Source organism: Ictidomys tridecemlineatus, unplaced genomic scaffold (genome assembly GCF_052094955.1).
Source record: "Ictidomys tridecemlineatus isolate mIctTri1 unplaced genomic scaffold, mIctTri1.hap1 Scaffold_38, whole genome shotgun sequence".
NCBI lineage: Eukaryota > Metazoa > Chordata > Mammalia > Rodentia > Sciuridae > Ictidomys > Ictidomys tridecemlineatus.
This window is the reverse complement of record NW_027522508.1, coordinates 379,095-440,042: the sequence shown is the minus strand read 5'-3', so window position 1 is coordinate 440,042 and position 60,948 is coordinate 379,095. Positions and strand designations below refer to the sequence as shown.

Below are 60,948 nucleotides of genomic sequence, written 5' to 3'. Positions count from 1 at the left end.
AAGTCATGCAACCTTAAAATGTGGCATCCAGAAATGAAGCCACCGGAGTGGGGTGATAATGACATGATTCCTTAGGGTAAGGCTTTTTAAAAAGAGTGTCATCCACAATTGGAGAAAGTAACAGGACTGGATTGAGCAGGGAAGGAAAGCCCAGTCCAAGCAGTAGTCCTTTAGAAGGGAGCAGGAGAAGCTTCTCCTCTTCTGTCTGCACTTTTGGGGCAGGTAGGTACCTGGTGTCTCAACACGTTGACAAAAGGGTTTTGCTCTGGGAGGAGCTGGGAGGCCTGACTTTCTCCTTTTTCCTAGTCTCTGCCTATAATCCCCTTTTGCTAGTTCCCTGGCTTCCTCCAGGGCCTTCTAAATCGCTGGTCCTCTCCCAGTTCTGGGGACAGGTGAGCCTCTTTCCTTCTGGAGTCCTTTCATTTGGACTCTTCTGCTGGGCTCTCCTTGCGCTGTCCCCCGCTGGGCTCCGCAGTTGGTTCTTTCCGCTCCCTGCCCGCCCCTCTGCATCCTCTGTCCTCTCACTGCTGTCGGCCCAGGGGCTTCCTCTGATGACGCGTTTTACTTGCGTTGGGCGGAAAGCGCCTGCGGTGGAGGAAGGCAAAGTTCACTCCCAGTACCCGCCCCCTGCGCTGGGTCCTACCGAAGTAGGAAACGGTGAAAGAGGGTCCTGTGCTGTTCTGCATGGAAGCGTTGCTTCCGCTCAGCTGTCCCTACACCATGGACTCAGTACCTGCCACTGTGCCTTCTGTCACTGCTTTCCCGGGGGACCCGGAGCTCCTGGGACCCCTGTCGGTGCTCTACGCAGCCCTCATTGCCAAGCTACTGGAGGTGACGGTCCCATTCCCAGGGAGGGACCCCAGCTCTGGCAGGCGGGTGGCTGAGTTCTGGTGGAGTGGGTGCACTGACTGTAGTGGCGACGGAGAAATGGAGTGTGTCGGGCCCAAGGCAGGCAGGACTTGAGTGTATTGTTAAGCGAGGCCGGTGAGAGTGTACTTGAGCTTTCCCCACTTGCACTTTTTTTTTTTTTTTTGACGGAATAGAGGTGACAACCTCATGGTATGTTCCGAAATGCAGCCAACAATCCAAACAGCTAAGGTTACTACAGGTGTTTTCCCTACGGAGACTGCTGGGGAATTGGGCCCAAATGACAGTTATCTCCTATTACCTGTAGAGGGCGGTGAAAACAGGGAAGAGTAGGCAGGTGTTTACTGCACTGCCTTTGAGCAACCATTTAAAATTAGGCTTTGAATTTTATAGAAGGATGTTAAATTCAGAGAAGTTTAAGCCAGTTTTCAAGAGTTGTCTGAAATTACATGTCACTTATCTGTTTATATAAGAGTGGAATGGAAGTAAGATTTAAAATCTTATATCATCATTGTTTTTATTTGTTGCCATAAAATTAATTAGTTCTTTCATATATTTAAGTTTTTGTCTTAAATGAATTTTTTAAATTATAAAAACCAGGTTATCTAAGAGAAAAGAATGATCCAGAGGGATTCTAGCCAGGTGTTAGACAATGTGATGATATAGGGCCTGTTACAAACTGGAAATGTATGCTCAATTTAAAGTATTTAGATTCGGGCTGGGGTTGTGGTTCAGTGGTAGAGCGCTTGCCTAGCATACATGAGGCACTGGGTTGGATCCTCTGCACCATATAAAAACAAAACAATGTGTCCACCCTAAAACTAAAGATACATAAATAAATATTTTTTAAAAAAGTATTTAGATTCATTATACTTGAAAACACTGCAAGCCAACAAAAAATGTGAGACTGCCAGTATCCTCTCTCTTGAAGAAGCTATTGGAAAATATTGAGGAGGTTGATTTCTGATGAGGAGGTTGGTTTAGAATTGCCATGATTCTTTGTGACTGTTTTGTTATAAATTTAAGGTTTCCCATTTCTTCTAATTTGTCTGTTTCAGCTGTTTACTACATTGCCTGATGATACTCAACCTGGGCCTGATTTTTATGGACTACCATGGAAGCCTGTAGTTTTCACTGTTTTCTTTGGGATTGTATCCTTTGTCATTTTCTTTTGGAGAACTGTTCTTTTTGTGAGTAAATTAACTTACTTATACCTCAGCACATAAGCACAAGGATTATTTTATATAGTCACTGCCCCCCCCTTTTTATTTTCTTTTTCAGTTGCTAAAAGTGATTAGTGGTTTAAGTCAAACTAACCTTATAAAATAATTTAGTGTGGGTGCAGTTGGTAGAACTGGTAATTCTTACAGCCATCCTGACCAGTAGTTTCATATGTATCAGAAGTCTTAAAAGTGGGATAAAAGATGGGATAGGTTAGATAAATATCCTTTTATGTAGCATATATGTCTAGTAATCTATCTTAAAGAAATAACTATGCTTTGAAGATTTTGGTAATGTTTTTCAATGGAACAGTGTATTAGATTGAAGACTTAGCACAACATAATTCATTTAGGGGTTATTGTATGTTCAATTAATGGAATAGTAGGCAGATGTATTTATTTCAAAGCTTTGAGGTACAGAAAATGCTCACAATTAAATGTGAAGTGGGGAAAAAAAGCAGAAACTAAGATTTAAATGTTGATGAACTGTATGTTAATATAAACACATATAAACAGGGGGAAATGCTGCAAAGAAATACAGTAAAATGAGAAAAAGGAGATGAGATAATTTTTCCAGTCTTTTATATAAATTTTTCCCAGATTTTATGATTTGATCATATGTTCAGAAAATACCTTTTTATTTGGAAGTATAGATTATGTGTTGTCCAAAAATCCATTAAATGTTTTGTTCATTAAGTCTTTTTTTTTCCTGAGCAGAATTAGTCTATCTCTGTGTATATGTGTACATATATGTATAAGTGTGTGTGTGTGTGTGTGTGTGTATATATATATATATATATATATATATATATATATATATATATATATATGTGCTTATACATACTTATGTTTGTACTGTAGGTCATTCTGTTTCATAGTTATTTAACATAATTGGAAGAAAATTATTTTAGGTAAATGGACTTTGCATATGAAAAGCCTAACAGTTAAAGAGGTCAAAAGCATTGGATACAAATCTTTTCAAATCTGATTGTTCTTTTTCTGATTTCTTAATTATATCAGACATATCATTGTTAAGATAAGTTTCCTCTCCTTGTACAATTGAGTGTAAAATCTCCTAGAAAGTATTCCCTTCTTAAATAGAAGAATCGTTTGCCTGGATTCCTGTGAGGAATTTTCTAATCTCATTGAACTTTTTCTCAGCTAAAAGGAAAAAGGAAATAGAAGGATAAAGAGAAGGGAAAAACATGACAACATTTTATATTTCTCTCTCTTGTTTCTTTCATTTCAAAAACCCTGGTACCTGTTTCTCTTTTCACTAGGTTATGTGGGATCTGGTTCCTAGCTTGTTGCTCCTCAGTTTCAGCATTTGACTTTGGAACTTTAGTCCTTACCTTAGATGACTGCTTTTATGCTACTTCCCATTTTCCTCTGTTGTCATTTTGAGTAAAAGGTTAGCAAGGCTATGACATTAAAGAAATGTTCATTTCTTTCTGTGTTGGAGTTTTCTGAATGCAATTTCCTATTACGAAGATCCCATGGATGATCCATGGACACATCTGAGTATCCCATCACCATTTATAACATTTGAAAGGACAAGTAATATGCTAAGTTATAAAGAAATTTAGTGATGTTTTAAAAAAATTTCTGCTTACGTTTTATTATCAGGTAGTTTATTGCTGTCTTTTGGAAATGATTGTTTTTGTCCTTTCCAGAATATGTTAATTGTCATTTCTCTTGTTGCTTGTGCATTTTCTTCTAGCAGTCTTCCCTTTCAGAATTCTTGCTATACATTTAGTGGTTTGCAGAAATAAGATGATGTAGTCTCTTAGTTTCTAAATTCAGCCAATAGCCAAATTTAAATTGGAGTTCTAAGATGTTTTCTGGTGAGTGAAAGTGGCATATCTTAGTACAAAGATCATGCCTTTAATATTGTTTCCTCAGATTCCTTTTGAATAGTCATTGTTTCTAGACTTTATCCTGGTTATTTAGAATTGTCAAGTAAATGATTTTGAGTACACACACACACACACGCACACACACACACACACATACACACACATATTTACTGTGAAATAAGGTGCATATCTTAGTGTTTTTATGTCAGAGGCTATTTATGAAATATCACTACCAATTAAATTTAAAAGGCTTGTTAACCTTTACTTATTTTTAATCCTATAAATTATTATCCTGAACCAGAATGTTATTAAATTCTCACTTGGTTATGATTCTGATTGTTGTTTTAGGAATGCTGTTTCTATTGAGCAGATGTTTGATATCAAATTTAATCTTTTTTCTCTCTTCTAGGTAAAAGATAGAGTATATCAAGGTAAATTTTTAGGTCTCTTAAACTTGTAATAACCCTTTGTATTGGTGTTTGATGTGTGTTTTATGTATGTTAGAAGTAGATACAGTGACTTTTAATGTCTATTATCTTTTTTACCTCCTGAAAATTTTACTGTTCCTAGGTTGCTAGCATGGATAATAGAGTAGATGATGATGGTTCCAACTCTTGAGATAGGAGATAAAGAGGAGGAACAAATTGTGGATAGGGAGATGATAAGTTTTAATTTGGGGCAGATTAACTTTGAATATTGATATAATGCAGATGTATTACATTTGAAGAGTATTTCTATGCTAATGATTTAATCATGCATTAAGTAATTGAGTAGATAATTTAAAGAATGGTAATGTGAATCAGTATGTTTTCATTTCTGTTTTTCTTTGCAAAGAATTAAATGATTCCATTTTCTGAAAAGAAAGTGTTTTGAGAAGGGAGGAATATCAAGCTACAACAATTTACTGTATTTCCCATCTGTGAAATAAGCTTAAATTGAAATATCATTTTGGATGGGAGGGGTACCTGGGATTGAACTTTGGGGCACGCTACTGAGCCACATGCCCAACCTCCTATATTTAGAGACCAAGTCTCACTTAGTTGCTTAGTGTCTCGCTCTTGCTGAGGCTGGCTTTGAACTTGGGATCCTTCTAGCTCAGCCTCCTGAGCCACTGGGATTACAGGTGTGTACCATTGCGCCCAGCAAAATATCATTGTTCTTATATTTTTCTTAAATTTTAATAATTTTTATACTCTTATTGCTAATAAGCATAGATTGCTTTTTAAAAGCATAATAGCTATGCTAAGAAGTAGTTCCTCATAGTACCATATAACATGTCTTTGCTTTTAGTAGATTGAATAATTGAATTTCATTTAGTGATTGTAATAATCTTGTATATTTCCCCCTTTTAGTCAATGAACAGCAAATTTCCAAAAAGGTGAACAATTTCATAAAAGAAAATGAAGAACTAATGCAGAAATTGTCAAATTATGAACAGAAGGTATAATTATTTTTTTGTTTCTTTCTCCCTTGGTTCTAGCTTGAATCATTTCTACCTGTTTTAATTTAAAAATTGTATTTTAAAATTTTTTTCATTATTTCCTACAAATCATCCAAATTCTAAGCAGTCATGTATTAAGTACTGCTTTCTTCTGGAAAGGGTCACTTGTCTGGAAGTAACTTGTATAGTAGCACTATAATTTGTGTATCTTAATTCTGAATGCTTTATTTGCATAGGTGAAGGAATCAAAGAAACAGGTTCAAGAAACCATGAAACAAAAAATGATTCTTTCTGATGAAACAACTAAATACAAGGTAAAAATCCCTTTTTTGGGGGGAATTACATTCTAAACTCAAAAGTAAATGTAATGAGTGAGTAATCTTGACACCTATTTTTTCCAGGATAAAATGAAGCTTCTTGAAAAAGCTAATGAACTTCTGGATGAGAGAGCTAAAAGTCTTCATGTTATGTTAGAATCTGAGAAAGAACAGAAAGCTAAGAATCAGGACTTGGTAAGAGTTTTGCTGCTAAGTGTTACTGCAATTTGGCTTTTGGAATATTTTGTAAAATTGGTTAAGTTAAACTTAGTCTAGCTGTTAACTAAAGTAAGATTAGGAGCCAAGGAAGTTGAACCCACTTCTGCCCATTTTGTGGAACTTTTAAGTACTGATACAACAAATTATTTTTATGGGCCTAGGAAATATTTTTATTCTCAACCTTGGATAATTTTCATATTGCTTTGCTCTGCCCTTGGAAACATGCAGAACAACTAAAAAACTATTGTCCAGTTGAACAGTATTTCTTTACTTTTTACTTGAAAGAGTAATGAATTAATCAATTTTCTGTACTTAAAAAAAATTTATTTCATTTTCAATTCATGTTTCATTTTCAATTTCTATAAGTTTCTATAATTACATAAAAGTTGCAAAACATAGTAGAGAGTGTGTTCTAAAATATCCTACCCCCAAGTAAGCTTGATCACCTAGCTGAGGTAGTATTTATCAGATTTCTCCACTGTAAAAATTCTTTCCAATCCTTTTCATATTGTATTCTTCGGAAGTTACCATGCACAGCCCACAGTTAAAGTATGAAGAGTTACAAGCTCAGGATGCAGCTCATGGGAGAGCACTTGCCTAGCATACATGAGGCCCAGGATTCAATCCCAGGCATTGCAAACAAAGATTGCAGAGTTGTATCCACTTCCTTAAGGAGCGGGTATATTTATAAATTTTTTGGATTTCTTCTGTATGTGAGATTAGTCTATTCTTCCTTAAATTTTATCATTTTTTACTTCAGATAAGAAAATTTTAAAAATGATCTTGGGAAATTTTTTTCTCTATCACTAGAAAAAAATTACTAATTTGAACTGGTTTACTTGAAACAGTAATTAATTAGTTAATTTTCTGTGCTTTAAAACATTTTATTTACTTATTGCATTATGATTTTCTATACTTTGACCTTTTTTTTCTGGTTATCTCATAAACAGTAAGGTTGTGGATGCCATGAAATATTTATGACTTCATTTTCCCTCATCTCTTTCAGTTCTTGATTTTTTGCTTAGTCCAAAGCTGGATCCCCTGCATTTACCTGAAATGTAATGGGATGGCTTGACAAAAATTTTGTTGTGTTTATCTTTTTAGTATATATATGTGTGTGTACACACACACACACATATATATATCAGTATTTCTACTGAAATCCTAATGCATATTTTGTGTTCTGTTTTCACCTGGCAGATAATGGAAAATAAGAAAACTATAGAGAAGCTTAAAGATGTCATTTCAGTGAATACTTCTGAACTTTCAGAGGTAAAGCTGCCAACTCTTGCTAACGGATATTAATACTATATCTTAGTTTTGTTGCAGACCAAAAATTTGAGGTTTGCTAAAATGTGCAAAAAATGAGAACTGTATGATGTGTGGTTTGGGAAAGTATAACTTTGTTTTTTCTTTGGAATTAATTCAATAACTGTAGTGTTTTGCATTAGCTTTACATTGTCCTTAATGAAGCTAAGCTTCGTGAAGAGAAGGTGAAGTTGGAATGCTGTCAGCTTCAGAAAGAAAATACCATGCTTAAGAAGAAGAAAGAGCAGGTAAATAAAATTTGATGTCATACATAATGTAAACTAGAGAAGTGAATATCATTATCTTGTATCTTTTTTGGATCTGTTTCTGAGGTAAGGAATATTCATGTAGGACCTTTTCTAGATATGCAAAGTTTAAACAATGCTCCCCAAATTGAGTGCATATATATGGTCTCCATCTGTTTTGGATTTTTGGATTATTGCTTTTCTTATCAAATGTCAATCAGTTATTAACTTGCATAGCCTCAAAGAAACTTTTTAAACCAGAAAATTAAGTATTTTATGATCCTCTTTTGAGTAGTTACTGATTCACCGGCCAAGGGAAGATTACATGATAAGGAATCTAAATTTAGGAGACAGTCATATGTGCCCAGCCATTCCTGCTGGAGGTAAATTATTTGAATTGGCAGCAATTTTCTGGGGAATGCAATAAACAGGGTCAACTTCCTGATAGCTCTGATGTTCTTACTGCAGCTGTGAGAGTTGAGGCCACTCTGCCCTCTTCCTTAACCAAGGTCTCAACCTCCTCGATTGAGGGAGGCCACCGAGGAGTATGGCTCTGTATTTCTTTGTCTAAGTCTTGTAGTTCTGATGTATCCAGTGCAGAAACCCCTCCCTAACCCATAGGAATTCATGTGTTTTGACTTTTCAGTTGCAGCAGGAAGTGAAAGACTGGAGTACATCACACGCTGAGCTCAGTGAACAAATGAAATCATTTGAGAAGTCACAGAAAGATTTACAAGTAACGCTTAGTCTTAAAGATGACACTATTAATGTAAGTTTATACTCCAAATACATGTTTCATCTCATGAATTCTCCTGAAATCTTTGAATTAAAATTGAGAGTCTTCCAACCTTTTGCTTCTTTTCTAGGCTCTAACTAATTACATCACACAGTTGAATCGGTTACAATGTGAATCTGAATCTGAGGATCAAAGTCGAGATGAGTCAGATGAATTAACCAATGGAGAGTTAGCAGGTAAGATCAGTCTCAGGGAGGTTGAATCCTTTTTTGCTTTCCTGTCTTTAATTAAGTATACAGATGCCACTTTTCAGCTGGCTGAATTTCTTCTTAAGCTTCAGGGTTGTAGACACATATCACTGGATCTATAGATATGTCTGTTGCATTGTCAGAGGTGGGTTGCTGGGGTATAATGTAGCAATAGGCATGTGAAGAACACTTGACTTTTTCTATCCCATTGAAAACTAGTAAGTACACTGCAGCTACAATAGTCACATCCTATACCTCTAAGTATTGAACATTGTACAGTAAGAGAAATTTATTTCTTAACTTATGCAGATGATACTTGATTTTGATACTCATCATCTCTATGGCTCTGTGGTTTTAAGTCCACAGTCAGTCTTAAGAGTCCGGAGGTAGTTGGAACCATAAACTAAGGCTGTGAGAACAGAGGCTAGAGACTATCAGAAAGCTAGAGAGGGAGTGTAACAGTGTTTACTGATGAGGAAAATATTTCCAGATGTTTTCTCCCAACTTGGATATTGCTTACATAGCAAGTATTTCAAACCACACCTGGTAGTAGATTCAGGGAGAAAATAGAGGATTGAATCTTTCTAAACAAGACACTTACTTGCCCAGGTGAAGATAGATCTGAGAGAGAAGAAAAGCTTTTATCTTAAAAGAATAACATAGATAACATTTTAGTTGTGCAAACTAGAAATTCACCTTTTTTTTAAAAAAACAGACACAGTACTTTTATTTATTTTTATGCTGAGGATCAAACTCAGTGCCTCACACATGCTAGGTGAGCACTCTACCACTGAGCCACAACCCCAGTCTGAAATTCACCTCTTTCTTTTTTTTTTTTTAAATCTAAGCTTGCAATTCTCTTAAAAGTCATTAGTCTAATCAGTTTAATTATTTAATTGATTTTTTTTTCTTCCGGTGTTTGAACACAATCATTTTTTAGTTTGGGGAAGTTAGGAGAATATAGAGTTAAAAGTAAGGAAAGGAAAAGCTAAAAGTCTTTTGTTTTTTAGGTGATCGGAACGAGAAGATCAAAGATCAAATTAAGCAGATGATGGATGTCTCTCGGGTATAGTTCTTTGTAAGAGTCCCATAGTGCCTGTGAATTCTTCCTGTGCCTCACTTTTAAGAATACCTCTCTTTTCTGCAATTTTTAGACACAAACTACAATATCAGTAGTTGAAGAGGATCTAAAACTTTTACAACTTAAGCAAAGGGCCTTGATGTCCACAATATGTAATCTAGAAGGTGGGTTCTTCTTGAGAAGAAATTGCCATGTTGAAAAGACTTAAAATTTTATTGGAAAGATAAAGAATGGCTTCTTGCTTTCATGCTTCTTACTTTTCTTGGCACTACTCCCTCAAACAAGTTCTTAAGTCCTTGTACACATATAGAGATAAGCTGTTTTATCCTTTACAGACCAAATAAAGAAATTAGAAAGTGACTGCAATTCACTACGGTCTTCTAAAGCTGAACTGGAAGAGGAATGCAAAACTCTTAGGCAGAAAGTGGAGATTTTAAATGAACTCTACCAGCAAAATGAGATGGCACTCCAAAAGTAAGATTTTCATTGTTTGTTATTGTTATCACTGTGTGAACTAACAGATAATTTTATCTTTTCTTAAGATTATTTACAATTTTTTCTAGTTGTAATAAGTAGAGATTTGTCTTTTTTCCTTTGTGTTTTGTTTCCTATAAGTTGCATTTTTCTTTCCATCATCAGTCTTAAGAGTCCTGAGGTAGTTGGAACCATAAACTAAGGCTGTGAGGACATCGTAATCAATTGTCAAATTCATATGAAGGCAGGAAGTGGTAAACTGGTATTAACAGTCACTGATGTGGAAATACCTCTCAAAAGATCTAGGCCCTTTCTATGATCCCACTATTTATTTTAATTACCTTTCATTGTGATCAGTTATGTAATTCTAATGTTTTGAACTTTTATCTCTAACTCTGGACCTTTAAAAATACTGAGTGATTTGGAATGACATGTTTTAGTAGAATAAAAACTTCAAAAAGGAATAATATTTACTTATTGATGGTACAAGTTTTGGACTTGAATATCTCAGATGTTCACACTAAAAATTGAACTGTGGCAAGGACCTTAGGAGTTATGATTACAGAAGTACTTGTTTGTAGTATATATTTATATATTAATCTTCTCAGTGTGGAGCTAGTTATTTTTTGAAAGTTCATTTGAAGTTTTTAATCCACAAAAATACTTGAATTCTCTAAAAATAGGTTTTTTGTGTCAGATTTTGTTTGTTTGCACCTGATTTTACTCTTCGGCATATATATATATATCTTGTTAAAGCAAAGACAGACCTTCTTATAGACCTAACTATTTTTAGGTATTTTGACTTCTGTTGCCTAATTAATGCATTAAATATTGAAACCTTTCCATTAACTTTTCTAAAATTCTGTGATCTCCAAGCGACCTTTTTAGAATCTCAAATTTTTGTTCAGGCCAGTTCTAAATGCCTGGCCTGTTTCAAAGAAACATTTCTCATTTTATCACTTTTTATTTAAGAGAACACTTGTTTTCTCTGTCCCTACTAGTAATATGAATGACCTAAATGGCAATTAATTTTCTTTGTAATGCAGTTAAATTATAGCACTATTTTTCTCAACTCCTCCAAAATTCATTCAGTCATCATCTGTGGTTTGTACTCTTTTTACTCATCCCCAGGTACTATGTTAGTTCATGCCTGTGTCATCTTTTCTGTTTCTAACCTAGGTCATCTGTCTTCATTCTCCATTATTTATATTTTTATATAATTTATTTCAAATTCTTAGTAATTTTCTCTATAGCTGCTTGAGTGGACTTTCTAAAATATGTCTGTCCATGTCAATATGTGCCTGTGGTTTATGAAGAATTTGCTTTCTATTTGATGACCTGTTCTTTTTTTCTTCCTTGTATCTTTTTAATAGTTTAAATATTTTTAATTATTTTCCTCATCCCCTGTATAAGCTTGATGTAATCATAAATTATAATGGAATTATAATTATATAATTGTAATTATATAATTATAATTATAATTTTATTCATCTTCTCATAATTTAAAGGCCATGGTATATATTCTGGATTTAATAAAAACCTGACATAGATTAATAGGTTTATTATTTTTTTTTATGGGCTTTAAGTAGCTCCCGAATCAGATAACTGTTGTGGCATTGTATGTTAGTACTTCATATTCCGTGAACTCCATAAGACATTCATTCAATTTATACACATATTTAAAGTTTCTGTAGTTCTGCATTCTACACTGTTGGTTTCATATTTGAAATTATTTTCATTCTATTTGAACATTGTCCTTTAATGATAGATTTGATTAGTGTATCAAAGTAGTACAAGGATAAACAGAATAGTATTTTATCCACTAAATATTGCTACCTTTATAATCTGTATTAGGTTGACATGAACTTCATGATTAGAGTTAAAACCAGTTTCCATTTTTAAAGGATCTCTCTTTTGGCTACTGAATTTTGACTGTTACTTAGTTTTAGCAATTTAAAAATATCCAATTAATTACCATCTGTTCTAAATTTTTTCTTTAAGGAGTCCATTATCATTGTTGTTTGGTCTTATCCCTCCCCTAGTTCCTGTAGTCATTTCTCTGGTTTTTTAACAGTTTTATTGGGAAGTGCCTAGGTGTAGTTTTCCCCACCCCACCCACTTTTTCCTCTTGCAGTTATGTTGTTTGGGACCATTAAATATTTCTTGAGTCTTTTTTTAAATGTTGATTTTACCTCATTCTCTCGATTATAATAATGCATATTAGAATTTGATTTCCCCTGCCTCCTACATTCTGGATTTACTTCTTCTGGATATTTTCTTCTGACCTGTCTTAAAAGCGCTAGGATTTATTTTACTTCCCAAATCTGCTGCTAAAATCATTCATTGAGTTTAGGATTTTAAAAAGTTCAGGGTTTAAAATATTATTTTAGTTGTAGATGGACATAATATTTTATTTTATTTTTTATAGAATTTTTTTAAGAGAGAGAGAAAGAGAGAATTTTAATATTTATTTTTTAGTTTTTAGCGGACACAACATCTTTGTTTGTATGTGGTCCTGAGGATTGAACCCGGGCTGCATACATGCCAGGCGAGCGCACTATTGCTTGAGCCACATCCCCAGCCCGACACAATATTTTATTTATTTTATGTGGTGTTGAGGACTGATCCCAGTGCCCCACACATGTGGGGCACGTGCTTCACCACTGAGCCACAACCCCAGTCCTATTTCAGTACTACAGCTCAAACCCAGGACCTTGAGCCATGTGCTCTACTATTGAGCTACCTCCCCAGACTCCTTGCTCTTTCTCATAAGGGACTAGTGTCTTACTGCTTTCCAAGCTATCTTTAATCTCATCATTCTGCCTCTGCCTCCTGAGTATCTTCGATTGTAGGTAGGTCACCACACTCAACTATTTCTTGGTTTTATAGTTTCTAATCCTTTGACAAAATTCATAATCTTTTTTTTTCCTCTTTTGTGGTGCTGGGGTTTGAACTCAGAGCCTTGTGCATGCAAGGCAGCACTCTAACAACTAAACTATATTCCCAAACCTGAAATTCATAATCTTGACTTTACTTTTTTGAGTATATAAAGCACAGTGATTTTAAAACATGTGCGGATAACCCCATTAGGTGGTTTCCTTTTCTGTGGGATTTTTTTCTCACAGAATTTTGTCTTATGGAGTGCCTGATCAGTTTTGATTGGCTAACATTGTTGTGATAATTATAGATGAAATTTGAGGACTAAGATGAAGTTATCTTCTTATAGAAAAGTGTTGAGGTTACTTGAGTAAGATTGTCTGTCACTTTAAACTTAGTCAGCAATTAAGATAATTCAAAAATGACTTGTCTTTTCAATGTTTCAGTATTATTCCTTTTGGATTTTTTGCCTGTTCATCACTTAAGTGTGCAGTACTTTCTAATCTAAACTCAAAGGCTAGGGATTTTATTAAGGGTCCCTTTATTTGTAGCCCCAAACACTTGTTTTTTCCCCTAAGCCCAGGAATTTGATGAAGGCTTAGTTCAGACTCATTATATCTCTGTGTTATCTTCAATATGTGGGTAAACCTAGGAGAAAAGTACCTTAAAGTGCCAGCCTTACTTGTAATTCTGAGATTCCTTTTTCTAATGGATCTTGGCCACATACATATATCTTCACTGCCTTTTTAGCTTGGATCCTTTCAAACACAATTTTATATTCTTATAAAGATGTTTTGATTGTTCTTAGTACTCTCAGACTAACTCTTTGATAATTGGAAACAAAATTCTCTCTGTCCTTCAAGATTCAGTTTTCTCCATATTTCTTCTTAAGCCAGTGGGGAAAATTATTATATTCCTTTAGGTGTCATTTATACCTGAAACAGTGAGCTCTTTTATTCTTTAGCATCTTACAAGGTAACTAGTATATTATAGCCACTCATAAAATACTTGCTGAAGAATTAAATGAGAAGCTATATAAGAATATATAATCCCCTTTTTCTATTTGGTATCAATAATCCTTTTTTACTATAGTTCTTCTGATTTATGGAAAATTAAGTTTCAATTTAATTATCTTTTGAATTAGAACTATGGCTAAAGTAATACAAGGATAGCAGAAAATAGTATTTTTTGAATCATTAAATGTGGCTACCTTTGTCTCAGTAGATGAACATCTTGAGTTTCATGATCAGAGTTAAAACTTGTCAGTAGATAATACTCTGATCGTGGGTCAGTTTGGCTTTTTTTCAGACATTATCAAAACTCAGATTTGTCTTTTTGCTTAATTGCAATTCTTTTGAAATAGATATCTAAAGTGTGAAAAATGTTCTGTCGTTAATTGCATAGCTAAAAAGACATATTCTAGAAGATTATTTCTTTGACTGACTATATCTTTATTATGGTACCAGTCTTGGATTGAGAAAAGAGTTCCTCCATGACAAAGATATACTTAGTGTCCTACCCATGGCAGAAACAAGAAAAGAATTATCCCCTGCTTTATCCTAATATGTTTAATTATGTTAGGTTGATCAGTCCTGATCTTCCACATTGAAGTAAAGTAAAGTGAGTTTTTATTATCTTACACACAGGATACTTGCCCTTGGGGCACATGTTGTTTTCACATTTATTTTATTTACTGGTAAGTAGAGAATTAAGAGGAGAAGTTAGAAAATGTAAGTGATTTGCCAGAGTTTGATTTACGAAATTGCAGGTTTGAATTTCTATTTTATGTGCCTAAGCATTTTATAGAATTGTGGGAAGTGATATTTACAAAGAGAAACTTTTGATTTGATAACTGGCTTTATTTTAGGAAACTAAGCCACGAAGAATATGAGAGACTAGAAAAAGAGCAGCGGCTGTCAGCTGCAGATGAAACGGTGGTTTCCGCTGTACAGGAAGTTAAAAATTACAAGTGAGTTCAGTTTCTAAAGGAGGGTGTCAATGTCTAATGATCTAGTGTTAGCTTTCTTTTTTAATCTTTTTTTACATTATGTAGATAGAAGAAAATAGCATGGAAGTATAAATAACGAGAGGATATGAATACATTCAATTCACACAGGAGAAAAAATAAATTTCAACTTTACAAATGAAAAATGTTAACAAAAAATTTACTTACACCCAATGGGAAAGACCATAGGGAACTTGGTCAATGCAAACAATTCTGGGGGTTTTGATTGTTGTAGTAATTCTTTAAGAAATCAGTTTGCTGTGTGATGTATCAAGACCCACAAAAGTGTGGCATTTGATAGACCTTGGAAATCTTCTATGGATATAATTTGAAAAAAATAAAAAATGTTTTAAGGAGGAAGATATTTCTAGCAGAATTACTTGAGAACACACTGATGAACCGTTACAGAAATTATAATTTATCATTCAGAATCTTTAGCAATTAAATGATAAAGAAGTTATTAGTATTAGGTTTTTATTTTATTTATTTATTTATTTTTGGTGCTTTACTACTAAGCTACATCCTTAGACCTTTTTTTTCCCTTGAGACAGGGTCTCAGTTGCATAGGTTCCCACTTAATTGCTGAGACTGACCTCGAACTTGTGATCCTCCTGCCTCAGCTTCCCAATCATTGGGATTACTGGCATGTGGCATTGCACCTGGTCTGTAGTATTAGTTTTGATCACACTGGATTCATATAACTATAGAAATGTTTTTCTTATGTATGATAAAGTCTTTAAAAGTATAGCTGATGGAATAAAGGGAAAATGGTCAGAATGTTTCAAATGTTATTCAATTGTTGTAATTCTTAGGTGGAGAATTGAAGAACTGGAAGAAGAACTACAGAAAACCGAGCGCTCATTTAAAAACCAGGTAGTAATTAATACTGTCCTGTAGTTGCAGAATTCTTTGTATCTAATACAGACAATTATAGGCTATTATAATGAGTCCCTAAAAACATATTTTTTTAATGTGTTGTCTTTTTCAGATTGCTGTGCAGGAGAAGAAAGCTCATGATAATTGGGTAAGATTTTTTTCCCCCTTTTCTTCATTTTGTGCATAGCCTACAGCAACTGAATTTGAATATTTTCTCTTTAATAGCTCAAAGCTCGTTCTGCAGAAAGAGCTATAGCTGAAGAGAAAAGGGAAGCTGCTAATTTGAGACAGAAGTATGTGATTTTGGTATCTTACTATATGTTTTATAGTGTTTTAAGGTTATGCTAGATATTATCTATGAAGGAATAGATTGCTGTTTCATAATTCAGCCCATTCTTTCTCAATATTCAAGACTATTGGAAATGACCCAAAAGATGGCAATGCAGCAAGATGAACCCATGATTGTAAAACCTATGCCGGGAAGACCAAATTTACAAAATCCTCCTCTGAGAGGTAGGGGGCACTTTGTAAAAGGAGCTATTTTATTTCTTGGTGCAGAATGTATGTAAATTACTTTTTATTTCTGTGTGTAATGGTTATGAAATAATCTGAATGATTTGCTAAAGCAGGAGGTGAGGGTTGGTGTCAGGGAGAAGGCTACCTTAAAGTAGTAACACGGCATTGTTGTCTTTAGGTCCACTGAACCATAATGGCTCTTTTGGTCCAGCCCCCGTGAGTGGTGGAGAATGTTCCCCTCCACTGACGGCAGAGCAAGCTGGAAGACCTCCTTCTGCTACTCTTAATCAAAAAGATATGCCCAGAAACGGATTTGGTGAGCATTCACATGTTGCTTTATAGTAAACTGCTTCAAGGTTTTGTTTTTTTTTCCCTTTTGAATATTCTAATAAAAACATAGAATTTGGGCCTGTACAATACATAGAAGATAATTTCTTACGTTATCTTTGTGAATGTTTTCTGTAAAATCTGTTCTAGAATAGAAAACATTTTTTTTTTTCCTGGAGGTCCCTATATTGTTTTTTTTCTTTTAAATTTTACACTGTGAAGTGTAAACCTTTATCTTTAAATTAAATCTCTATGGTGTTCCTTTCCAAAATATTATAAAAGTAGCCTTAAACTTTATGTAGCATACATATTTCCAACATGAAATACTGAGTCTTATTTCCAATTCTAAATAGGACTGTAGTCTTGGTAAGATTGGAAGTCAGGTTATACAGACTAAAGAAAAAACAGCCTACACATACTTCAAGTCTATAGCTTAAAGTTTAGGACCAGTACTTATTAATCTGCTGTTCTATCAACCCAAGGCAGTTCTTTATTTTACTTAAGTCTCTTCATAAATTGTGATTTATGTATTGGGCAACCCATTTTTTTAAAAAAATATTTTTAATTGTAGATGGACATGATATCTTTATTTATTTTTTAAATGTGTGCTGAGAATCAAACCCAGTGCCTCACACATGCTAGGCAAACACTCTACAACTGAGCTATGACCCCAACCCCTGGGCAACCCATTTTTAATGTTGCTTTCCAGTTATTGTTGAACCCTGACCTGTCCACCAGTGGTTTATTTCTTCTGAAAAATACATACAAGGGCTCTGTTTCTTTCCCAAGGGTCAATGGATGGACCTTTACCTCGTACTGGTCTTCTGAGGCATCTGGGAAACCCGTTGCCTCTGGTAAAGGACCAAGTAATTTCAAAGAATCTGTAATTGTGGATGGAGGATTTTTATTCTTTTCATGTTAGATTAAGTCTGAATCCATTCTTTGATCTCTAACAGACCCAGGATGTGGTCCAGCTCACATGAACAGCAGCTCCAGAAGTTCTTCTCCAGCTAAGGTGACGAATGAGGGCAAGGTAAGTTTTGTAGTTACTGTGAATCATGTGGTCATGCAGGAACATGTAGCTTTCCTACAGTACTTTCTCTTTGCTTTATCCTTCTTTGTGTTCTATTTGTACTATCCCATTTGTTTTTTAAAAAGCAAACTGTTCCCCAAGAACCTGAGACCCCCTCAGTCTCCACCATTACTTCTTTGACTGAGCATCCAGTTGGAGTAAGTACTTAGAGGTTGAGAACTGAATTGGGTTTTATTCTGTGCATTTCTGGGAAGGATATTCAGAGCATGACACTGATCTTGTTTGCTTTAAACTGCATGCAATATTGAGCTTACTTTTCTCCTTAACTTGGGAATGTTGCTTAAGTGTGTACAACTATAATGAACTACAGAATGTAAAAAGTTATCACTCTAACTTTATATGGTGTTTTGTGTTGAATCTTCTAAGGCAAAGTAAATTCATTATAAATTATATAATTCATCATTTTTATTTTTGTTTGGAAGAATGTTATTTAAGAATTCCTCCATTTGTGCAAACCCTATTTTGAGTGATTTGAATTAGATTGGTATCAGATTTTCTGAAAGTGAAATACTGTTTCAGTGAAACAATGATAATCTGAAATGACCTCTTGAGCCAGTCCCAAGCAATGGTCTCATTTGTTCACATAAGTGTATTCTCTTGTAACTGTGTTGCTATTATATCTGGTAGGTCTTCTGCAGCTCTATAATAAAATAAATTTTTAATTGTTTAGTTTCAAACCCACTACTCATAGGAAATGATAAATCAATATCTCAAATGGTGTACACTAAATGAAAGTAAATATTAAAGCCTTTTCTTCCTAATTTGTGTATATAGCACTGTGATGGAAAATACTTCTCAAGTTCCAGTGTATATATATTCTAGGAATATACATCTCTGGAGAAATCTAAGGGCAGCTTAGATAAGACCCCAAACCCCTTTGTAGTAGAAGATTTAAAAGAGAGCAAAGACCCATTGTTAGAGAGGAGTAGAGGTGGGAAAAGCATGGCTTGGAGGCAAACCTGGGATTGAGTTTCTTTAATTTGCAGTGTGGCCTTCAACAAATTATGATATTCCATTTGCTTTTGTTCCCTCTTATTTAAAACAAGACAGTTACTTAAAGATCTCAGAGGTTGAATAATATATGAAAGACTTACCGAAGATACTCTGAATAGTAGCTATTATTACATGGGTAGAGAATGGATTTTTCATTTTATTCTGTTCATTCTTAATATGGAAGTAATGAGCTATTGTGATGAAAGGGAAGTGATGGGGAGGGGGGGGAGTCCCTTTGAAATAGATTGTAGTGAATACAACATGACATACTGGTCAGAAATCACCTCTGTTAACAACCTCTGCCAGTCCTCTTGCCTTTCCCTTTCCTGTGCAGATATAATCAGTAACAAACTGGTCCCTCTTGTGGCATCCTTCCAACTTCTGTAAGCTGTCAGTGGGAATACACAGGAGGGGTGGGTAGAGTTTTGTTGCACTGATGGTGTTCTCTGGACAGGTGCCTGTTTGGGGTTTTAGCTTTTATCGGTGTTGGTACTTTGTCTTAATACATAGGAATTTTAAAACTTTTAACTTCTTTCAAATCTTAAATTGCAGGTTCATATGGCTATGAAAGGGCCCCCTCCTTTCTCAGGGGTACCCTTCATGGGCCCCCCCATGGGACCCCCAATGGGATGGCCTCCACCACCTCCCATTCGGTATGGACTGCCACTTCAGCTCGGTGGGCCTTTTGGGCCTCAGCCAATTCCTCCACCTTTTGGTATGATGATCTGAATAGTAGTGATTGACTTATAAATCACATTCATCTTCCACTTCTATTGCTTCCTAAAACAGTTGGTTGCTATCTCAGGTCTTAACAATAAAAGGATAAAGCTGAGTACATTTTAACTTTTCCTCCAGTTTTCTGGCACATATGGGACACTACATAATCTTATACTGAGATAGGCAATAGCTATCTCTCATAGACAAGGATAAGGGGCTATATACAGAAAAGCCAGAAATATTACTTCTGCAGATGTTTGTTGAAAATCTGTTGATGTGCACTGCAATAGATGGAAAGGTGGATGAGATGCATGCCATAACTTAAAATTTTGTCACAGATATGAAAATCCTACAACATAAAGTTTGTAATCACCCATAATGGAAGCATAAGCAGTAGGTTATAGAATATAGAAAAGGAAAAGTCAAACCCTCCTTACCTTGAGAAAAGTCAGAGGGAAGTGTTAAAGAGGAGGATTTAACAGTGATCTAATAAATGTTGCTGATTTAATTAGGTGGCTGTGGAAGGCCTTTTCCTGGAGGGCCTGCACCTTGATTCTGATGGCATGTGTAAAGTCCATGCTGAAATACTTCATGAATTTTTAATGGATAGAGTAATAAATAGTGGGATTTCCTTTTATCAAAATTTCTTTGATGTAGTAAAGTTCTTATTTCATAATCTATCATCTTTTCATGGTAATATAGTACTTCCAAATATAAATGGAGCTCTTGTGAGATAGAAATAATTCTGCAATTATATAGTAGGAAAAGAAAAACGACAAGCCTGGAGCTAGGTAGAGCCATATTTAAATCCTTAATATGTTGCTTCATGGCTGGTTGGCCAAAGTCTATAACCTAAACTTGTTCCATTTCAGTTTGCCTCATCTGGCAAGTCAGGATGTTCACCAGTTGATGTTCTAGGCTTGAGAGAAATTAAAGACTATAATATCAACATACTTGAAATCACCCTAGTTCAGAAATTTCTGGGTATTTACATAACTTCCTTTTTATTTTCCAGGTCCTGGTATTCATCCACCAATAGGCTTCAGAGAATATGCACCAGGTGTTTCACCTGGAAAACGGGATTTGCCTTTTGACCCTCGTGATTTTTTTCCAGAACCTGCACCAGCACCATTTAGACCTTTAGGCTCATTTGGCCCAAGAGAGTACTTCATTTCTGGTGCCCCATTACCACCTCCAACTCATGGTCCCCAAGACTATGGGCCACCACCTGCTGCAAAAGACTTAATGCCTTCAGGCTTTAAAGATGAAGCTCCACCTACACCTGATTCTCAGGTGTGAGGGATGTTCACAGGCCTTAAAACAGGGCCTGTAAAATTAACCTCTGACACTTAGTCAGAAAATGGACTATGAACTATTCATCGAGTTAAAGGATTATTGGCTTCAAAATATAAAAGTTTATTTTAAAAGATTTATGTTTTTAGAATAAAGCTGCCTTGGCGCAGTATACATTTTGAGCCAAAATATTTTCCCCCTAAATATCCCCACTTAAGCTAGAGTATTCTTCCAATTTTAAAATGTGCAATAAGGAATATCTTTGTTTTAGTTAATGTAGCATATACAATTGCTAAATGATTTAGAATGTCATAATTATGGACATTTCTTGTGGAAATGCTTTAAGAACATGTATTTCCATTATCCTATTTTTAGTGTATTGCAGTTGAAAACAGAGAAATGGTGTTTTATAAGCTTGATTTTTTTCTCTTTCAATATCTGGTCGCAGAGACTGTTACGCTAAAAATGTTTACTCAAAGATCATAAACTTCATTTTCCTTCTTGCTGAAGTTCTTTGTTGTAATAGTTCATAAAAAATTGTTTATTAATATTTCCCAAGTGTCTGTTGATTCATTGGATCGTCATGAGACTTTGTGCCATTGGGGAAGCATGTAAACTCACTCTCAGAACTGAAGATGGTGACTTGGCAGCATATTCCCTGTTGCTCACTGTTAAGGAGGCTGGACCTTGGTCAACTGTGGATTTCTATAGAGGATTTCTTTTACTTGTGAGAAGTCTTGTGGCTCTATTTTTGTAGCACATTCCTGTACTTTTTTCTAACCACTGTCTATGTGAGAATGGTTTTCTGAGAATGAGTTTACATTAGTAGCAAGAGTTGTTTGACCTGAAGTTCTACTGCTTTTGTCATTATTGCATTATAACAGTAAAATATAAGGTGGTATGTTGTGTCTATAAAATAAGGAAATTTCTTTTTAAAAATGTACACAACACACTCTTCTCTTTCCCATACCTTGCCACTGATTTTCAAGGAATATGATAAAAAAAATTAGAAAAGTATAATCCTCTAAGAATGAATGAAACTCATAAACTTATAATGTCTATAATCAGCAAATATGGGCTGAATTAAATTCTTTTTTTGATAGATACTCAAATATATTTTATTTAAAAATCAATTAAAGCAAATCCTGAATCTGTAACTACTGTCTTTAAAACAATGTTTCTAAGAACTAGCTCTCCAGAACTGTAATATTAATTACGTCAATTTTAACAGTACATTTTAAGAGGTTTAAGATTTAAATAAAATTATAAAAGCCTAGTACTTTTTTTTACTGCTAGACCATATTCTTCCATTCTTTTAAATTCTAGAAAGTAATAGGATTGTTAAAACCTAGAACATAACATATCATTGTTCTTTTTATGTCCCCTAAGTATTCTCAAAATAGGGGCAAAAGCTTCAGTGTGAAACAAAATCTCTAAACTACTGAAGATAACTCAGAATAAAAAGAATTTGAGTCCTTTAGGAAGAATTCAATCTACATAACCTCCATTTAATATTAGAAGCAGCAGCTGTGTGTGTAAGAGGAAAACCATATAATAGCTTATGCCATTTTTAACCATGTAAAATAAAATTTAAGTCACAAACACCAATTTTGAATGTATCTTTCAACCTCTACAGGACACAAGGCAATGCTGAAGTTACTAAAACTTCTAATTTTAAAATAGCATTTAAATAAAGGTGATGTCAGCTAGGAAGATAGATTTTCAAGGAAAGGCAGATTTATTATTTTATTCAAAGCAACAGTAGTTTTCCCTCTAAAGCCTTTTTTGTATTTATTCTATTAGTAAGTTATAATGCATTCTACGTAGTTTATCTGAGCAGTTCTGAACCCACCTATAGTTGCCTCTCCTTACATCCATCTGATTGTACCACTTCTGTAGCAAAGCCCAAGGTATCTGCCAATATACAGGTTGTGTAGAGAATACTGTCCCCTGATTCAATTATACTTTTGTATCTCAAAAGTTTTAGAAGTCCTCTCCAGCAAATTGTGTTTCAGTTTAGTTACTAAAATCATTTCATTTGTGAAGCAGTAGTGTTTCAACCTGAAAGTATTACTGCTATAGTTGTAATTATTGTCCAGTGACTCATCCCCTCCCACACTAGAAAGTAAATTTAAACAACTAATTTGTGAGATACAGATTGCTTTGTGTTAACTGCTTCAAGATAAAATCACCTTTTTTTGGGGGGGGGGTTGGTCAATCAGGTCTGAATTAAAGCTAAGCTGACGACAATGTTCAATTTAAGTTTGTTTAATGCTGATGAAAGACATTCATATAAAGCATCCTCTTTTTTTTTCCATATAACCCCATTCTTTGGTGGCAGCTGGGGTTGTGGCTCAGTGGTAGAGTACTTGCCTAGCACAGGCAAGGCCTTGGGTTTAATCCTCAGCACCACATAAATAAATCGAGGTTAAAAAAAAGCATTCTTATGTGAAGGATGCTAAATATTTCTTCATATAAATTATCACTTTGAGGGGCTGGGGTTGCACGTGAGGCACTGGGTTTGATCCTCAGCACCACATATAAATATAAAGGTACTGTGTCCATCTACAACCAAAAAAAGTTTGTTTTTTTTAAATTATCACTTTGATATACATATTTTATAGTATGAGAAAACAGAAAGAACAATGTATCAGTTTTGCTACATTTTAATAGTAGATTTTAAGGGAGCAACATCAAACATCAGTAACATCAAACAAAAAGGTACTGAGCACTCCACAGGGTACAGAGTAGAGTGCTGCCAAGCACCTTGGAAAGTTTACATGACATGGAGAAGATGAGGCCCTTCTCTTGAGAAGTTTACAGTCTGGAAATTTTGACTACTCAGAGTTTCGGTTGAGTGAACATTTTATTAAGGCAAATTCTTCATTTCCTAGAACTACTGTATACTGAACTATTTTTGCACTTGTGAAATTAACCCAATCCAGATGAAAGAAAAGACTAAATTTGGTTGAGAATTCTTTCAGGCTCATATAGTTTTATTAACATTCATCTAGTAAACAAAACTGACCTAACAGACAACTGAAAAATTAAAGACTAGATCTCTTGAAGTGCAAGGGCTAAAATAACTGTTATTCGTTTTAAAAAGCAAATTGATGGTATGATTAGGGTTTACACTAGTTTAAAAATAGGCCAAGTATTGCATTCCCTTCATGCATTGTTCATTTAAAATAGTGAATATTAAAATACATGGGTTCTACATGTAACCCACAAAAAAGCTCCTCACAAATCTTTATTTTCTGTGTATCAAATATCCACCTTGTGTACTATGACAGTTTTATTTATGTCTCATCAAGTTAAAAGTAATGTAAATAGTGAAATTATAATAGGCTAATAACCTGCATATTTTCATATGAATGTCAATATATCTAAATAGGAAATAAATGGCAGTCGTATCTACCTATATTAAAAAAATAGAATATCTTTCCAAATTTTGCATACTCATCACTTTATAAAGACAAGGTATGCAGGTTTTAAGGTTTCACAATCAGTTGTCAGAAAAACAGCAGTTGTTCCTGCAGAATCTCATTAGCATCTGACTCAATTATTTTTAGATGACATGATTTAGACGACGTAAACCCACTCAAAAATTTGTAATTATTCTGAGAGAGATAGTTTTAATGTTAACCCTAGAATCATTTAATGTTAACCGTAGAAACAATAGCAATGTGATATAGAACAACTAATCAACATGACTAAAAATATGCTCACTTTCAGAAAAACAATCTGGTCATCTAGAAAAAAATCACAGCTACAATCTGGGGAACACTCCCATATAAGATATTGATCTGATCAAGGCACACTATTTCTAAGTAGAACTATCAGATGAGGGTGAATTTAGGCCAGCTCTAAGGAACAGCCTAAAAGACAGACCATAACTGATCCAATTTCCTTTCAAAGCAATCTAGTACTATCCTACCCACTTCAATTCAAAAGTTTGAAGTTAATTCAAATCAAAAGACCATATTGGAGCAAAAGTGAGCAAATGTGTAAACTCTAGCACATTCTTATTGCTGTATTAAGTTTGAAGATGAGCATACCTACCACAGCAATATTGTTCCAGGAAGCAGGGTAGGAACAGTGGTAAATTAGGAAACAGACTATTAATTGCACAATTAACAGAAAAGTAAAAACAAGTTTCAAAATCTACAATAAATATCTAAAGGAGTCATAACAATGAGGTGCTGGACTTTAGTTCTGTGGTACAGCTTTGCAATGGACTCACTGGCCTATAGATACGGTTCACTTCCTGCCTCCTGAAGGATGAATATGCTACACAGAGCTATGATGGTTTCTACTGAGTGGTAAAATTCACAGAAATTCCACATTACTCATGTCAGAATCATTCCTTGTGCAAAGTTTGATGTAGATGAAGATAAAGTGGTTTCTTGGTCAATAACTGCAATTTCTTTCTTTTAAAGTCAGTGGGTTTCTTGTATCTGTAACCACAATAGAAAGATCATTGTTTAAAATACTTTGATGATTGATCAACTCCAATGTTACATTCTCGATAAGAGGGACTAAGAAGAAACATGAACTAGTAACCATTAGAACAGTATGAATCCTATATGTATATCACTTACAGTTCTATTACAGTTGGCCCAGGTTTAATCTCATCCATCTCCATGAAAGCAAAACACTTGATGCTGGTAAACCTTTTTTAGGCTTGTAGTGTTTGAATTCAAAGAAGATAGCTGTACCTAAGGAATTAAAACAAACAACATAAGCCAGAGACCACACATTTCTTATGTGTCACCAGAAGCCTATGATTTTACAAAGTAACATGTGTCAAACCGTCTGATGACACAACTGTTGATAACTCACTGTGGCTGTCACTCCAAGCTCTGGTACTAGCATGTCTGAGTGACATTTCTCCATATCATTTAATTCTACAAAGTACAACAAAAATGTATAGCAAGAATGTAAGTTATGTACACAGGTAGAATCATAAACTACCAAAGAATATAAAATATTAAATACCACAAGAAAAACAGAAGTTACTTAAGTATCAGCAGTACCTATAGAAAGGGTTTCAATAAGCACCTGTATTAGAATAGAAATTTAAGAGTTCCTTTAAAAAAAATTCTACCTTATATCATTTCTCTCCCTCCTGAAACCACGCCCAGATTGTCCTTTCCATATTCTTACAAACTAACTGCCAGTTATAGTATCTTTTTACCCAATGCATCTTATTGAAAGAAAAAAAAATAATTCTTTAACTGTTAGAAAGTAATCATTAGGTTCCTAAAAGGACTTAAGGTAATTATTAGGGAACCTGCTTCCTTAACTCTGTATTATGAGAAAAACTTCCCTATCAAATAATATTTAACCACATTTATTACACAACTAGATAATGCAACTGCTAATTCTCATATTTTAAAAAAAAATTTTGATTTGACTTTAAGTCAATATTCATAACTATGTGACATAAGATCTTGTGTTAAGTATACTATGAACACAAACCCAGATAAGTACTGTGTCCTTAAGAAGTCAGTAACTGATAATTACAAACCTTTGATTAATTTTTCAATATGCTTCTGGAGCTCAATGTCCACATTAAAATGAACATATGTATCTTCTTTTCTTGAAGCCACAGGAGTATCTTGCACAGGAGTTAAATCTATGTCATTCAGATCTGGAGAAACAATTAAGTTTCTGCTTATGAGCATTCACATATACAGACGGAAAATATAGAAACTGCAAAGGTTACAGTTCCTAAAGAGGCATGGAAAGAGCTGAGAGGAGATTCTCAGGCTAAGAGATTCCTATTTGGTGTGAGCAAGTATGTGAGAGTTAAAGTTCATGGGGTATGTGGAGATAAATGAATATAGACTGGATAGGAGACCTCATGAAGGGGACAAGGAAGCCTTTACATGGCCCAAGTGGACAAAACTTGATCTTCATAGTGAAGTGGTAGGAAGCCTTTACATGGCCAAGTGGACAAAACTTGATCTTCATAGTGAAGTGGTAAAAAGAACAAACATGTTTTTTTTTTCATAGGGAATATCCCACTATATATTTCTATGCCAAAAAAAATCTGGAGTATAAAATTTGCCACAATGGAGCTCTGCCACCAATTTCTAACTTTGATCAAGTATATGACTTATTTAGAAAAGCCTTTAAACCTAACCTTATAATTTCCCTGTTAAGAACCAAAAATGGATGAGAACAGCCAACAAAAACCCTTTGGTTAATAATTTTTCATATATATTATCTAAATTCTGGTTATACTGTTTACAACATACCCTGAATTTACAACAACCAGATGGCACGTTATATATAGTTTTAATTTTCCGGGTTTAAAAATCTCAGTTTAGTCAAATTCAACATGGACTCATTTAATAACTCCTCAGTGTTTATGTGTTATTCATTTATGTGTCTCAAAAAGCTCAAAAAACAATTTAGTACATTTAATAATTAAAAAAATATTTACATAAAAATATTTCAGTATAACATATGCAAAGGTAATTTAACATTTATAACATCATTAAATATTTTTGTGTTTTAAGTATACTTTCTCAATGAGTATGCAGTTTTATAATTGGCCTATCAAACAATGTAAATATTTTCCGGTACACTATATATTTGATAACTGGTAACCTCGGAATTTAAAAGTGTACCAGTATTAGTGCTGTGGATTATGTTCTTTAAATAAATGTTTTTCTTTGTGGTCATATTTTTCTTTTAATTAGCACTAATGAACCCATGGATCTGACTTTATTTCTGCAATTGATAAAAGTTCCTCCATTTAATTTCAGCACCGATCTGTTCCTTTGGTGCAAAACTACAGATTAAAATAAGCCGTTTGTACTAACTATAGTTATTTCTGTAAAATGGTATAATTTATTCCTTAATCACATCATCATCCCACGGGATTGCTTTCAGGGCATGGATGTTATGGTTGCACCCTACTTCCCTGTCCCCTGATTTTCATCTGCCTCTGTAGGATTCACCTAAGTAGATACCTCAGTAGCACAGGAAGAAGAAGGGGCTGAAGCAGAAGAGATGGGAAAATAGGACATGGGGCTTTGTGGAGAGAAATGAATATAGACTGGATAGGAGAAGGTGAGGGGTGCTATTGTTAATCTATATCCTGAAGACTGTAGCTGCTGTTAAGGACAATGTGTATGTTTAGTCTGCACATTAGATGGAATCTGAAGAGCAAAAATCTATACAAACTCAAAAGCAAAAGTGAGTGTATAAGTAGGAAATATTTTTTGTAAGTCTTTCGAACTATGTTCTGCTATGATCTCTTCTAGGATTTTGCCTCATTATAGAATGCATTAAAGTAAGTTGTCACATATACAAGACCATCCCCTGTCAAAAACTTTGTCCCATATGAGAAAAAACATAATGCAATTTGCCAGTAATTTACCCTTTATACTAACTGTAATATAGGGATCGATGCACTGTCCAGTGTCTTTCAGACCAATTTTCTCAATCCTGATAGTGAGTAATGTCATTCCCGGTTCTGATGGCAACCTTGGTAATAAAGTACCTGGCAACAGAGAAACCTCAGTAAAAGTTAGCTCCACCAACAATTCAGAGTAAATACTTTGTCAAACAGAAGATATAGCCTACCTCTTAGGAACTAGCTAGGCATTATGTATTTTTATTTCCGAAATTCATGAACATCTGATGTTATACTTTTTTAGAAAAATATTTAATTTTACACATAATTTATCTGCATTTCCCAACCATAAATCACCTTTAAGCAGAAATAATCATTTCTATAATAATAGTATATAGTATGTATAATAAAAGTATGTTAAAAAGATTACTTGAGGAAGCCCAATTATACATAATTGTATAATATGCTCACATAATATTTATATTCCATATGTACTTCTATATTATACTCAGCATCTTAATATGAAGTGGTAGAACAAAGACAAGAAAAGCTTTTAAAATACTTGTTATACTGTTCTAAAGTCTGAGACATTTAATATCAGAGTTGATCAATACATTCTTCTCTTTAGTTACTCCTAATAAAGAAAATAATTTACAATTTGATATTTATGTTTTAATTTAACTATATAGTCTAACTTCTATTCTTCATTCTATTTTGTATGAGTTATTCTCTCAGAAATTAGTACTATACAGACTGCCATATAAAATGGCCATTTGTATAACTGAACATTTTCCCCAAAACCAACTAAAATTTTTAAAACTAAAAACCTACCCAGAACAACATGACAACATTCACCCACCAAGGACATATGAAGGAAGAAATCAACTGTTCAGTATGTTCCCTTTTTTGAAACTAGCAATAGAGAACAGATGCAAATAAGCTGATTTTAATCAAGTATGTATACAGAACCTCAAAATACACTTAACAAAAGATTTTGGTTGATGTTTTTCAAGTTTCTATTCAACAATGTGTTATGCTACTTTTAATGATGAGTTATTTGAAATACATGAAGCAATAAACACACTACATTTGAAAATACACATTTGATTGATGGCAAATGTGGCTTGAGAAAATTTTGGGAGGTGATGGGAATGTTCTGAACTTGTATAGTGATGACAGATGCAAAACTCTATAGAGGTGTCAAAAATCGATGAATTTTATACTTACAGAAGGGAAATGTTATGAAATGCAAATTATACCTCAACAGTGCTGTTAAAAATATATTACTTTCTAATTTAAACAAATATGAAGACAATACAGACAAATGCAATAATGGGAAGGCCTGGAGGCTGCAGTCCACTGTTGCATTAACAAACCTAAATGGGCTCAGGCTGATATCATTAAATATATACATAATACCTTTTATGCATCTTCTTTGATTGACAAATGAGGGTACTTTTAGAAGAGGGGCTTGTACCTGGACATCTGGGATGAACTTCAGAGAGTTAAAAAACACCTCTGAAATTTTATGAAAAATGTGAATATGTATACATTTATATTTATATACATACATATTCACATGTATGTATATCATATATGAATTTTTCTGCAGAAAAGTTCATTCTATTATGTAGTACATGGCTGTATAAATATGCTACAGTTTATGTACACATTCTTGTGTTGATAGACATTTGAATTACTTCAAGTGTTTGGATATAGTTAACAAGGCTATAATAAATACTCTTCTGAACATCTTCTGGTTCCCATAAGCACCCATTTCTGAAACAGAGGAATCACTAAGTCACCTGGCATGTTACCTCCATACCTACTATGTAATGACAATCCATTTCCTAAGGTGGTTGTGCCAATTTTTATTCCTAGCCCAAGTGCAGTAGTGTTCCCATTGCTCCACATCCTCACTAGGTACTGTTTTCTCAGATTCTTCATGTTAGCCAATTTTGGTATAAAGAAATCAATCATTTTAATTTGCATTCCTCTGAAGATTAATAAGGTTGAGCACCTTTTAGAATAAATCAAATATATGATTTCCTCTTTTCTGAAGTGTGTTCAATTATTTTGCTCGATTTTTTATTGAGATGTCTATCTTATTGAGCTGTAGGAGGTCTCTATTATTTTGCTGGACAAATGTTTTACAAATAGCTTCTTAGTACTTTTCCTTTATAAAGACTTTTTGTTGAAGTAGAGCATATACATTTTAAAATGTACAAATTGTTAGTACAGTTTGCTGAACTTCCACAAAGTGAATACACCTGTATAACTAGTATCAGATCTAGGAAAGATATGATCAGCCTCCTGGGAGTGTCCTTCCCCCCACCATATCCAATTCACTCTTCCAAAAGATAGCAACCATTGCTAACTTCTAACACCAAGTATTAGTTTTGAATGTTAAGAATGACTTTTCTCTGCCATGGTGTCTTCTGATTATGATAAATACTTACTGCTAGTAATATCAAATTTCTTAATATCTTCCTTTACTATCAGTGCTTTTTATGTCATATTTAAGACAACTTACCCCACTCCAAAATCATAAAGGTATTATCTTGAAAGCATTTTATTGTTTTGCCATTCACACTTAATTCCATATGTCACACAGAATTATTGACTACGGTGTATAGTAGGGGCTTTAATTTCATTCAATTTCACATAAATACTCAATTGTCTCAGCACTACTCATTAAAAAGACTGACATTTTCCACCACTCATCTGCAGTCCCACTTCAATCATAAATCATGTGGCAATCACTTTCTGAGTTTTCTATTCTGTCTTACCGGACTGTTTATCCTCTTACCACTAATACAGTATCTTCATTCTATAGCTGCAATAAAAATTCAGATGAGTTTCAGAAAGAGTCTATCTTTATAAACTGCTTCTTCTAATTTATGAACTAGTATATATCTTTACATTTTAAAAATCATTACAATTATTTAATAGAATTTTATTTGACCTAAAAGCCTTCAGAAATAAAGACCTAGAGATCCAGGGAAAACTCCTGTTTTTATGTTTATGTTCCATGAAGAATGGATGGCCATGTAGAAATGACTGGAAAAGGGGGTGTGAGCTAATGGTAAAAGGCTGCCAGGGTCCCAGCAAGCCCTGTCTGGTCATCTTCTTGGCCTCTCTGTATAGCCTTCTTTCCTTCTGGACCTAAGGCAGGTCCTGTCTGGAATGAGGGTTTTTAAGAGAGGGGGGAAGGGAGGGTAGGGGGACAGGAAGGGAATAGCAGGGAAGGAAGGAAAGAGAGAGGGAGAGAGAGAGAGGGAGAGAGAAAGAGAGAGAGAGAGAGAGAGAGAGAGAGAGAGAGAGAGAGAGAGAGAGCACTTTCTAGATTTTATGACTTGCTTTGGGAGAGAAGGGTGAACGGACAGGAGGGCAGGAGGAGAGCAAAGGCTTTGCTGCTGAGCTTGCTTTTGAGATTCCAATCTCCTTCAGTTAGAAGTTCTCAGCAGGCCAAACCCCACCCTTTGGGTTATCATATTCTGATCTGACCCTGCCCAACTTCCCCCTCTCCCTCCCTCCTCCTCCTTTTCTCCTTTTAAGAAGGGAATGTGTAGATCTTTCCATCTTTTAAGATCTTCTTTGATTTCTCTCTTTAGGGTTCTGTAGTTTTTATTGTATAGATCTTTGACTTCTTTAATTGATTCTCAAGTATCATTTTTTTGAGGTTATTGTGAATGGAGTAGTTTTCCTCATTTCCTTCTCAGAGGCTTTGTCACTGATATACAGAAATGCCTTTGATTTATGGGTGTTGATTTATATCCTGCTCCTTTGCTGAATTCATTTACTATTTCTGGAAAGATCTACCTTGCTCTTGGATAGGCAGAATTAATATTATCAAAATGACCAAACTACCAAAAGCACTATATAGATTTAATGCAATTCCAATCAAAATCTCAATGGCATTCCTCATAGAAATAGAAAAGGCAATCATGAAATTCATCTGGAAAAATAAGAGACCAAGAATTGCTAAAGAAATCCTTAGCAGGAAGAGTGAAGCAGGGAGTATCGCTATATGAGACCTTAAACTATACTACAGAGCAATAGTAACAAAAACAGCTTGGTTTTGGCACTAAAACAGACTGGTAGACCAATGGTACAGAATAGAGGACACAGAGACTAACCCACAAAATTACAATCATCTTATTTTAGACAAAGGTGCCAAAAACATGCACTGGAGAAAAGATAGCATTTTCAACAAATGGTGCTGGGAAAACTGGAAATCCATATGCAACAAAATGGAATTAAACTCATGGAGATTCCTTGGAAATCTGGGAATGGAACCACCATTTGACCAAGCTATTCCTCTCCTTGGACTATACCCAAAGGACTTAAAAACAACATACTACAGGGACACAGCCACATCAATGTTTATAGCAGCACAATTCACAATAGCTAAACTGTGGAGCCAACCTACATGCCCTTCAGTGGATGAATGGATTTTTAAAAATGTGGCATATATACACTATGAACGTTTTTTATTTTTTTATTTATTTTTTTTTAAAGAGAGAGTGAGAGAGAGAGGGGGACAGAGAGAGAGAGAATTTTAACATTTATTTATTTTTTCTTAGTTCTTGGCGGACACAACATCTTTGTTGGTATGTGGTGCTGCTGAGGATCGAACCCGGGCCGCACGCATGCTAGGCGAGCGCGCTACCGCTTGAGCCACATCCCCAGCCCCATGAACGTTTTTTAAAGAGAATAAAATTATGGCATTTGCAGGTAAATGGATGGCATTGGAGAAGATAACGCTAAGTGAAGTTAGTCAATCCCCAAAAAACAAATGCCAAATGTTTTCTCTGATATAAGGAGGCTGACTCATAATAGGGTAGGGAAGAGGAACATGGGATGAATAGATGGATTTTAGATAGGGAAGAGGGGAGTGAGGGAAAGGGAGGAGGCAGGGGATTAGCCTCCTAATGAATGTGGAATGAATGTGATGGACATCATTATCCAAAGTACATGTCTGAAGACACATATTGGATGTCAACCTACTTTATATACAAACAGAGATATGAAAAATTGTGGTATATATGTGTAATAAGAATTGTAATGCAAAAAAACAAGTATATGTATAACGTGAATTGGCATGAACATACTTTATACAAAGATAAAAAAATGTGCTCTATATGTGTAATAAGAATTGTAATACACTCCATTGTCGTGTATTTAAAAAAAATAAAATCAATAAAAGAAAAAGAAGGGAATGGGGAGTGGGTAGGGAAAAACTGTGGAATGAAACCAAATTAACTTTTCAATGCACATATGTGAATATACTATAATGAAACTCATCATTTTGAATATCTATAACATACTAATTTTAAAAAATGTAAATAAATAGATCAGTAAAGTAGATGAAAGGGAACAGTGGGAGGGAGGATGGGGAGGGTGAAGGGACTGAATTGGAGCAAATTATATCCCATGCATTTATAATTAGTCCAAATGAATCTAATGTCAAGAATAACTATTATGAACAAATGAAAAAAAGAATAATGACTTCACTGTTTTTATAAAATGCATTCTCATAAACAATTCAATTGAGAGAAATGAAAAAAGTAAAAGAGAATGTACAATTCAACATCTCACCAACCATAACAATTATTAAGTCACTCTTCCATCTTTTTCCCTAATTTCAAGATTGCTCCAGTTTCCTTTTCCTTTTGATATTCTTTTATTTCTTTCAATAAAGGTTTATTTTCTACATAAAATTCTTATATTTCTTTTGTTGAATTTATAATAAGGTCCTTGATATTATTTAATACTACTATAAATATTATAATAGTTCATTTTCTAAGCAATTATTACTTGTTTGAGATAAAATTGATTTGTCTGTACAGATTTTCTATCCAGGAACCACATTATCTTATTAATGAGTTATGAATAGGTTTTTTGCATATATTCTCTATATATTCATAAATGTGCAAATAAATAACATCCCCCCTTTTATATTTCATTTTCTTGTCCTAGTGCAGTAGCTAGAGCTTCCAAAACAATGCTGATGAAAAGAAGTAATAGACACTCTTGTTTTGTTCAAATTCATCATTAAACGATTTTGGGCTGTAAATGTCATGTAGCCATGTTTTATCAGGTTAAGGATGTTTTTCTGTTCTTTGACAAGAATTGTTTAAAATCAAGGCTGTATTTCAAACTTAACTGAAAACTTTTTCTGCATTGTTGACAACTTTATGAAATCTTTCCCCTTAATCTGCTAATGTGAACTACCTTGATAAATTCTGCTAACACTAATTTGAAAAATCACTAATTAGTTCATGGAGATTTTCTGAATTATTTTCTACAGCATCCTATGTTTATTCAGTCAATCTTCATATGGCAGTTACTTTATTTCTAACTTTTTATCATTATAAAAAACACCTAAACAGAGAATCTTGTGTATATGCAAATGTTTCCTCCTCTTTTTCCTGTATTTTGGGGGTGCATCTTCAAAGTAAATTCTCAGGAATGGGATTGCTAAGGAAAAAATATGTACTTATATGTTGTTAGAGAATGCTCAATTCCCCTCCAAAGGAACCTCACCATTTTTTGTTCCCACCAGTGATTAATAAGTACCTATTTCCCCTAAGACTCACCAACAGTAGCTTTAATTTCTGTTTTTTATTAAAAATAAAGTTGAGTATCTTTTTATGTTTAACGGATGTTTTTTAAATGTGTGTGTGTGTGTGTGTGTGTGTGTGTGTGTGTGCACGCTCATGCGCTCGCTCATATTGTCTGTTCCTCTCATGTATTCTGCTTTGGTTATTACAATTAAAATTTTTCTTTATATATTAAGAATGTTGGGTTGGGATGTAGCTCAGTGGCAAAGTGTCTGCCTTGCATTTGCAAAATACTGGATTCAAACCCCAGTTCTAAAAAAGACAAAAAAAGAACCCACCCCACCCCACCCCCCAAAACCCCCAAGAATGTTACTTCTTTTATGTATTACCTCTTTACTACCTTTTTTGACATTCAAAAGATGATTGCTTTACAACTTTCAAAGTCTTTTTGATGTTAAGATTATTTTTTTCCAAGTTGATATTAAACTTGTTGTTACTTTGGGGTGAGTCAATTTTATAACCTGTCATCATCTAGGTCTTTCAGTTGAAATGGTAGGGCTGATGCTACATTCCTTACCAACAATCTTTTTGCCTGAGACTACACAGTAAGGTTTAATGTAATCATTATGCTTCGAATAATTTAATATGGAGGCAGTGATTTCAAGTCTGAATTTCTTGTTTAATTCAAGGTAGAATGTCAAACATTGTGTTCCATTATGAAGGAAGCTGAGTGTAATTAAGATCATAGATTACATAGAAAGGTGCCTATTTAAGGTGTTTCAGAATGGTCTATGATGTGCTCTCTCTCTCTGCATGGTCAACTCCTACATACTCAGTGAGTCCTAAATCTGGCTAGATTTATTGAATTCCCTCAGCCCTTCTTTTTTGCCAACCTATGACATTGGTGCACATCTCTAATCATAATCATGTGCTTTTGGCTCTGTCTTGCTGACTACACAATAAGCATCCTGAAAGGTGTGGGAACTGTTCCTTTTGTAGTATGCACAAGGAATAAACAGATCTTTGTTGAAGAAATATTTTATTGAATGAATGACTGAATTTTCAGTTCTAGAGGTTATCATGCTCTAGTAAACAAATGGCTAGAGAATCTATATCAATGAGTGAAGAAATAATAAACATAAAAGAAGATCAAATGCTAAAATAATACCATACCATCTATATGCATGTTTTTGCATCAAAGATAAAACCATGATAGTTGTAAATTGAGCCAATGCATTAAAAGGAAGATTTCTAAGTGAAGAATTAACATATCCAATTACATAGTGTAATATGAGAACAAGTCAACTACATTCATAAAATTCGAAGACTAACAAGGATAAGAAAGAAATCACTACACACAATCCAGTGTAAACTGTGCTATTCCAGCTAGATCATCTGTTCTCAGATCTAGAGCAAAGATCAGAAGAAATGTTCTTCCACATGGAATTGCTATGTAAATAAGAAATAGCTAACACTTGTGAGTATTTGTGATGTGCCACATACTATCCTAATCCTCTCATCTAATCCTCACAACAATAGTTTAGTTCTATTTTTCAGAGGTGAAAAGTGAGGCATAGAAAAACAAATTATCCATAATCACACAGAAGTTTGGCTACAGAGTCCATGCTTTTAACCATCATGTCTCATTTTAACATCTTTATTTTAATTGTCCCTAAAGCCTTAAAAGGAACTGCAGGAGAACCTCCCTATCTCAAGCTTCTGCAAAGTTCCTTTTGCCATGTAAACATAACAGTCACAGGTTCCCAGGATTAGAATATAGACATTTTTGTGAGGCCACTATTTATGCCTCATACTTTTAAATATGGAAAACTCTAAATGGCTACAGCTGTCCAAACCAAGTTTTCAATAACATCCCATGGATGTTATTGAGCTGTCACTAAGAACTCCAAGTAAGGGAGTGATTAAAAAAGAGTAACATTTGAACTTTGTACACTGGGCAATGCACATTCACAGGAATGGACAGAGACTGAGCAGCCCAGATAGCAATATGATAGGTCTTTAACACTCATATAGCAGTGAGCAGCAGGACTGTGTTCATTTGGTTAATTCCACTTTCAGTTTTTACTGCAAGACAAAGGAAGCCATTGGTAGCTGGTGAGCCCCAAGTTGTACTGAACACAGAAAGCATGTCTTTTTCTGACTTATCTGCCCCCAACCACCTCTTATGCACCAACCAGAGCAAGCATGCTCTCACTGGTGTCAAAAAGAGTTGGAAGGAATTACTCAATTCAGTGTGATTTTCTGCGAGAGGAAGATTCTAAGCCTAAACCTAAAGACAACTCTGATAAAGTAATGACAATGAATTAGAAGGTTTGGAACCATTTTACCACACTACTGTAATAGGGGATACCAAAAAGTCCATCTTGTTGATGGAAACTGTTTATTAACAGGTGGTACTTGGGTAAAAACTCAAGTTGTTCTATTTCATTGTGCTTCATCTGTGGAAAACAATTTGTGAAGGTAGCTATGGATCCCCCTAATGGCTGTTTGTTAAACATAGACAAGTTCCCTCAAGAATGTTTTAAAAACTGTGTAAAAGCGTCTGACCTAGCCAAGAATGTTACAGCCACTGCCACTGTGGAGAGGAAAGGGAATTGTGCAAGTAAGGCCTCTGCCTCTGCTGGGCACCCCACAGCACTGACACAGACCAAGCAATGAAGCACCACTCTACCTGCAACAGGTACAGAAAAACAATGGGAGAACATCTGAAGCCCCCCACCCCCTGCCCATAACTTCTTTGTTCCAAGAGGATGCTGAGAAAAATGAAGGTCTAAGTATCAAGTAGGATGGCCATAGAGATCATGGAGAATCAGACAATGAAAGGACCACCAGCCTGAGGATGAGTCTGGAGTGACATGGATATGAAGGTCAATGGGATCCTTAAGACCCTGTCCTCACATGCAGAAGAGGAAGTCATTCTTTTCTTTCAACTTTTTTATTTTTGCTTTTTAAAAATTTCTATTGTTTATATCTCATATCATACTATAAGGACAATTTCTAGTCCAAAATTGGAAATGGCATGACAGTCTTTGTTCCAAAATAGTACATCATTGTCTAGGTCAGAACATTAAAAGAGGAAAATTACCAAAGATTATATTTTTTAAAACACTGATTTGAATTTGCTTTTTACATGATATTGTACAAATGTTTGTCACAGGCATTTACTTCAATAAGAGGTGAGTCAGTCTTCATTTTGCCTTGGTGCTTGGTAAATTAAATGTCATGAATAAGGAGTACAAAATTTGTTGTCCATACTTTTAGGACAGAGATGAACCTGATATCTAAAATGTAAACTAAGCATTATCATATGTGTGTGATTATATATTTATGTCTTCTTTGTTTTAGATTTATCATACTTGTAATTAAATTCAGATGTTTGATACTACCAATTCAAAGTCTGTCACACACATTTTTTAAGTGCACATTTCTTTGTAATTTTAAAATCCAATAAAAACGATATATATAAAATAATATTTTCTATTATTTTGGGATAATTTTAACATAATTTAAAATAATGGTATTATCAAATCATTATTTGGTCATAACATTTTGTAAATGGCACAAAACATGAAATGGGTCTTAAAAATCTAGCAAGAGAAAAATTTTGCAATTTGTACTGCACATCTGCAATTTGTACACACATACAAATTGTGTGAAAATATGAAAACACATGCACAATTTCTTTTGGTTGGTAACTGATTAGTAGTTGAGAAACTGGTCCAACCTTTCAAGATAAAGAGTAAAATCATAAGAAGTTTGTTCACTTTGAAATTATATTAAAAGTTTGATAAAAATCTTAGGGGTCATTAGCATTCAAATAATAATATTTCTAGGTCTGTGAAAAATTATACCTGATTAAAGTTGTTTGTATATAAGTTATATGAATATATTCTTGTTTTTATTTTCTTTATTGACTGGTACTAGAAATATGTATTTTTCTGTGTTCAGAAATATGTGATTTGGATAATGGCTGAATTCTTAAGTGTAACCATCATATCTGGAAAAAAATAATAAATACTCTCACAAAACCTAAGATGAATCAGTGGGTATATGCTTCATACACAGATGCCATTTAGCATGCAAGGAAGAGTTACTACAGGTGTTGGGTTAAAAATTTGAGTGGCCAGAGGACTTTCAAGACAAAGCAGGCCAGATGTTGCTTAGAGCCTTGATGAAGAGCATACTCAATAGAAATTTCCTATAAACCAATTTCTGCAAAGCTCTGGAGAAAACCTTTTGACTTCAAGTGACAAGATTCATGGATTAAAAAAAACTTAGCCAGACTTAGTGGTGCATGCCTGTAATCCCAGGAACTTTGCAAGTTAAGGCAGGAGAGGCCAGCCTGGGCAACTTAGCAAAACCCTGTTTCAAAATAAAAAAAAATAAGTCAAAGAGCTGGGGATGTAGCTATGTGGTAGAGCACCCCAGACTTCAATCCCCAGTACTACAAACAAACAAGACAAATTATAAAAAAGAAATCTTAAAATGTTTCCAAAACTGCTTGAGAGTAATAGAATATTAACAAGCCTTAAAACAATTGAAAAATAGCTAGGAGAACTTCCAGATAACATTGAATGGTATTTTCCTTTCCTTTCAATATAAGTACATGACTGGATAAGGGACTCTGGCTCTGACTGTTCGGCTCAGTCTGAGAATTTGAGACTTTGAGAGAAAGGAAGTGCACGGAGAGCCAGAGTTTAACTGCACACTTTGGTAGTATTTACTGCTTAACCCTAAATATATTCTGAAATTCTGTGAAATAAGGATGCCCTAATATTCATGGAACAGCAATGAATATTTTGTTGCAGTTTTCAACTTCCTATATGCATGAGTAAGAAAAACACTGCACTTTAGCTGAAAATGAAATCCATATTTGCTTAACTCTCAAGTTCAACTCAGAATTGAATATTTATGCAGGAAAGAAACAAGTACAGGCTTGATATTAAAGAAGTAAGATTCACTCTTCATTTTGAGTTTCAAAAAACAGTTTTTGTACATATTTAAGACTATATAAAAGATGAATAACCAATACAAATTTAGAATAATGTTGAGATTGCTAGGCTTATGTTTAGGTCACTCAGAAATGTTTTTTTAAATTTTGTCTAAAATTGTGTCATGGCTATTTGTGCATGTGGTACTAGGAAACAAATGTAGGGCTTCACACAGGTGAGGCAAGCACCCTACCACTGAGCTACATCCCTAGTTCTTTCTATTTTGAGACAAAGTCTCTCTAAGTTGCCCCCACTGGCCTCAAACTTGCAATCCTCCTGCCTCAATTTCTTAAGTAGCTAGGATTATAAGCATATAATCCTGATCAGCTATTTTTTTATTTGTATTACTTTGGTTTATCATTTAGAAGCTTTAATATTCAAAATGATAAATAAGTTTTCAGGTAATAAATAATAGGTTATAAATTTATATCCTCTATTTAAATGAAATCTACTGAGATTACCTTAAGAAAATTAAACTACTATTTGGACCTAAGCCAGTTAGTGTTTAAAGCAGTACACAAAAGTTACTGTTTGTCTTATGAGAATTGAAGGCTTTGAAAATGATATTAATGTCAAAGAAAGGTTTAACAATTTTTTATTCTTTTCAAGAAAGGTTGGATAAAAATTCATTTTTAATTTTAAATGGGAATAAACTACTCTTGGTCATACCATAGTCATATATTATACTTCATCTCATTAGCTTAACAGTAGTAGTGTTTAGCATGTGTGTTTGTCAAAACTCATAAAGCTGCACACTAAAAAAAGATGCCTTTTATATATGTAAGGGACACCTTAATCAATATTTTTTCAAAAGATCATAATAAGGTAGATGCTATGGCACAAGCCTGTAATCCAGGTGACTTGGGAGGCTGAGGCAGGAGGATCCCAAGTTTAAGACTAATCTCAGCAACTCAGTGAGGCCCTCAGCAACTAAGTGAAATCCTGTCTCAAAATGAAAAATAAAAAGGGCTGAGGATGTGGCTCACTGGTAAAGTACCCCTGTGTTAAATCCTCAGTACCAAAAAAAAAAAATACAACAAACTTACAATTATATAAATTACATAAAATAAAGATAATAAAAATGTTATAATTCTTAGGAGCACCCTGCCATGATAATATAGACACAACAGCCTTATCATGAATGAAATCTTGGATGTCCACAGTATAACAATTTTCCCCATTCTACAATTAAGTTAAAGGTCAAATTGTCCTTCAATGACATTTTTAATTTTATAATGACACAGGCCCTGGAAAATATGATCGAAAATCAAATATAGCCAATTGAACTATATGTACTCTTTCTTACTTTGAGGAAAATAATTCAGGGAATAGAAAGGTTTAGTGAGCTTTCTGTATCTCTGAAATAAAATACCAAAATGCTATATCAGAATACAAAAATCTAATTACTTTGGGCTTAATCTTTCATAGCAAATAGACTTAATTTACAGAGTTTCTTTTCAACTCAGCAACCTGAAACCCATAAAGACCTTAATCTGTCCATTTCATGACTTACATCATCTGCTTCAAGGATCTTGTTTGCTACAGAAGTATAGCTAGTGAACAAATAATCAAACCAGAAATTTATAGAACTGGAATCTATTTCAAGTACAGCATGTGGTTTGAAAAGGAAATAAAAAATACAGAAAAATTTTAGCAAATTTATTTACCTCATCATCTCAGCAATCTTGAAATTTCCTACAAATATGACAAGTAAAATATAGCTCTTTCTTCATAAGGACAAACAGATTGGAAATAATTACCTTGTATCAAAGAAACACTAACAATAACATTTTATAGTGACTGTAATTTTTCCAATAACCCTATGGTGTAGGACTGTTAGCACCATTTAGAAGTGATAATGAAAATACAGTAGCCACCACTACCCCAGCAAATGAAAAGTATCATGCCAAATGCTTTGTATGTGGTGCCTTAATTTTCATTGTAACCCTATGAATTAGGCATTGTCAACATCTCCTTTTATAAAGAAAAAAGTACAGTCACTCAACTACTGATTGGCAGATGTTAGACTCAAAAGCGCAGGTATCTTGTTTGTCTAAGCCTATACTGTTTATATTTCAAACGTCTTCTACCAAAGAGTATTTAAATTACTGGAATATGACTTTAATTATGAAGTTTTCTGGATGATATGTATATTATATTTAATTATACCATAAAGCATAAAAAATGCATCACAATAGTACAGTGTTATTTCCACACTTCCAAAAAATGAACTAGTTCATCAGAAGTAAAAACTGTGCACTGTATAAGAACAGAAGAAATTATAGAAGTGGAAGAGGCAAAAAATTCACTCAGGGTGCTTGACTAGGGTATTTTACAACCTTGTCAAGATCTTCCACAAATAAAAAGAACTTGCTATGTATTCTTTATTTCCCTGTTAAGGGCAACTGTATAGTATCTGTTCCTCCAGGTCCAGGTTTCACAATCATATATGATTATTTAAAGAACAGCTAGATATATAAAGAAAAGAATTAACATAGCAAACAGTTACTCTAGAAAGCCTACTTACAATGTTGGTCCATGGCTAGCATCTGGGAACCTGGATTTCAGCAGGATTCCCATCATGCCCTGTTAAGAAGATCACTGTGCCTAAACCATCCATGCAAACAATATGGTTTGTGCTGAACACTTGCTTTCTTCCTGGAGTCTTTAGTTTTGGTTCATGCTAACCCCAATAAGTGTCTTGTGCACTGAATCTCTACAGTGTTTCCCCAATAGACAATATTTTTCATTTTACAGGTGTGAAATAATGTTGAGAGAATCAAATACATATTTGACTCTGCTGGGAGATGACTCTTAGAAGTTTGGTTTCCTCTGGAATTTGCCTGTGTGCTTTTACCCTTTGCTAATTTTGTTCTTGTGTTTTCTTGTTGTAATGACTCAGAATACAACTGTGAGTACAGCTATATGCTGAGTCCTGTGGGTCTTCCTAGCCAATCACTAAACCTGGGATGTTTTGAGGATCCCTGACACAAATAGTAAGATACTTTCACAATAAACCATTAGCTACCACTATCAGAATGGCCATGATAATTTGCTTAAGATTGGCAAACCTGGAGATGTTTTACCCGCCACTAACAAGTACAAAAGTAAGTTCCAAACACCTGACCTTGAATTATATAATGTACATTTTTTGTACCCACCAGGCACTCTAGCAGGAAAAGAATCAGGAGACCCTGCTCCAGCACCACCTTCTTCTTCATCTTCTTCAAATTCCAAATGCTCTTCCTCACCAGGGGCTGAAATTCTCCTATATAAAAAAGGACAGAAAAATTAGTGAGCTACTCCACTTAATACACCAGCTAACCCTCATAGCCACTAACTTCCCAGATAAGATGCTGATTATTAGGTTAATGTTGATATAAATGTCAATGTCAATCATCTCATTGCTACCAATGGTATCAGCCATATCACCAATACCAAATTTGATAGGGAAAAAATACAGAAATATTTGAAAAACAGGCATAAAATAGATAATAAAATCAGAAGATAAAATATGGATGCTTATTTATTTACCTTAATGGGACAGGCTGAACATCAAATGGAAATTCTTTATTATATGTGAGAATATTCTTTAGGACTAGAAAAAATACATAGACCAACATTAGACTTATATCATAATCTTAGACTTATATATTAGTTAGTCTTATATGTTATATCTTAAATTGATACTTTTAATCATATTTTATAGTGTATTAACCACACATTAATATATGTATTTTAAATTCCGAGCTTCACTATCATTTCAAGACTCTGCAATTGACTACTGAATGTCATAGCAAAATAAAAATGTCCATTGTGGACTGCAGGTACCAGTATTTTCAGAGTACTGTAAGATCTCCAAGGAAAGTCTCAGAGCCCTCATAGAAAATGAACCATAAAATAGTTCTCCAATGTACAAGGTCCTAGGTGATATGAGGTACCAGTGAAAGAGAATACCTCTTCTCCTGAAGTATTTTAATTAAAAGATTGATACTGAAGATGACTAATTAAAGAGAAATAGATAATCACATCTTATTCTTTATCCTCAGTAGATTTTCCTCAATACTTATCACACTGGTAAGGTTTGTAGAAGCAAGGTTATAATTCTAATATTCCTTTTATGATGAAATTTATTGTATATGTGTAAATACATATATACATGCATATATATATATATATATATATATTTTTACACGTATGTACACACACATACACATACACACACACACACACACACAGCAGACTTTCTCCTCAGGGAAGTCATCAAACAACATAATGCTATCACCTCTTGTGTCCTGGTTGATTACTTTCTGGCATGTAAGCCTACAGACAGATGTTCTACAATTCTATCTGTATCTGGAAAAGTATTTTATGAAATTTATTGTTTCATTCCCCAATTTATGGGTTCCTAGTGACTACCTGCAATTATTTCAAGGTGAATATTTAGCATTATTAATTGTGCAACCCATGGTTTTTACTCTAATTACTCAGACTTTAATTTTGGAGTCTTGCAGATTTGAGTTAAAAGGAGTATGGCATATTGGATTCCTAAATAAGGAAATTCAAAAAGAACAGGTTGTAATTACATAACTTATTCCAATAGGAGTCAATCATCCAGTGAGAAAAAAGTTGGAAACTTGTACCTAGATTCTCATTACTCACTCTTATTCTCTCTCCCTTTAGCTCTTCCTCATCCTTTATCTCTTTCTTCATCTCAATAAATGCATACCGAGTACTCACAATGTTCCAATCACTGTTTTAGGTGCTAAAGATACACACAGTTATCAAGAACTCATATCTGGACCTTAGACCTTACTAAGGAAAAGTAGACAATAAATATGCCAACAAATAAACAAGATAATGTAAGATTGATTAATGGTATGAAGGATACAAACAGGATGCTGTGTAAAAGCAGAGAGAACTTGGTGGAGTAGCTAAGGTAGACAGGGTGCCTTTCAAAACTATACTGTAAGAAGACATTTGAGCCAAGACCTGAGATGAGAGGAATCATCCACAAGTGGCTCTAGCATAAGGGCTTCCCAGGTATTAGAGAACAGGCTGGAGCAACAACAAAGGTTCCAAGTAGGAAACAGTTTGTCTTATTCAAGGCACAGAAAGGACTGTGGGAACTTAAGTCTGACAAGCAAAGGGGAAGCAGCAGGAGATCAAAGTAGAAGGTTTAGATCAAAACCTAGCCCTACAATTACAACAATAACTTCAACATTTACATAAATACTCTAATCTTCCCAGTTCTAAAATGAGAATGCTACTTCCTTTACAGGCTAATGAGAGAATTACAGCCTAAATAAATTTATACAAAATGGCAACGGAAAATCTAAAATGGACATTCACTCTCTCCATGACCTTCTTGATCTAGTTGACTAGAATCCTAATATTTCTTATCTCACTAAGAAATACTGTTTATTTTTTAATATAAGAACATCTTTTCTATACTTCTGCATGATCATTGTTACTAAACTGTTAAATCAACTCAATATTAATAAGTAATATTAATAAATATTGATCACTTACACAACAATGGAATAGATACCAAGAATGGGGAGCAGGTAACAGAAAGATCATGTCTCACTCATATCAGAAACAAAAACACAGAAATGATCATATTGTAATAAGAGTTTAATGAAATGGGCAAAAAAATCAACCATTAAAAATGTATATAACAAAAATTTTTAAAAGTTGATCCTGTTATGGTAGCATGTGTCTGTAATTCCAGGTACCAAAAGCCTGAGTCAAGAGGACTAGAAGTTCATCTGCCTAAGCAACATAGGGAGACCCTGTCTCAAGAAGCATCATGATGGCCCCCTGGTTCTGACAAGGTTCACATGGGGCCAGGAATGGACCTGTCCCAGGTTCTTCTCCTAGATGTCTGGGGCCACAGATCCATTCAATGGTTATTTCAAATTCTCTGAATTTGTAACTGAAATGAATCATCCATGGACTTAGTGAGTCACCTGTGGAGTCAGGGATACCCTAGTAGAGAGGGTCAAGTACAATCTTCTGACACTACTTTCCCCAGACCAATATGTTTAAAATAGTATCCCATCCTGGAGAACACACATTTGTCCTCTACTAAGTGTATCACTTCACCTTGAGCTCACACCTGTGGCTTTAGAAAGTGTACCCTATAATCCGCATGAACCGAAGAATCCACTGGGCAGCAAAGGGTGTGAGTGTGGGTGGGGGTACAGTAGGCCTCAATCTACAGGAACCCCTCCTAAACACCAGACCATCTGAAGCCACAGGAGCATAAAATATGCATCTGCAGAATCACTTGGGAAAGACAGCATAAGGATGGGCACCAACACTGGAGACACAGGAGATACCCTAATCTAGGGTGAGAAAACTAGGGCATAGAAATCTATGCCAGTGCCCCATTCATTGGCATGTAGTCTTCAGTTGCTCTCATGAGTACTTCATATAGAGACAGTTATAGTGTGGCCTGCAGAGGCCTGCCACCCCTTACTATCTGCCTTTATGGAGAAAGTAAACAACTTGTGCCTACTTTATACCCTTATATGATGCTGGATCCTCAAGAGTTAGATGAGGCTAGGATCCAATGTCAGAAGTCTATAGATGCTACTACAGAAATGTATAGATGTACCATTGCTGTTAGGGGACAGACAGATGAGGAGGGTGGGAACACATGTTTAGAGAATAATTCTATGAAATGTCCCACTGTGCTGATTCCCACATGCTTTCTTCACCCCCACATGCTTTCTTTGCCAAAAACCAATTTACCTGCAGCCCTGACTAACCAAAGTGGAAATAATATGTCTTATTCTTCAGCAAACTATTATCTACAAGGAAATTCAGGCAGGAAGTAACATTGACAAGAATAACCCAAGTTATGTGTCCCTTCACAGACCAGATTCTGGAAGATAAAGATAATTCCTCCTAACCATAAAACCTGTAAAAATGATTAAGAATCCAGATAGAACCAGTCAGCATGGGCCAAGGTGACAGAGTTGTCATGGCAAAGCAGACTTGAAATTCTGATGTCACCCTGCTGTCAGTCAAGAGCCAAGAGGTGGGCCTGGTGGGACTCTCTGGAAACTTTCCTGCCCCCACCCCTCAAAGAAAGAACTGGAGCACAGGAGAGTGCTCTTTGTCTCTCCCCTCTGAGAGGACCCACTCTCTCCCTTGAGAATGTCCCTTTTCCTACTTTGAGCAATGTCTGAAACCTTTCTGAGTTGATCAAAAGAATCAGGGTTTGAAGATGGGGGTCTTCCAGCTGCCTCAGTTTTTAGGAAGACCCCCAGCTGTATAACATCACCAGGGTCATTAGAGAAATGGGGCCCCTGCTCTTGCTTTAGGATCTTGGGTGAGGTGGGGGATGTTTGCAGGGTATGTCCTCAGGCAGAGGCATATGGTGCCAGGTGGTCCTGGTGGAGGTTAGGGTCCCTAGGAGGAAGGGAACTGGGGAGGCCCTGGATGGGGCGTGGCTAGATGAGAAAAGGAGTGAAGGGAGGTGAGCTGGGTGGTGGCTCACTGAATCACAGAAAAGTGATTGTGGCTGTTGGCTGGTGAGGCTCTGTGGGCGCATGTGCTGAGATCCCCAGGCAAAGTGTGGTGGGAAGTTCAAGAGTCAACAGCCTTGGGATGCTGAGGGTTTGCAGTGGGTGAAAGTCTGTAGAGCAGAGCTGGGTCTGGGAGTGTCTGTTGTCCTGACCCTGGGGTGATCACGCCCCTGTGCACGACCACACCTGGTCCTGGGGGTTGTGGCTCTGGCTCCGCTTCCTGGCTGCGAGATGTCACCAGAGACTGCCAGCCTGTGGTCTCCTTCCCTATTGTCTCTCCCACCTCCTGCCCTTTTCTTTCTCGCTCCTCTCGAGGGCCTCAGGAGAAGAGCCAGACACTTGCACCAGGTGGGACTGACCCCGCGGGGGCGGTGGAGGGGCCTGGGGAGGGACCCAGGCTCAGTCCTGTGATCTGGTGTCTGGACTGGAACCCTGTCCCAGTGATCCTCTGCCACACCCCTTAAATTGTAATGTGGGAACTCACCGGTGCTGACAGAAAAGAGCCAGGTGAGGGTACCCACATCCATATCTGGACTAGACAGAGCGCAAGAGGGTGCCGAGGTGTGCGGGCCACGCGCGGAAAGGGGCGCGTAATCCTTCTGTGCGAGGGAGAGGGGCAGGCCGAGGTGAGGCCCGAGGACCGCACACGGGACAGGGGCGGGGCAAGGTGAGGCGCAGGGACCGCGCCCAGGACAAGGGCGGGCGGAGGTGAGGCGCGAGGACCGCGCGCGGGACGGGGAGCTTGACAGGGCGGGGTGAGGTGAGGCGGGACTGGCACGTAGACCCTTGGTGCACAGGACAGGGGCGGGAGCAGGGTGCGGGGCCGGTCGCAGGTCTGGGAGGCCTGCTAAGGGCGGGGCAGGTCGCGGAGCGGAGCTTCCCGAGGCTTCTCCTGCCTTTGCTGCAGAGGTTTGGTGATAAATTTCAGACTTTTTACTTAACGGACAGAGGCCGCTTTCCCTAGGTTTCTACACCCGAGTTTCAAGTCTCCCCCCTTTTCTTTCCATAGAAAATGGTTTTATCAAAAACATGTTTTGCAACTTTTTTCCAATCGAGTTTTGCTACTTTTTTTCCCCTTCATTTTAAACGTGTGTTTAAAAAAGCACAGGAGTTTTGTGTGTAGTGGTGACGTCTTGTCGGGTAACCTCTGCTGTACTGGGGGGGGGGAGGTGGACGAGGAGAAAGTGCTCATTTCCAGCCTGGAAGCTGGATCAGGCGAGCTGGGGCGGAGAAGTCGGCCCAGCACACTCCCAGCTGTTTGCCACCAAAGCAGAGACTCCTTCAAGCTTCCGGGCTGGGACTGTGTTTTTGTTCTGATCTGACAATAAGATTGATTGACTGTTGGGCACTGCAGAATCAGAGCAGTAGACGACTAGTACATTTATTTTTCTGCAATCGGACAGGCAAACTCGGAATAGGTTATAGGAACAATGTTCTCACTATGAAAAGGAGAGCTGGGTTAATGCTTATTTTCAAAGCAAATATGAGCCCATATACATTCAGTTGTTCTCAGTTTATATCTTAAAATAATACATATTCAAGATAGTCCCAGACCATCGCGTTGTACAGGTACTTTTCTTTTTAACTCTGTAAGGCAATGAATGGAATGACTGACAATTTATATGTAACTAGCTGTCTGTTGATGAAGATAAAGAAAGTCTCCTGTTAGTTATTTTAACCAAACAAAAAACAAAACTTTGGAATAACCATATGTGTATGAACCTCTATACAATTTCTTAGAATAAATTGCTGTGCAAATTGATCCAATTTAAAACTGCATCATTTCATCGGGGCAATTTTTTGTAAAAACTTGTAATTGTTAAGGCCCAGCTTTGGAAAGGGAAGTGGAACTGTTACTATGCTAGGAGTGCTAACTGGTACAACGATTTTTAACAGAAAAGTGACATTATTCATCAACTTCTGGGGGGAGGGGTGATACATTCTCATGTGCTAAGACTTCCTGGGAGGATTACAAAAATCTAATCAAACTTTATCTTGAGTGTGTGGCTAATACCAGAGGATACAGGCTTGCATGGGGGAGACACTTTATGCATACTATAAGTTATATTTTAATTGTTTGCTCATGAAATGTGAGGATGTGATATATATATATATATATATATATATGTGTGTGTGTGTGTGTGTGTGTGTGTGTGTGTGTGTGTGTAGCAGGGATTGAACCCAGGGGTCGCTTAACCACTAAGTCACATCCCAAGCCCTTTTAATATTTTATTTAGAGACAGAGTCTCACTAAGTTGTTTACTTAGGACCTTGTTAAATTGCTGAGGCTGGCTTTGAACTTACAATCCTCCTGCCTCAACTCCAGAGCTGCTGGGATTACACGCATGCATCATCACACCCAGCTTTCTTTTTTATTTTTAGTTGGCTGAGCCTTTAATTTTTATAATTTTTAAAAAATGGATAACATTGTATGTATTTTTATGTACAATATGATGCTTGAGGTATGTATATTTATTTCAGTTTTCCTAGTTAACTTTGTCCTGTGAGTTTTTCCAAGAGGCATTCAATTCAGAAAGTCCCATCAGACTATCTGGATTGGTCTCTCTGCTGCAGCTGTTGAACCACTAGTGCCGCTGTATGCCCAGGATTGCTACAGCTGCCCGGTAAATATTAGAATTTTATAGTGTTCCCTGGGCCAAAGCATAGGCCAACCACCAAGATATGCACATCTTTTGCTGTGGGCTCTTTTTTTTTGCTTACAGTTGCTACAGTTAATCCAGTTCTGCAAGTTCTCCCAATTGTTTTGGGGGGGGTGGCAAGAGAGGGGCCTGCCTCTTGTGAAGAGCCCCAAAATATCAGTGAAGCTGAATGTCCACCTCCACCTCACATTTTCCACTGTAAAAGCTCTTATGTGTAGGGGGATATGTGTGGTTTCATTCCAGCTGGGGGACGGACAGCATGGGAAAAGCTGTTTCACTTACCCTTTGAATCCTGCATTTCTTGAGAAACGTTGTCTAGGCTCACTCCCAGGGTAATGTTCTTGTCTTTGGAAATTTGCTGGGTGAATTTGTATGAATGGGGCAGGATGAAGCTGAAGCACTCCTATTTGTCGATCTTCCTGATGCTACCCATACTAATTATCTTTGAGTAGTTAAAATACATGTAAGTTTGTTTGTTTGTTTGGGGTACTGGGGATTGAACCCAGGGGCACTCAACTACTGAGCCACATACCCAGCCCTTTAGACACAGAGTTTCACTGAATTACTTAGGGCCTCACTAAATTGCTGAGGCTGGCTTTGAATTTGCAATCCTCCTGCCTTGACTCTTGAGCTGCTGGGATTACAGGTGCCATTGCACTTGGCTATATATTACTGATTTTCAAATGGTCTGTGTTATGGTCTAGATGTGGTATCCCCCCAAAGCTCATGTGTAAGACAATGCAAGAGGGTTTGGAGGAGAAATGATTGGGTTATAGCCTTAATCCAGCCAGCGAATTAATACCTGATGGGATTACTGAGTGATTACTGAAGGACAGTGGGGTGTGGCTATGGGGTATATATTTGTTTTTGGCAAATATTTCTCTCTGCTTTCTGATAACATGAGAGCTGCTTCCCTGTGTCACACTCTTGTGCCATGAGCTTCGAGGAATGGAGCTGGCCTTCTGTGAAATAAGACCTTGGAAATTGTGAGCCCTTAAATAAACTTTTCCTCCTCTACAGTTGTGCTGGTTGGGTCTTTTAGTCATAGCAGTGAAAAAGCTGACTAAAACAATCTGTGATCAGTATGAATCAATTTTGCAGTCAGAAATTACAATAATTAGTTATAAACCATCCCTTTAGTGTCTGGTTCTTTCCATTTTTTTCTGATCACCATCTCTTGCTTCAAACTGGGTGCTCCTTTTGTATTGACATTCATGTTTGTCAGCTTCAAGCACTGAATGATTTTCTGCCTTACTTCAGTTTGAACAATAATTCTAGAGTTCAGCCAAAAGGAGTGAATCTTGGACTTAGAGGAAGAGAATAGACCTGATAATAGGAGTGCCCCTGGGGAGAGCCAGGATAATGACAGTCCTCAGTATTCTAGTAAATTCTAATTCCCTGTGCAAATAAGTTCCATTCCTGGGCTTTGATGAATGTGCAGACAATAAGATTGGCCACTGTTGGAACTGTGTTATGTGTTAGGAGCTATGTGTGAACTGTATGCAAACTGTACAATGTTGGAGCCATTAAGGCAGGGAAGTCAGTCTTCCAGGACTCCTGGGTAGAATTCTCTAGTTGGAGATATCCCAGATCATGCTGGGATCCTGACCTGGCTCTAAGCTCCTGTTCAAACACAGCCACTGGAAATAGGAATAACCTGCCAAGGATAAACAACCTGTTTGTCTCCACTCTCATCCTGTCCACCTTCCTGCCCCAAGGAAATCTCTATCTATCCCCTTTGTTCTGTACCACTATAAATAAGCAAGCATGGGCTTTTTCTTTGTTAGAAGTCAGACCCCTCTGGTCAGCTAAACAGGTCATGACATTGCTTTGAAAATATATAATTCTTGCCTTTTGCTTTTATTTCACAGCAGTCCATCCCTCTGATGGGTACCCACTTCCTCACCCAAGGAGGATGTGAGCGACGTGTGGTAATGTGTTATGGGCAATGGGCACAGGCAAGTCCAAATTCTGAGAGATTTCTTAGCCTGATAATTACTGCCATTTGGGCCAGATAGTTCGCACCCTCTACCCAGTTGTAATAGCCTAATTTGCCTCCAGAAAGTGCCAAATGTTCCACTGATGGACAAAATCATCTGTAGTTGAGAAGTGCTGGTTTAGAGGAGAGTTCTAGAAGGACTACCTAAGTCTTCTTGTTATGAGACTTGGAAAATATAATTTTTTTGTAAAAGATTCTTGAACCAGTTTTCAAGACAAATTGTGAGAACTCCAAGAGGAAACAAGTGTGCTCCTCCAGCTCTTAAATAGGCTTCCTATGTTGGGTGTACAGGGGCAACAACATTTACCTGTTCAGATGATCTCATGTGTTTCATACTGACATGAATGGTAGACTAATCTTTTGAACATATTAGGTAATATTTACTTATACAATTTTACTTTTTATTAAGAAATAGAAATTTTTGATATTGGAAACTGAATCCAAAGGCACAGTACCACGGAGCTATACTGCCAGTGCTTTGAAATTTATTTATTTTTGATACAGTCTTCCTAACTTGCTTAGCCTCACTAAGCTACTGAGGCTGCAGGCTGACTCACAATAAGGGGAGGTTCTCGGGATTAGACACAGGTAAATGGGGAAACAGAGGGGGGTGGGAGAAGGAAAGACAGTATGAATCAGACATAACTTTCCTATGTTCATATATAAATACATGAACAGTGTAACTCCACATCATGTAAAAACCGCAACAATGGGAAGTTATACTCCATGTATGTATGATATGTCAAAATACGTTCTACTATCATGTATAATTAAAAAGAGCAAATAAAAATACTAAAAATAAATAACTAAAACAAAACAAAAATATTATAAGAAAAAAAAGATGCCATTTAAAAAAAAAAGTTGCTGAGGTTGGTTTTGAACTTGTGATCCTTCTGCTTCAGCGTATCCAGTCACTGGGAACTTCACTGGTAGTTTTAGAGAAGACTGAGAAGTATGCATTGGGAAGGGGCATTTGTGTGGTGAGTTACTCACTGGCCATGCCAAAATAATACAGAATAATGATTTGGAGAGCAGTGGTGTCACTCTAGGTCCAATTGTGAAACTAAAACTAAAGTAATTTATAGAGGCAATGTTTAGTATGAGGAATCATTAATTCTAACAGTGATTATCTATTGAGAGGGAAACAGCTCTAAAGATTCATAGATGATGTGTCTGGGGAGCAGCCCTTATCCCCAAGGCTGCGGCAGAGCCCTTAAGGAAAGAATATCTGAAAGAGCCTCCTGCCCACCTCCAGGGCTTCAGATCCAATCTTCCTCGGACAGAACATGCCTTGTTCCTCTGGGTTGCAATGAAGGTTGCTAAGAGTCTTTTGTGCCAGGTGTCACAACAAGATGTTAATATATCCACATGTCACTTCACTCTATGGCCTTAATCATTTGTGTCATAATATCTAGTGAGTTAGCAGAGTTGACTTGTGGTTTCTGTCCATCAGTAACTTAATTATATACAAAAATAAGTGTGAATACATAGATAAACCTCATTAAACCAAGATAAATATCCTTTTAAATCATCTTCCTCTATAAATAAGGAAAATGTCTACAGGCTTTCCAATTCCACTCAAATGGAGGAAAGTTTGTTGGAAAGAGTGGCAGAGTAGAGACAGTCATCTAAGGACACTTCTTGCCACCAAAAGTGGTCTGATGATGTTGCCTTCCCATGGTCCACAGAAGACATAGTAGCTGATGGAACAGCTTCTACACATTAAGGAAAACTATTAACCTGTGTTATATTTTCCCAGAGAGCAAATAACTCCTCAACCAAAGATCTGGAGCCAACACCCACCAGATTCTCCAGATCTGAGGCACTGCCCCACTCAGGAGGAGACTCCTATGTGTCCCTCCTCTCACTGCACTGCTGTGCTACCTACAGTGGCCTCCTCTACTCAGCAGCAGTCATTCCAGCATTACTGTGGAATGGGCAGTGCTCAAGGCTAAGGAAGGGCATTACTTCTGTGGAGAGATATCAGTGGCCAGGGGCTTGGGTGAAACTGGTGGGACACCTGTCCTAAGGCCCTACCAGACTGAGACAGCACCACCCAAAGGCCAGAGGACAGACTATTCCTCACCTTTCATGGTGTCTGTTGATTTCCTATACAACTTGATGGGCATGAAGATGATGATGACTGACGACTAAAATTAAGTCAATGATGATCCCTAAGCTGGTCACTGAAACAGATGAGGTACGTGGAGACCCACTGGTAACTGGGACTGTTGATATTGGTGCTAAAACAAACAAAAGAGCAAAATCCCTGTCAAAATTAAAAATATCCATTGGTCAGCACCTGTTTTCCCCATACAGTGTATTCAACTCATATATACTGACTCATCATGGGACAATTATTCTACCAGGTCCTGGGGGTACAGAGATGAACAGAGGTTGTGCTATGTCCTTATACAGCTCACATTACAACTGGAGGGGACAGCAAAAGTCCATCCAATTTGTTGTAACAAGAGAAGGCCTGGAAGTTTACAGAAATATATATATATATATATATATATATATATATATATATATATATATATATATATATATATATATATATAGACCTGGGAACTAGTTGGCCGACCATTAATGACTGCATCATTGATTAATGGACAATGGGGGCTTCTGTAAAGAAGAGACCTTGGGAGGTGAGATGAGAAAGGAGGCTAGTGACAAATCCACATGGCTATCACTGATTGTCCAGTCAAGAAGCCGATGAAGAAGTCAGTCATTCAGCCCATCAAATTTTCCATTATATGCACATGCTCACACCCCACAGGGAAGTCATCAGACCTTTAAAGAGAATTCCCACATCTTTCCCATCCTGCTGAGTTTCATAGTAACTCAGCTCTCTACCTGGCATTTCCTCCAAGTTCTCTGAGAATTCTCCGAGCCACTGATTGCAATCTCCCATGGAGACCTTCCTTAAACGTTCTGTCAGTTCTTTCTCATTCTCCAACTTCTCCTTGATCCCTCTGGCTCTAGGATTAATCACTGTCCACTCCATGTGCATCACATTTAAGTATAGAGATGGCTGTCCATCAATGCTGAAATTCCAGAATGAACCAATGTGATTTTTTCCTTCAAACTGACAAGACATCTTGGCCTGCAGGGTGAGATGACCTGCAATACACAACAAAACTATCATCTTTCACTCTTGATAGATTCATCACCTCCCAATAAGTTGAGCATTTCTCTGCACATTTAGAGGCCTGTATTCTTTTCTTCCAGATTTGCCCTTTCTTGCCCATTAAGCCCCACATCCCTCTAAGGCTGGGCCAATGTTAATCTCTTTTACACAAATACATCCAGAGCCTCCTCCACATGTACACTCCATCCCTTCCTCTCTCCTGTTTTATCTCTTCACCCCATTCCATACTTACCCATGGTCTTATTTTTTTTCCAAGTCCATGTCAAGCAGGATCATCCTGAGATCTTGCCTCAGTTCTCTCAGCATTTCGGTCAATTGTGTCCATGTTTTGGTGGCATTCACCTCCCTTCCCAGGTGACACAAAGGTTTGATCTTATTGCTCTCACAGTCATACTGAAGGAAAGCAGTCTTATCCACTGAGCCTTGCACTTCACACCAGGACTCCCCAGGTCTGGACTGAGATTTGACAGTGAAGTTGAGGCAAAGAGAGTGGGTAACTGTGAGAGAAACATGGATGTGAGGTTCAGGACAGGGAGAAGAGGGCCATTAGTTCCCATCCTTTTGCGACTCTCAGACTCCCTCTGAAGGGCCAGGCTGGCAGATAGAGGACTCTTTATCCTAGACCCCCTCAATCTTCTAGATCCTTATTTTGGTGTCACATTTAACTGAGATTGTAGGATGCTCTTGTTCTATCAGGGACCCCTCACAGGCACAGTGTTACCAGGAGAAAATCTGAAAGCACTTTCAGTGACCTCTACTAACTTTTGGGTACAAAAAATACAAGATGGTATCTGTCCTCCTGAAACTTAAAACCTAGCTGAACAGTCAGTATTTTCAATAGAGAGAAAAAGGAGGCATCAGGGATCACAGGTCAATTCATCATGGTCTTGGTGTTCAGGCAGATCATCATGGAGTAGATACAGAAACATGGCAGCAGAGGGGAGCTGCCACACAGGAGCACAGAACCTAGTCTGGTGTCCTAGGCTGGTGCCCTATGAGCTGATCATCAGATTCCAGGGAACCTCTCTAGCCAAACCACACCCTTTCCCCATTCTTTAGAAGAGGTATCCACTTATCTGTGCCCAGCATGGAGCCCCAATCTCTTCTCTCTGTTCCCAACCAGTTCTTTTTTATTTTTTATTTTATTTTTAGTTTAGATGGACACGAAACCTTTATTTTATTTATTTATGTAGTGCTGAGGATCAAACCCAGTACCTCACACATGCAAGGCAGGTGCTCTATCATTGAGCTACAAACCCAACCCCTAACCAGTTCTTGCTAACACTTATGACTCACAGTCTTCCAAGATTCTACTAGCAGCATAAGTAGCAAAAGAAGATAGCTACTGGAATATACTGGAGACTTTCTATTGAGAATAAGTCTCAGAGAAATGCGCAAAATTAGCCTCTAGGGTGTGGGCATGCCCCAAACCTACCATTGGAGGACTAAGGACCAGTCTATTGAAACTCAATGAAGAAAAAGGTTGTTTAAGGCATGTTTAGCAGGTAATGCAAAACAGAATTACTTATTAATAGAATTCTAAAAATTAGAAATGCAGATGTTAAAAAACAAAATTCACTGTGAATACCCAGTCTCTGTAGGGGAAGCAGAGCTTGCTGGAGGTTATGTGAGTTCCTTCCTTCTACATACTGCTTCTCCTCTTTTCCCTGCCTCTTTTGCTATCTGCTTTCTTCCCATGTCTGTATTTTTTCCCAACCTCACTCTCCTCTGTCCCATTACCTCTAACCTTTCAAACCCGTCTTCTTAAAGACTGAGATCCATTTGCATTCAATACCCCACAATGAGAGATTCAGTCAATACAGACACGAGCCCTAGAGCACCAGAATTACCTTTTTGGTTGAGAAATAGAGGCTGACAAAGATGATCACTTTCAGGTGGATAATGATGAAAATGAACACAAGTAATTTTTAAGAATGGTCTTTTGATGGGTGGTGCAAAGAATGAACTGCACCTTGCTGAAACAAAGGCAATGGATTATGAAGGCAGTCCCAGTAAGGCAATGGTGGCAGTTTTGAAAAATGTCTGTGCAGTAAATAATTTCCCTTGGGGACTTGAAAATTATACCATGTATGGTCTTGATATGAAGTGTGGTCCCTGGTCTATGCACAATGTGGAGGAAGATCCCAGGTCAGAAGCATAGAAGGATGTCAAGCTCTTTAGTGAATGTGAAAAGCAGTTGGACCCTAGAAGCAGTAGTAAGGTTCAACAGAAAGCAGTAAAACTTGTTGCTACTAAAGATGATGATTTTGTTGATGAAGAAACTAAATAAAAGCACTAGTGAGGAAACCTCTTTGTGACTCTCCAGCTAAAAATGCACAACAATGACATAAGAACAGGGAAGATGAAAAACCACTGACACCTAGATCAAGAGGTCAAGAATCCTCCAGAACACAGGGAAAAACTCCTGAAAAACCAAAGACCCACTTCTGCCAAAGCAAAAAAACAGAAATGAAAGAAAGTACAAAAGGGTCCTTCTCTTCCCAAAATGGAAGCCAAGTTCTTCAATTATGTGGAGAGATGTTTCTGGATGATTGATCTGGAGGCTATTCAAGATCTCTGGTATTGGAGGAAGTTTCTTTAAGAAAACAGTTTACCAGTTTTTCAAAAGTTTCTGTCTTAAATCTCTAGATACATATGATCTACTAAATTGAATCAGGAGGGCATAGAAAATTTGAATGTACCAATTTCAAACAATGATATTGAAGACACCATCAAAATGCTATCAACAAAGAAAAGCCTAGGACTAGATAGGCTCTCAGCCAAAATATACCAGAACTTCAAAGAAGAACTTACACCAAATTATTTCATGAAGTAAGAAAGAAGAGGGACCTTCCCAACTCATTCTATGAATCTAATATCATCTTGATACCAAAACCAGACAAAGACACTTCAAGGGAAGAAAATTTCAGATCAATATACGTGATGAACATAGATGCAAAAATTCTTAATAAAATAATTGCAAGTAGCATATCAAAACATATTAAAAAGATACTGCATCATGATCAAATGTGGTTAATTCTAGTGCTGCAAGGTTGTTTCAACAGATGGAAATCAATAAATGTAATTCAATAGACCTAAAGACCAGAATCATATGATTCTGTGAGTACATGCAGAAAAAGCATTTGACAAAAATCAGCATCCATTTGTGCTCAAAACAGGATAAAAATAGGGATAATAGAAACATAGCTTACCATTGTAAAAACTATCCATGCTAAACCCAAGCCAACATCATTCTAAATGGGGAAAAATGAAAGCATTCACTCTAAAAACTGAAACAATACATGGATGCCCTCTTTTTCCTACTCCTATTCAACATAGTTCTTGAAACCCTAGCCAAAGCAATTAGACAAAAGAAAGAAATTAAAGGAACATAAATAGGAAAAGAAGAGCTCAAACTATTCCTATTTGCCAAGACATGATTCTACATTTAGAAGACCCAAAACTCCACCAAAAAGCATCTAAAAGTTATAAATGAATTCAGCAAAGTAAGAGGGTTTAACATTAACACCCATAAATCAATTGCATTCCTACACACCAATGATGAATCAGCTGAAAGAGAATTTAGGAAAACTATTCCATTCACAATAACCTAAAAAAAAACTTGGGAATCAATCTAACAAAGAGGTAAAAGTCCTCCACAATGAAAACCATAGAATACTAAAGAAAGAAACTGAAGACGACCTTAGAAAATGAAAAAAAAATCTTCCATGTTCTTGGATAGGCAGAATTAATATTATCAAAACAGCCATGCTACCAAAAGTCCTATACAGATTTAATGCAAGTCCTATTAAAATTCCAATGACATTCTTCATAGATATAGAAGAAGCAGTCATAAAGTTCAGTTGGAAAAATAAGAGGCCCAGAATAGCGAAAGCAATCCTTAGTGAGAAAAGTGAAGCAGGAGGCATCACAATACCAGACCTTGTATTGTACTACAAAGCTGTAGTAATGAAAACAGCATGGTATTGGTATAAAAACATTTATGAAGAATAGTCCAGTATGAAGGGAATATACAGAATAGAAGAGACAAACAAATAGAAGAGACAAACCCACATATATACAGTTATCTCATACAAGATAGAGGCATCATGAACATAAATTAGAGAAAAGACAGCCTCTTCAACAAATGGTGCTGGGAAAACTAGAAATCCATACATAGCAGAATGAAATTGACCCCCTATCTCTCACTTTGCACAAAACGCAACTCAAAGTGGATCAAGGACCTTGATAGTAGAGCAGAGACTCTGTGCCTAGTAGAAAAAAAATATAGGCCCAACTCTCATCATGTCAGCTTAGGAACCAAATTCTTCAAGAAGACTCCTAAAGCACAAGAAATAAAATCAAGAATCAATAAATGGGATGGCATTAAACTGAAAAGCCTTTTCTCAGCAAAGGCAACAATTAAGAACATGAAGAGAGAGTTTATAGAATGGGAGAAAATATTTGCAACTTGTACCTCAGAGGATCATATTCCAGGATATACAAAGAACTCAAAAAACTTAAAAAACAAAATATATAAATGGGCAAAGGAAATGCACAGGCACTTCACAGAAGAAGAAATCCAAATGTTCAAAAACTATATGACAACATCTCTAGCAATTAGAGAAGTGTAAATTAAAACTAAACTTAAAACAAAAAAAGATGTCCAGTGTTCCATTTAGGATTTTGGAATTCATCACATCAATAGACTTAAAGAATAGAATCAGGAAAAGGCCAGGAAATATATTCTTTCTTAGAGTTTTCTGAAGGAATACAGCCTTACAAAGAAATGATTATTGATTATAACCCTGTGAGAGTTTGGTGTTTACATCTTCAGAACAATGAAAGAATATATATATGTAATTTATTACAGTAGCAATCAAAATCTGGCACAGTGTGTTTAAATAGGTCACAGAATGAGGGGAGGGGAAAAACTCAGGTTGAGAAGGTTCAGGACTGTTCCAGCAGGTGGAGGTATTACAATTTTAAATAGATACCTTTACAAACAAAATGGTTAAAGGGGGAAATATATATATATTATATGACAATTTTAAAAATTAAAGAATAAATGAATAAAGGATTCAAAAGGGGGAGGCATGGAAAGGTGTGTCACCTGAGAACTAGATGTGAGAATGACACAAGTAGATTCCTCAGGGAAGAACAGTACAGTCTGAAAGGATGGCAGTGCAAAGGCTCTTAGGCTAGAGAATTCTGCAATATGCTGAAGACCAGCGAGTAAGCACTGGGGTAGGGACTAAGTGAGCAGGGGACAGAGTAGGGAATGGTTGGCCTGACTATAGAGATACCTAGGCCTTTGGTTTTTACTCTGATCATATTCAAGTGACAAATACAAGGGTTACGTGCCTTATTCAAGTTTCTTCATCTATTTGGTGAGACAATTCAGCAGAAGGATTATTATAGCCTGAATATTTGAGTTGCCCTCAAATTTATATGTTGAAACCTAATCAACAATGTGTATTAGGGATTTAGGATAAAGAGAGAGAAATATGGAATCTTAAGGGAAACACCCTCAATCCACTGAAGTGCAAAATCATGCCACCGAGATGCAGAAGACACAGTTGCAAACCTTGGCCCATGCCCTTGTAAAATGAGGGAAATACACAAGTGCAGAAAAACTTGGGAGAAATTTTGCAGCTCCACCCTGGATCCACCTCCACTCCAGCTTCTAGTACAGCTCATCTCTAAATATTGGGCCTCCAGCCCAAGTCAGGGCTGCTCCTCACTCAAGTCAGCTGCGTTCTCCCTTGGATGTGTATCTACTTTCCTAAATAAAGCCCAGTCTATGTCTTTGTCTGGCTCATGCTGAAATTCTTCTCTGATGCATATGCCAAGGACCCAGATAGTCCTGAGATGAGTCAGCCTGCTTCTGGGAATCCTCAGACCCCTTCCCCAGAAATTTCTTCTCCTGTGACAAAGTCAT

General features: G+C 36.3%; 2 protein-coding genes across 4 annotated transcripts; one reads left to right on the top strand and one right to left on the bottom strand.

Moving 5' to 3' along the window:
- The first annotated feature begins 535 nt into the window (after positions 1-535).
- On the top strand, positions 536-21,259 carry LOC144373386 (transport and Golgi organization protein 1 homolog). Of its 3 annotated transcripts, XM_078036471.1 has the most exons (22): positions 538-831; positions 1,926-2,057; positions 4,353-4,374; positions 5,296-5,384; positions 5,621-5,698; positions 5,786-5,896; positions 7,121-7,192; positions 7,372-7,476; positions 8,120-8,242; positions 8,340-8,445; positions 9,468-9,523; positions 9,612-9,702; positions 9,874-10,012; positions 14,757-14,858; positions 15,707-15,767; positions 15,883-15,918; positions 15,996-16,063; positions 16,183-16,283; positions 16,465-16,602; positions 17,570-17,646; positions 19,252-19,414; positions 20,432-21,259. In XM_078036471.1, the coding sequence occupies exons 1-22, from the start codon at positions 685-687 to the stop codon at positions 20,713-20,715; spliced, it is 2,301 nt and encodes a 766-aa protein (XP_077892597.1). In that variant the 5' UTR covers positions 538-684; the 3' UTR covers positions 20,716-21,259. The 3 variants fall into 3 exon arrangements, with proteins under 3 accessions (XP_077892598.1, XP_077892599.1, XP_077892597.1); XM_078036472.1 differs by lacking the exons at positions 19,252-19,414; positions 20,432-21,259 and adding an exon at positions 17,772-18,409 and having other exon boundaries at positions 536-831; XM_078036473.1 differs by lacking the exon at positions 19,252-19,414 and having other exon boundaries at positions 537-831; positions 20,432-20,655.
- A 4,972-nt stretch (positions 21,260-26,231) lies between these two features.
- On the bottom strand, positions 26,232-43,279 carry LOC144373382 (axin interactor, dorsalization-associated protein-like). The gene is made up of 4 exons (XM_078036470.1): positions 43,191-43,279; positions 42,818-42,924; positions 28,103-28,225; positions 26,232-26,362 (listed from the first exon to the last, which is right to left on the bottom strand). Exons 1-4 carry the CDS (start codon positions 43,277-43,279, stop codon positions 26,232-26,234), a joined length of 450 nt encoding a protein of 149 aa, XP_077892596.1.
- Between the last annotated feature and the right edge of the window lie 17,669 nt (positions 43,280-60,948).

Excerpts from the sequence above, each read along its gene's own strand:
- LOC144373382 (XM_078036470.1), bottom strand. The coding sequence starts at position 43,279 with ATGTTGGTCTATGTATTTTTTCTAGTCCTAAAGAATATTCTCACATAT. Across the intron at positions 42,925-43,190 it reads GTTCAGCCTGTCCCATTAAG|GAGAATTTCAGCCCCTGGTG; the intron begins GTAAATAAATAA and ends TTTTTTATATAG. Across the intron at positions 26,363-28,102 it reads TATTACAGTTAGTATAAAGG|ATCTGAATGACATAGATTTA; the intron begins GTAAATTACTGG and ends TTGTTTCTCCAG.
- LOC144373386 (XM_078036471.1), top strand. The coding sequence starts at position 685 with ATGGAAGCGTTGCTTCCGCTCAGCTGTCCCTACACCATGGACTCAGTA. Across the intron at positions 4,375-5,295 it reads AAAAGATAGAGTATATCAAG|TCAATGAACAGCAAATTTCC; the intron begins GTAAATTTTTAG and ends TCCCCCTTTTAG. Across the intron at positions 9,524-9,611 it reads AGATGATGGATGTCTCTCGG|ACACAAACTACAATATCAGT; the intron begins GTATAGTTCTTT and ends TGCAATTTTTAG.